This window comes from Mytilus galloprovincialis, chromosome 12, assembly GCF_965363235.1.
Source record: "Mytilus galloprovincialis chromosome 12, xbMytGall1.hap1.1, whole genome shotgun sequence".
NCBI lineage: Eukaryota > Metazoa > Mollusca > Bivalvia > Mytilida > Mytilidae > Mytilus > Mytilus galloprovincialis.
Window position 1 is genome coordinate 50,408,905 of NC_134849.1, and position 72,089 is coordinate 50,480,993.

General features: G+C 31.5%; 1 protein-coding gene across 1 annotated transcript; it reads right to left on the minus strand.

The window, feature by feature from the left end:
* Window positions 1-2,517: 2,517 nt before the first annotated feature.
* Window positions 2,518-18,138, minus strand: LOC143055432 (uncharacterized). Its single transcript, XM_076228575.1, has 12 exons — window positions 18,038-18,138; window positions 17,351-17,398; window positions 14,522-14,604; window positions 12,757-12,828; window positions 12,090-12,222; window positions 11,478-11,560; window positions 9,762-9,833; window positions 8,457-8,601; window positions 6,093-6,217; window positions 5,381-5,477; window positions 3,812-3,976; window positions 2,518-2,822 (listed from the first exon to the last, which is right to left on the minus strand). The coding sequence occupies exons 1-12, from the start codon at window positions 18,042-18,044 to the stop codon at window positions 2,578-2,580; spliced, it is 1,275 nt and encodes a 424-aa protein (XP_076084690.1). The 5' UTR covers window positions 18,045-18,138; the 3' UTR covers window positions 2,518-2,577.
* Window positions 18,139-72,089: the final 53,951 nt, after the last annotated feature.

The window sequence follows — 72,089 nt, forward strand, 5'->3', positions numbered from 1 at the left end:
ACGGCATGAGACAACCGTATTTATAAAGCTACTATATACAATATTGGACATACCTTGGCCTTGTTGAGGCTGTATGACTATCGACTGACCAAAATTTGTTTTAAGTTTTTGTTGAAGCCGATAGGTAGTGTAGCTTTCTCGGCAATCCTCGGGCAGAAATTGAGTAAATTTCTCAAGCATAGTTGTTAACAAAAATACTTTTTTTGTGTACTGTTAAATCATCTTTAATTGTAGAAACAAATGTAATAAACGCTGTTTCATGTTCAGAATTAATTGCTCTGTACTTTCTGATTTCAAATTTTTTAGCAAATATTTAGCAATGCAAGCTCGGTGGTATAAAGCTTTATCAGTAAAATTCTCGTGAGTTATTTTGTAAATCATATCATTGTCAGAGATGTATGTAGCAACACTCAATACAGCTTGAGTTCTCTCCTCAGAGGATACCCTATGAAGTTGTTTGACTTGCGCAAAGGCTTTACATTTACAAAATATACAAACAGACCAATCAGGTGTAGATCTATTAGCCCTCGTTGATATATGAGTAGAGACTGGCTCAGTGGAATTAGTATTTGTAGTACAAAGACTTTGTCCAGACAAAATAGAAGACGATTAGTTGTGCTTACTAGTGAAAGATTTATAGCAACTCTTGTGATATTTTGTTCTTTCAAATGGGGTGTTTTCAATTTTGTCATACTCATCGACCAGTCTTCTGTATACTTCATCTTTGTGTTTTTCCACTTCGGCGATAAAACTTGATCTTCCTTTCAATGTTGAACTACTTAGCTTCTCTGTAGTAAAAACCTGAAAGACTATGCATCTGTGCCAATCAATGGATAGTTTTTGCTTTTTAGCAGAGGAAGGGTTCATTTTAACTGGACTATGAAAATTCGACATGACACGGAAAATGTTCAACAATTTTCCGATACGATTCCTTATTTAGTAAAGGGTGAATTCGACAGAACTCAAAAAATATGTTTTAATTTAATTAAATCTTAATTTCGGATGATTTTATATTTATTTAAGCAAAACTAAAGTACTGGAACAGTTTTAAATAGAAATAGAACCGTCTAAATATGATTTATTGCACTCTAACAGCACACATAAATACACGGAAATCGACTAACAAATACAGTCAAAACCCGATAACGAAGTAGATGAGGAATTCCGGAAACTATAGTAATTTTACCAACATTTTAAAATGAATAAAATTCAAGATTTTAGGACCTTTTGTAATTAAATCTTGGTCTTGAATGAAAAAATTATAACTGATCAGTAATATAGTTTGTTCTAAAACGGATTGAGTGCAAATACATTTAATATACGTCAAATGGTAGACTTGAAAATGTCAAGATTATGAAAATTTTCTTATAAAATGTCAAACATTTTGAAGGAATGCAAAAGCACGCAGACTTGCAGTTGTAAATATTGTTTTCAATAATTTAATAATCTTATTCACTAAATTACTCTGCCAAAAAGAAGAAATAAGTCCCATTTCCTTTGTTTGAAAAAAATGTCGTAATTTATAAAATTTCAAGTAATTTCCGAAATTAATGTCAATTTCACAAAAACTGCACCGTACGATTTTGTGACGACCGGGCAAAAATCAAAGTTAAATCATTGTTCATGCATTAAAAAAAAATAGCCGTATGTTAGGTGGGTGCATTAAAGTCGTTAACTAGACGTCTTTTTTCAAATATTACACTTGCCTAATAATCTTAATCACTAAAAAACAAACAAATATATAACACAGAAGAACAAAATGGCATACAGACCAAGCTATTGAGCAAAAATTAAAGACAAGAATACACAAATTTACCATAGTACAATAACGCAATGACGGGATATTTGCAATTTTCTTTGCAATTTTTCTTCGCCAAAGACTATAATATTGAAACCAATGTTGTTTATTTTAAAATGAGCAATATTGTGACAAATTTTAATTGAAAACAGCCAAAAGCAAAATAGCAGACGGCAAAAGAATCAAATACACAACTATCATAGTTAATACTATACCAAAAAGGTATCCAAAAATGGTGAATGTGTTTTTTAGTTTTTTATACATAAAAAGTGTTTCAGTTAAATTTTCATTAGTAAAAAACAACATTTCCGTGTGAGTAAATTATATCAAGCATTGTAGGTGTGTATTGTTATTCTGTTGTTTTGAAATGGACTATACATATATATTATTTATTCATGTATGTTTCTGTCCTGGGTGTTCTTGCATTTTTGTATACTGTATTCCTGTCACGTAATGTTGTCATATTAGCGATATTTTTAATATTGTCATATAAGCAGGAAGTTTGGCTAGCCATAAAACCAATCTTTTCTTCTTAAAATGTGATGTACGAAGTCAGGAATATGACAGTTGTTATCAAATAGTCAGTTTCATGTATGTTGGCGTTTGTTTTTGTAGCAGTTCATTATTTCTTTCTTTCCCTCTTATAGTTGATTTGTTTACCTCAGTTTTTGTTTGTGACCAGGATTTGTTTCAGTTAAATCAACTATATTGAACAGCGGTTTATTACTAATGCCTTTATTTTTGTGGCCACTTTCATAGCAAATAAAATTATTTATTATCTAAGTTCGCGTTATCATCATTGTACTCTTTTTTATAGAATTAAAAACTTTCCAATCTTTCCAAAACATAGATCTCTCATATGTTCCGACACCAGCAAGGTAAGGTCCATTTAGATTTGAACTGGTACAATTTTTATACCACCATGCACCCTGAGTATACGCTGCACAATTAAGTGCTGCAGAAGGGTCGTTATCCCTATCCTTTGTACTAAATGTCATTCCAGTCTGGGTTATCAAACTATCACCTAGAATAAAGTTAAACGTCAAATGATAGGATCAAATATCAATAAGTTTTTAGGTGACGACGATCTTACAGAACTTTTAAAATTTTTAAAAAGACTAAGGCTTTTCTACCTCTGGAATGGATAATCTTAGCTGTATTTGGCAAAACTTTAGGATCTTTGGTCCTCGATGCTCTTTAACTTAGTACTTTATTTGGCCTAATGTTTGATTTTGTCAGGTTTTTTTAATATCCATTTTTTTAATTTACCGTGGAGTTTTTGTATTTTTTTTTACGTATTTACATGAGATCACGTAACACAACAATTAACATCGAAACAAAGGATTTAGTGTTTATTACGATCAATTTTAAAGAGAACCATCAAAAGCGCATGAGACCATATATTGTGAATCCAAATGCATAAAACAAGAACAATTCGAAACAACAATATTTTGCAGTGTCAGTACTTCATACTGTATTGTATCTAATGTATAGTCATACACAAAACTTGATCTTACTTGTGATGGATTTCAGTGTGATACATGTACCTTTCAAAATATTTGAAATAAATCATTTTAAAGAAGATCTAGACTTTCCGTCATTTTGAGGTATATTTGGATACCTGATGACCAACAACAATAGAATGTCAAAGGAAGCGGAAGTAATTGATAACGAGAAAACTATCCACAAACCGACCAAAAATGATAATGGTAGCAAGTACATATAATTTTAAGATTTGCACTTTAATTGATCAACAAATCTTTTATTAATTGCATGGGTCTGGAGCAGTTTTCTTGATTTACCTTCATCAAGTACGAGCAATGCAGAATATGTAAAAGCCACTGATGGGTAACAAACGAAACAGTCGAAGACCAAAATTGACATAAAATATCATAATCCGTCAAAGGCTGACTTTGCATTAAGAGCACTATTTAGAAATGTGTTCAAATATTTATGGTTTTGATGCTGTTTTATAATGAAAATATCTTTTTCAAAAACATGTATAAAACAAACCTGCATCACCAGTGTATCCAGATAACGTCAGTTTATATTTTTCTTTCTCGTCACCAATAAGAAACACAGAATAATTTGCATATTTAAAGGTGCCATCGAAATCCTCTAAATAAATTGATAGTTTATGACCGGTAGATGTAGATATTCGATGAATGTAGTCATTTCCTTCAAGAATAAATGCAAACACCATAAAACGTGAAAATGAAAAAAATAATTTAAAGAGAGAGACAATTAAATTTGATTTAATGTTGTCTATCAGCGACTGTGTCCCTCTTTGTGAAATTTATGAAGGGGTGTAATTTGATTGTCAGTATGCCTTATATTCTTATAAAATCAAGAACATGTCCTAAATTGTCATTCAGATTATCTTTATTCCAGTTTTTTTCAATCCGATTCTATTAATATGAAATTTACTTTTTTACTTATAGTTTTATCAATTTGATTATAGTGCGGTGAACAACAACATGTTTCTGTACGAAAATAAAAATGAAAGCGAAAACAAGGTTTCATTATCCTTATTATTTAGGTTCCGTCTATCTCATAGGATAATGTCTCACTACTTGCCAATTTTATCATTTATTAACTGCAGAACTAGTATTAATCGTAAAGTCTTAGGGGGGATATGAAGATTTTTGCTTTAGAAATATGACGGGTGTGAAAAGTATGTCTCTGTTATCTTTCTTCTTAAACTTCAGCAATGATTTTTGTGCTTTGCTCACGTTTCTGATACAGATGTTACTACACTAGAAAGGAAAGTATGAGCCGGTTGGAGGAGTTTGTAATCTAATCAAAGATCTATTTATGTATTTTTGTTGATTCAAAACCAATATTTTTTTTTCAATGAGAAACTATAGAAGCATTCAGTAAAATAAATGAACCGAAAATGTACAATGAAGATAAACGCTAAAATTGCGTATTTCGAACATAGAATAAAGAATACTTTAGATACTGTTTATATAAAAATAACAGAAAATGCAGTGAGATAGCTCTACATAAAAATCATTTATCGAGACCGCAAACAAAAAAGCAACTAATGACCAAACTTTTTACTCAGTAAGGAAGTTATAAATGGCCTTGATATCAAAAATGTGATAAAATTAAACTAGAAAAAATTAAAAGGCTTATCTATTAGTATGTCAGGCTTATCTCGTCAATTACACCTGGAAGTTGAGAATTAATTTAACAGATGATTTGAGCTTTCTCATTGTTATTTTGAACTTTCAATTGCAGAAGGAGTGTACATATTTGATACTTCATACGATATTCAAGATCTTACTTTTCCTTTCATATTTCGATAAATTTGTACAGATTAAAGGAAAGTGAATAAACTTAGGTTCCCTCGTAGTTAAATTGATGTCATTCCTTCAATAGGTTTACGGTTGCCATTATGGTAGTATGAATAAGGCTTCGAACTATTGCTTATAAAGATAAAGCTATATGAATATATATATAACTATCGATCTCTATCATATTCAATTAACAAAAAGGTATTTTAGCTATGATTATAATATACATGTATTACCTTATTTCTATTATATTGTGTAATCGTATTGATATTTAGAAACCTACCCATCCAATATTCTCCTGTCGCAACACCAAATCCCCTTTTGTAAGCATTCCAATCTTGATAAAAATCAAGAAAACCATTGAATCGTTTTTGTATTACCTAAAACATCGAATAAAAATGTAGTGGAAAGGCAACAATTATCCGACAACAAGATCAAATAAACAAGAAAATTTTAAAATTATGAAACGACGGTGAGTAAAAGACAATCAATACATAAAGACAGTTTTTATGTCTCTAAAGTTTTTGCAAAGAAGCGACTCGATATTGAAAGTCTTCTAATCAGATATATATAATATATGACATGTGTCTTAACACGAAAATTACAATTATCTTTTTTTTCAAAGAGGTTATATAGTTGTATCTGTAACAATCTTTGATACAGTAACATATGATGTCCACGTATATTTGTATCATATGTTGTAGTGTAGGAACATTATTGTTCATACAATTTCCGACTATATATTAAAAACGTAATCGTGGGTTTAACGTGATATAGTTAATGATATTTCTTTAGCTGTCAGTACATCTATTAAAATGGGACACTAGCAATTTTAAATTTAAAACTAGCATATTAAATGTACTTCTTTTGCTAAACGCTATGCAAAACATTTAAATAATGTACTGTATTGTATGTTTACGACCTAAGCAAAACAAGGAAGGAGGAATTGCAGAACTGCTCTATATAAATTACTTAAAGGGAATGAAAAATATTACCGTCCACTTCTCATTGTTTGCCATTATGCAATATGCCTTCACTGCATGATATTCATCAGGATATATGGTATAAACACCGGTGTTTGCATTGTTTAAGTCATCGCATTCTCTAGGGCGACCATTTCCTATAAACAAAAATGTAATTTTTTTTCAACAGAATTATTTGAAAAAGATCAAAGGGGGGGGGGGAATCTATGTCATCACGCAGGGTGTCGGCGATTGAAATTGGACCACCATCTTGTCGCTTCAAGGTAAAAATGTTACTTATTATGTCAGTTATATGAGGGTTATGATTATACAAAATAGTCCACCAAAGACTATATAAAGTAGGAAAATAAATGAGCCATCGCTCAATATTATTGGTTATCTCAATTTTGCAAACACTTCGATACCAGTTTTAGGAATTAGGTCAAACATGCAGGATATCGGCAAAATTTTTCATAACAACATCTTGATTATCAAGAACCGCCTACTTTATCAACACATGAAAACGTCCGAATTCTTTATTGTACTCGGGAAAATACTTGTTACTCACAAATATCCGTCATTATGGCCGAAAAACGTCTTATTTTTAAAAAATGGAAAAAAGATGTCGGCAACACTTAAACTTGTGCAGGCGGAAACGATCGCGAATACAACCTGATGTTGACCAGCCGACCAGATCGCCCACTAAACCGCCATCCGTAAAAAAATCAAAACCATGCAAATCCTCATTTGCCATCAAAATAAAAACGCCTGCCAAAAATATTAAGTTTCACCCATTGTCAATTGCTGAAGAAATTTCAACAAAACCGCCAGTAGACTTGAGCAAAGGTCACGATAAAGGACCAACATGGCCATGCATACGATTGTTCAATCCACCATTTTTGTTCTTAAAGTGTCCTGTACCAAGTCAGGAAAATTGCCATTGTTATATAATAGTTCGCTTCTGTGTTTGTTACATTTTAATGTTGTATTTCTGTTGTGTCGTAGTTTTCCCCTTATATTTGATGCGTTTCCCTCAGTCTTAGTTTGTAACCCGGATTTGTTTTTATTTCTCGATTAATGAATTTCGAACAGCAGTATACTACTGTTGCCTTTATTTAACACCCGGTAGATGTAGTGCCAGATGAAATGTCATATATATATATATATAGTATCAAAAAGACTTGGTCCAATAAATGACCCCTTCTAAAACAATTTTTTTTTTCTCAAATATTTTCAAAAATTGATCCTGAAACTGAGTGCATGAAATGGAAGCAAGCAAAGAACACTAATCCTTTTTTTTTTTTTATTGTATCTTCATAATGGTTGATAAAATCAAAGGACAATTACATCAATAATTTATTAGTGTGTTCCCGACATCCTTCGATATTCGATGTGTTGCCGACATCCTTTTTCCATTTTTTAAAAATAAGACGTTTTTCGGCCATAATGACGGATATTTGTGAGTAACAAGTATTTTCCCGAGTACAATAAAGAATTCGGACGTGTTCATGTGTTGATAAAGTAGGCGGTTCTTGATAATCAAGATGTTGTGATGAAAAATTTTGCCGATATCCTGCATGTTTGACCTAATTCCTAAAACTGGTATCGAAGTGTTTGCAAAATTGAGATAACCAATAATATTGAGCGATGGCTCATTTATTTTCCTACTTTATATAGTCTTTGGTGGACTATTTTGTATAATCATAACCCTCATATAACTGACATTATAAGTGAAATTCTTACCTTGAAGCGACAAGATGGTGGTCCAATTTCAATCGCCGACACAAGAAGAAACATTGGACGACCACACAGAACGTACCAGATGTGTTCTGTTGATGTATGAGAAAACAAGAAGAAACATTGGATGACCACACATAACGTACCAGATGTGTTCTGTTGATGAAAAAACAAGAAGAAACATTGGACAACCACACAAAACGTATCAGATGTGTTCTGTTGATGTATGAGAAAACAAGAAGAAACATTGGATGACCACACATAACGTCCCAGATGTGTTCTGTTGATGAGAAAACAAGAAGAAACATTGGACGACCACACAGAACGTACCAGATGTGTTCTGTTGATGTATGAGAAAACAAGAAGAAACATTGGACGACCACACAGAACGTACCAGATGTGTTCTGTTGATGTTTTAAAAAAAACCAAGAAGAAACATTTGATGACCACACATAACGTACCAGATGTGTTTTGTTGATGAGGAAACAAGAAGAAACATTGGGTGACCACACAGAACGTACCAGATGGGTTCTGTTGATGAGAAAACAAGAAGCTAATAAACATACATTTTTTAAAGATGACTACACTGTATGTACCAGATGTTTTCTATTGATGACAAAACAAGAAGAAATTTAAGATTACACGTATCATAGAACTTACCTGATGTGTTCTGTTTTACGGCATCATCACATGCTGCATTCAAATTACAAACATTTGACTTATTGCAACAACCTTTACAAAGCATATGATGGCCTTCTGCTAATCTCTTGCCAAATATCTCATCAGGTCTTTTATTGACACAGAGCTAAATACAAAATATAATAATCTTAATCATTTATTGATACACTGCAGAAAATGACAACTTATTATCTCAAATTGATGTTAAGGATGTTCGCCTGTCATGTTTGGAATTTTTGTCAGATTTTCGGAACCCTCTGGTTTTATCCATTTGAATGCCGTAAAAAAATTTGCCCATTGACCCCCATTTTTCTATTTATAAATCTTTTACTTGTATAATGATAAGCCATCTGTAAAAGTTTTATTAAACTACATTTCTTTTTAATAGTTTTTGAGAACTTAAACTTGCCAATGATAAAGCTATTAAAAGTCAAGAGAGAACATTTTCCCGCCAAAATTTCAATGGCTAATATCTCGAAAACAACCACATTGACCTATATATTTTTGGGGGCTCTTTTGATTCCTTTATTAATCCCCTATCAATATATACAAGTGTTTTGAAAGTAAATTATTTTGAAAATGAGACGCGTACTCCCGTAAGTATTTCAAGTTTTAAGTTGTAAAAATTGTGAAATTGATGTACATGAGACAGGAATTCATTCCCGTTCTTCATATTGACATTTCAATGGCGAGTTCGGAACAGAACTAGTACAGGACCTGAGGATTTTTATTAAAGTATTTGACCAACATGTTAAATAATCTAGCAAAAACGACTGATTTACCAAAAACATGATTGAAAAAAATCTTCAGCTGACAAGATTTCCGTAAGCAATTTGATATTTCATTCTCCTCAATAATCTAATATAGGTACTTTGATCTTTTTGTTACTTGTTTTGTGTTCCGTATCACTCGGATGAGTTAAACAATTGCCACCTTAGTTAAACTGTTTCATCTTTTTTCCAGGTTAGGGTGGTTTGGTGTGCTAACAAACCTATTTAGCCCAGCCACATTCCATATGGACCTGTCCCAAGGCAGGAGATTTAAATTTAGGAGTTGTCTTGTCATATTTGTTTTTATTTTATTTTGTGATAAATTCTTTTTGCATTGTTTACATTTTATTATACCAGTGAATTTTATAGCTAAATATACGGTATAAAATTTGCTCATTATTTAAGGTTTTACGGAAACCTGTATTTGTTTACAGTCGTGCTAGTTAGTCTTGGATGGTTTGTTGTCTCATTGACAATCATAACAAATCTCTATATTTTTAGATAGAACGACTGATACCTCTGGCAGTGTACATCCAAAATCATATTGTTCAACTCCAGATTCAGTAGCATACTTGTGAATGAAGCACACCTGAAAAAATGTTTTCATCATTTAACTTTGATGCATGAAGTTATTTATAATAAGGTTAAAATAATGAATGACAACAAATAATAAGTGTTGGAAAAATCCGGATAGTTTTTTATATATCTTCACACACTGACTGGAGTTTTCTAGTTGACAGTTGTGTATGCAAATATTTTTTTTATGTCGACCTAAATTAAATCCCATTCAGAATTATGCAATATAAATGTTTATAATACGCTAACTGAAACTACTAACACAGCTCACTGAATATTTAAATAAAACAACCTTATGTTTTTCCCCAATGAAATAAACAGGAAAAAAGTCAAAAGGCATAAGTCGTAAGTCTAAACATCAACTTTCGTTCTACGTGATATATGTCTGAAGGTTCATTACATCCCAGCTCCTTTGTTCTAACAGGGATGATCTGAGCCGGATCGTCCCTACCAGATCACCCCAGTTTGAGTTTATTTGTTATGTATGCTCTCCTTTGTTCTGTAACATTTTGGCGGGAATGTCAAATCCACTATAAAACTTATAATCAATTATACGGAAAAGACTATCTATCAAAATTCACGTAGACAAAATCCAGTGTATATACAGGGATTCGAACTCAAGAACTTTAGCATATCATGCCACGACACATACCACTACACCAGGAGGACTGGATACAAACTCACAGTAATTAAAATTACTTAAAGAAAGCAAGATCTTTTTATAAGTGGGGCGAAATGGCAGACCTTAATTCAGTGGGGTTTCAACCTTTTTCGTTATAGGTGAGTTGTCAGAATGATTGTTCAATTTGATTTTTTTTTCAAAAGTGGGGCGATTCAGTAAACAAGAGTAGGGCGAACTTTTTTATAAAGTGGCGATATAGTGTGGGCCGATAAGCAAGTGGGGCGAGTTGACATTGTTTGATATCTACTCATCGTGTTCGGGGTCATAAAGGGTATACATCATATAGTAATATATAAAGTATATTATAATGGTTGTGTGGCGTTCTAAACTAGATTTTATGAATTGTAAATGTTTTTTTCGTCCAATCTAAAAGAGCTGGGATGTAAAATAGTTATCCCATTCGGACTTGGTGTGTCAGTGTTAGATTAACCTCTGGCCTCCGGCCATCGGGGTGATCTTACACTGACACACCGCGTCCTTGTGGGATAACTATTAAGGACATTCCTCACAGTCATATTGCAGTGCAGGTGACCATACATCTAAATATAGCCCTTGGGATTAAATGATGTCAATATGAATTATCGTAGGAGTATTTGTCATGAGGTTAACGACCTTAAACCTTAAATACAACTAAAATAAAAACCCGAACAGATAAGGTCAAATGCAGACCATATCACCTCTTATCTCAAATTGATTTAACTTCCCTACTTTTGGAAGAAAAAAAAAATTCTGGTACATTGTCTTGACGAAGTAAAATTCCAGTATTTAATAGATTCTTAAAAAATTAGGAAGATCTGACTAATTAAGTAGACCAGTATACAAATAATAGTAATAAGAATTAATTGCAATTTGACCCCAGCTTATCTTTTTGTGTTAGAATAAACACGAATCATTCATTATGCATGGTATAATTAATAGTATTTCATAATTATGCTACTATAAATTACAATCAGTATCATGTAAGTAAAATAGTACCTCATTGCTACCACATGTCTCCAAGTGCGTACAGTCATTTATGTTTTGTACTCCAGTGCATGACACACAAGTTCTCCCAGACTCTAAAACAGTATAATGTTAAGTTAGTAACGCAAAGAAAATTGATTTGTGCAAGATTTAACCCCAAAAAATAAATATTTTATTTGGTCCCTTTACTTACATAAAAGGTAAGGAGCATAACACCCAAAATCAACCCAGTAATGGTCCCGAAACTATATTTTGTTTGCCCCCTGATTAAGTTTTTAAATTATTATTTATTGTTTTTTAACAACAAATAAATATTCTCTATTCTTCAGAATGCTTGTTACAATTTGTCTTCATTGTCCAAGCTTCAATAAAGTATCCCTGTGAATTATTTCTGAGTTTCCAGGAAAATACACAGCATATAATAAAATATAAACATATCTTTTTCTTCCAAATTTTTAAATCTTGTTATTCGGGTAACACTTTTTATAAAAACAGTTCTACATTTAATTTTTTTTATAAATGATTAAAAACGCCTATATCCCTTTCAAAACTACCATCCTGTGTATGGGGAGTAGACCATGTTGTCTTTCTTTGCAATAATTTTGCACGTTGGAATAAACATACCAGAACTATTGTGGCTGACAGGAACATCTCCACATTCTGTATTCAGGTTGCACACATTTGTGTTGTTACAACAACCTTGGCATGTCAAATGATGGCCTTCTGTTAATTGTCGCGTCTTTCTTTTTGTACATAGCTTAAAATAATGAAAAGGTACACTACTACATGTATATATTATGATGCTTACATGTAACAAATCAAGTTGTGCACGAATATTATTTGCTGTATAAAGTTATGCAGGTTATTTCTGAGATTCTACAGACTCGTATGATTAAGAGTCTAAGTATTATATGGAGTTCGATATTTTGTTATCTTTTTTTTTACAAATCAACCGTGTACATCTTTCGAAATCAGCTCATCTCAGTCAAACGAATATTAAATTTGTTCCAAATCGTATAACCGGAATATCCAACTTTTAAATTTGACTTTTAAAAATCTTTTACTTTAAGAGTTTCTACCGGAAGTTCTTTCCGAAAATCGCTTTTTTATTTCCAGTTAATAAAAAATTGTCAATTATTTGAAACTTCTTGTTCAAAGGGAGTACATCTCCTCTTTGAGGATTAAGTTGAATACAATCTGAAATAACGCTCATAGAATATATAGGTTAACACAAAAAAACTTGTTAAAATTTATGCGAATCCGATTAATATTGCACTAACGTTGTACCTACCTTGGGAATGGAACATCCTAAATCATACATCTCGGTACCAGACTCTGTATTGTATTTTTCAAAGAAACACACCTATATTTCAATGGAAATAGTTCAAATCACTAATTGATAACACATATGGGTTCCCTGTGGCCTGTATAATGCCACGAACTGCTGTGTCATATATATTATAAAGTGTTCAAGTTTTCTTTAACAAGCGTGGTTTTGTTAACAATACAAATTCACTTTATCAAAGATAAATATTAAGAATATATATGTGTTAAAATTGTAATGATTAGGCTAGTATATAACTCAATAAACCTCGGGGTTGTTAAAAGGTATCAGATCAACAATTACTAAGCTGCCCTACTCTGACACAAAATAGTGCTTTTGATGGCATTGTTTACTTAAACTAATCAACAAATTTGAAACAATGAAACATTTGGTGAAAGAGAAATATATGTAGACCATTTTGAGTAACCATTTATTAGTCTATGAGTTTGAAAATTCAGAAAACCAGGGGTTATTTTTGGAAGACCTGTTTTCCAAAGGTCGGATTTTTCTGATTAGACCTCAAAGACAGGTTAAAAATTGACATGTAGAAAGGTGACACATGTAAAATCCAGGATCTACTTGGTTTCTATGAAATTAAACTTAAATCGTTGTTCTTTTGATTTCATTTTTTCCAACAACTTTAGTTTAAAAAGAAGTAATATTTTAATGTTTTATCTGTGTAGATTGTCTTGAAGCAGACATGTTCATTGTAATGGTGACTCAAGTACAATTACATTAATTTTGTAGTTCGGTGAACCTGGTCTATAAAACATGCTGAAACAATAATGTGTCCATAGTACACGGATGCCCCAAAATTTCAAGTTGATAGGACTTTATCTTCACCAAAAGCTACCTTGACCAAAGACATTAACCTGAAGCAAAAACTTTTACCTTGAGCGGGACAGACGAACAGACGAACAGACGAATAGACGCACATAACATAAAACATAAACGGGGCATGAAAATCAATGGTTATGTTTATTTCTTCTCTTTATTTAAATCATATAAGACCTATCTGGACTTAACATACACGATAACAAACTTTATAGTATATCCCATTGTCTGTATCATTCTGCTTTGCTCTTCAAGTTTTGAAAATGGCAGCTTTGTTACTTCAACCAAATGTACCCTGTGCCTAAATAACTTTCAGCCGGACTTATTACCGAAACTTATTATTCGAAGTCATAATGAACGAACTGATTTAGATTTTTTTTACTAGAACGTATCAAGTCATCATCCGTTTTGCTGGTGAAACAGCAGAAAGACTTGTTTGTATCAAGGATTTGTATAGTAAAAATCCTTGTAAGTATCGAGCAATATACAATGTACATAGTTACATACTATAAATCGATTATCAGAATTATTATTTTTGATCAATATTATCTGCTCGACACGATATCAAAGCGTTTGAACTCATTACTTTGGGCTCAATCGACACACAGCTTTATATAGTAACTCAAGGCTGTTGTTTACACTATCGCTTTCTGGCCTTTGTTAGTTAATTTTAGTTCATTTATATGTTTTAAAGTTTATTTATGTCCATTTTCACTGAACTAGTACACATTATTATTTAGGGGACAGCTGAGACCCACCTCCGGGTGCGGAATTTTCACGCTGCATAGAAATCCCATTGCTGGCTTTAGGCTTTTATTTGCTCTTTTGTCTGGTTGGTGTCTCTTTGGCATATTCCCAATTTCCATTCTCAATTTTAAGCTTTATAATTGGTACATACCTCATCATTGCGACAGTTCTCTAAGTGTGTACATTGATTTATACTTTGTACGCCACTACAGGACAAACACACTGTACCGGAATCTAAGAAATATATAAAGGGAATTAAACACAGAAATGATTACATTGTCATATCTTTGCATTTGTTCTTATATATATATTTACAGTCTAAATGCATGGGCTGTAAATAAGAGTGTAACAATAAGCAATCTTATATCAATCTAAAAATGATTGACAGCCCTTAAGACATTCGAAATTCCTACGGATTTAAGAAAAATTTTTGTATTCCCTTATCACACACTTATCAATTCGGGTAACTTAAACACATCTTAATCTTGTTTTTATTTTAGTAAGAATTCTTAGCATCAACTTAAGCATTTACGGGCGTAACACATTTAAATACAAGTGTTGTTCTACCCACCCCTAAACTCTTTTTTTTCTTTTTTATATATCTATTCTTGATTTTTTGACAAATGGACAAATCATCAAGAACTATCGGCCCCCTGCCCTGATTTTTTCAGTCAAATTTGGGTAAAATTCAATCTTTAATCGTTTAATTTGCACTATTTGTTTGTTTTATATCACCATTATAATTCATAGTACAAATACCTGAGACTGATACTCCCCAAAAGAAACCCTTTAAGACACTAAAATATTAAGGAAATAATTGTTTTAATGTATATTTTTATCAACTGTCTTATGTATAATAGTGAATCTCTGATTCCCCCCCCCCCCTCCCCAAAGGTACAAGATACTATCTTATGTAAATATTGATCCTCTTATTTCCCCAATATTTTAAAACTCTACCCTATACCTTACATATACTAAACCTCAAATTTCACCCAAAACTAAGAAAATTATCTCATATATATGGTAGTGGCAATAAGTGAAATTGGGCATTAAGCTTAAATCCTAGGCAAGTAGCTAACGCCTAGGCATTAAGTTATTGCCGGAAAATTTCAGGTATTAGACTTATTTCCTGAAATCTGATGATGATTATTCATCTTATTGCCGATCATAATTATTCGGCAATAACTAAACTGTGGAATTTATGCATATTTGGTGATTTATTCTTGATATAAAGTAGTTTCCTAATTATATTTCTAATATTACATGTATAAATAAACATTCATTTGACAGATCTTTAAATTTAGTAATTTTAGCAGTTAAAAACAGAATTAACTCGTACTTTTTCATGTTTTTGTAGTATTACAAAATATTAAAAAGATGTAAAAAAGATATTGTATCCAATTAAAAAAGGGGGGGCAGATTCTATATAAATCAAGATATGATTTTTTGCTCACACCATTTTCCACTTTTGTTATTTGATATTAAGTAATTTTTCTTTATTAACAGTTCTACAACTTGTGATAAAAAAATGATTTTAACACAAATTTTTCATATTTCTAAATTATTATTTAATGCGTTTTAATACAAATAACATATATTATTAGTGATTGTATTTCCGGTCTCTTGTGGACAGTTGTCTCATTGGCAATCAAACCACATACTCTTTTTTATATTTAGGATGAAACTGGGTCCTGTAGTTTTGCATCGGTAAAAATAGATTTTTTTTTCTATTGCTCATATTCAAACGTATATTAAGGGTGTACTTAGGTGAGGTTAGGTAAAAATTAAGAAATTAAGAAATTTAAATTGATGCTTTAAGCTGGTAGAGTATCAATTAAGGATACAGATAAGCTAAAAATATTGACAGGTCATGGACCTCCTTTTCAAGATATTTGAGATTTATAATATGGCGGGAAAAGGCTGACTCGGACCTTTACCTTATATTTGTATAGGTATTATTTGGGTCTCAAAATAAAAAAAAGTAAATCAAGAATCTTCTAAAATTTTGGTAAACGACCTTTCATGATCTATTAATTCTTATATAAAAAATAAATGGGTGTTATGGGGCAAAATATTTTACATTGTATTGTATGGAAAACACCAAGGAGTCCGAACATTTAACACACATTTCAAAACCTCACCTAAGTACATCCTTAAATGCAGTAATAAAATAAAATAGTTAAAGTACTCATGACAAGATTTGCCTTTCAACTTTTTAGTATAAAACCGTAACACTTCGAATTCAGCTCCCCCAAAGCATATAATGATTTTACCGATCATATATTTAATTTTAACTATTTACAGTTAGTTTGTCCAATTCTAATATAAAACGTAATTAAATTTTTTGACTTATGTTTTGTTTCAAGGAGTCAAATGTACAATTATAATATCAAAATTATTTATTACAACTTATTATTATTTTCTAATAATTAATCAGTTTTTAGATTAAAATTGTTGATTTAAATTGATACACTATTTCAATTTTTTAATTTGCTATTTTCTTTAACTTCATTACTTCGGACAGTGGTTATGACATCCTAGCTAAGATAATACTCAGATAGCTTCTATGTGTATGCTGAGACGTTGTAAGTCGGTCCTAACTTTATCATAATTTCTGTCCTAAGAATATCTTAAAGGACCGATCTTAGGACAGTTTCGATAAACAGTCTACAGTTCTCATAATGTATTTACGTAACAAATATATTTTTATAAATATCAATAAATGTCTTTTATTTACTCTCATATATATTTTAGGCATTAAGCTTAATGCCTGCACACATATTATGCATACTCTTCACGGATAGTATTTATGAGAACTTTTTCTAGTTTCGTTGCTTTAATTGTGGTCAAATTATTCTTCATTTCTCTTCGACTTGTAGTTTTCATTAGCTTTTCAGATCTTTTCTTATCCCATTTTAAAGACCGGACACGAATAATAAAACAATGTACGTATTTGTTAGTTATGTTAAAAAAATCTTACATGTGCTTCTGAAACCAGCTACCAAAATAAACAGCAAAAGTGTGAAGCCTACAAAATATAAGATAACAATATTGATTATAGATACCATTTAGATGGATACGAAACGTCAAATATTGATTAGCTATAAAATCATTTGATCAAGTTATGAGATACTTCTGGGTCTCATTTGAAAAAAAGGTGCGTTTATAAACAGATTTTCCAAACCGTATCTAATTTATATTTTTACAGCGAATCTTGTTTAATATATTGAAATGAGAAGTGAATCTAAATCTCAAAGTACAAATAACCATGGTAACGGAAATGATTTGAATTTCAAAATAAAATTGCTGTTATTTGAAAAAATATGTGATGGAGCCGATTTTTTTTTTATCATAACTTTAGAAAAAAAAATTCTTTCAACTCCAGAAACATTGACAATAATTATGAAATCAATTTTCATAATGGTACGCCTTGATATTGCGTTGGCTCAATGAAGGCAATGTAAATTAACATTTCACATAGTGACGTATCTATATCTACAACTTGTGCTGATTAATCACCGACATATTCCTAATCAAGATGGCACGATCTTTCTCAATATTTCAGTATCAATCAAATAGAAACTCGCATTGCTTACACAAGGTTTTGAATTATAATTATGCATTTTCATTTAATTCTAGGATATAATATAGAAATGATAAATCTTACTGTTCATTTTAATTATAGTATACTTCAAATCTTAGTCAGCTCAGTGAAATCAGCATGTGTTTAAAATTCACTTATTCACGTAACTATGGCTTATCTGTTAAGATTAAAACCAAATTATTTTTTCAATATTTCTTCCTATTTTTGCGTTAAACGCAAACCTTTACGTTACCTTTGCGTTAAAACGCAAACATGTGCGAAATAACACAGACCTTTGCGTTTTAACGCAAATATTTGCAAAATAACGCAAACCTATAATAACGCAGACATTTACAAAATAACTCTAACTTTTGCGAGATAACGCAGACAGTTGTTTTATCTTATTTCTTATTTAAGATTTGAAGGAAGCAGCAGTTTTAAATGGAGGAGACTGCATACATTAAAATTGAACACCTCGCCCCATCCCCTTTGTACTCAGTGCAAAATAAAATGCTTGAATATTTAGAACATGCTACTGCCTAATAAAGAGTAGGATAATATATATGAAGATGTGGTTAGAATGTCAATCAACAACTCTCAATCCAAGTCACAATTTCTAAAAGTGAACCATCATAAGTCAAAGTACGGTCTTCAACACGTAGCATTGGCTCACACCGAACAGCAAGCTATAAAGACCTCACAAATTATATTCATGATACTACATGTATATTACAAAGACAATTGAAGTTTTATCAGTTTTTTACTTATATTTCTGAAACTTAAGCAAAAGTATAACTGTTGCATTATTTCATGCATCAATTGTAAATAAAAATATCAGGCGAGCGACACAGGCTCCTTGGAGCCTCTAGTTATTACTTCATACTATTCATCAAAGTTTTAGAATAGTGAAGTTCAGCGCCCAGATCCCACCAATAACAATATACTTTATTTGGAAACACTCAGACATATATTTACATGTGCAACAAGAGGCAAAATACATAGTCATTATTACGGTTACTACAAAACAATATATATATGTTAACATATAATCATATAACGGTTACAATATTATAAGGTTTATGACCCCTTCTGTAGCCATTTTTGTACGAATTTTTCAAACATCAATTGTATCAAAACTACAGATAGAATGAATAATTGAGACAGGCCATTTTGTACATATACCAGGGGGAAACTTGATGCAAAGCATTATTATTTACTGTTTCGTTGCATTTAATAGAAAAAGAGTAGTTTGTGGCAAATAAACCAAGATTTTTATAGAAAATCCGCAGCCTTTAATCCAGAGATTTTTGTTATAAAATTTGAAACATAGATTACTCACTTGCTTTTCTATGATGTGCTAATGTTCATTTTTTACAAAAAGTTCTAACCAACCTGTAAATTCCAAAATACCTCGTGCAGAGTCATTAAAGTCGATAACTACATTAATAAACTTGTTTTAAGGAAACCAATGCTAGCACTGCATGCAATAATCCTATATCTATCAGTCATCAAACTGCCAAATATGATAGTACAAGGATAAAGGCTGTGGATTTTCTATAAAATTTCAATATGTTTAGCATTGAATCAACAGAAGAGTACATAATCCTTAACTAATTTCTTAATAAACAATGATAAATTTTTAAGAACTTTGATATTGCAAAATGAAAGCAGTGCCTTCATTTTCTCAACACATGGATAAATGCGGTAATATTCTGAAATATATTTTTTTCTGATATTTTTAAGAAGATCAGATTGGCACTCAAATAAGTAGTGATACTCATTTCCAATTGACAAGGAGCAGAGATGACACTGTCTTTCATCTCTAGGAATTCCATTCCATCATCCTGTTTCGATTGGTATTTTTAGGTTACAGCATCGCAGCTTAGTTATATTTTTACGATCTGTAGATGAGAGTCTTAATAAATATTTTTCTAAGCCAAAGTCAATTTTGAAAACACCATAATATTCTCCTCTCGATGAGTTATTGATTTGAGAGGCCATTGTTGGATGAATTCGTCTGATAATTTTTGCTTTATACTCGTTTTTAACTGGATTGGATCTATTTTTAATTACATATCCCATATATAGCTAAAGCCTGTATTGTCAAATATGGATTTAACATGTTCAATCCATTTAAACTTATGCAATCCGGATTCGTTCAACTTGGACATTGTATGATATATAATTGAAGAAAGTTTATGATTATTGCAAACAATTCGGTTCCAAAAATTAACAATTCTAATTTTGATTATAATATCGATCGGACATCGACCAAGTTCACACCATAAATCATAAAGTTTGGAGTGCTTGTTCTAACCCCAAGAATATTTCTACAAAACTGCAGGTGTATCTTTTCTAAATTATAAGTGTTTTCAAAATCCCACACATCACAGCCGTAGATGAGAACTGGCTGTACAAGGGCATCAAAAAGGTCTTAGTTGTAAATCTAATGGTAAAGAGATATTTCGCAATTTCCTGTAAAGGCCAAATAGAGCCTTAGTCGCATGGTTAGCTGCAATTTGTTTCGTCTTTACGAATGAGCCATTGTAATTAAAAGTGACACCAAGGTATGTATAGGAATCTTGGTTTTCTAATTCTTCGCCAAAAAGTTTGAAAACCGGTTGTATTCTGGTTTTCCTTTTGGAAATACAGACCGGAAAGTGTGGTTTACCTAATTCTCACCAAATTGAAAGCGCTTTACTGCATGGAATCACTGTTACACATAGGGAAGGGAAATAGTTTTAAAAGAATATAAAAACTCAAACCTGATAATACAGCTATTGCCAAATATAAATATACTTCAAAGTAAGCTCTCTTTATTGATAAATCATATACTTTAATGATGCACAAAGCATTCTTAATTTGTGTATAACTGCACTTCAAATATTCCTTTATTCCTATGCCTATTTATTATAAAGATTTGGGCTTGTATTTATGGTTCTTTTTTCTACTAGTGAACCACAACCGAAATTTATGACAGACGAACATATCCAAAACTTAATGAATAATTGAAATCAAGATATTTGCGTTATAACCCAACAGTTTGCGTTATTTCGCAAAGGTTGACGTTATAACACCAACATAGGAAGAAATATTAAAAAAAGGTTGCCTGGCGCTAATAAGCTTCCGTATAATATATCTTGCAAATGTATAAATTTTACTTAATTTCAATACGAAAATAAAACTAAATACATAATTTGCAATTTAATGACATATTTCTATGCTCAACTACACCCATTCTCTTTCCTACATTGTTATCCAGGGGAGGGGTACCTTATTTAAATAAAATTTAGAATGGAAATGGAGAACAACCCGGCCAATTAAAGAGCGGAAAACAGCGGAATACCACCAATGGTTCTTCAATACAGCGCAGGCGTGCTTCAGCTGGCCCCTAAACAATCTCCAATACATGTATGTTGTGTACAAGTTATCATTTTGTACAAATTATAATTTGTACAAAAATATTGTACAAATTATAATTTGTATTTTGACTTTGTACAAATTGTAATTTGTACAAAAAGTGCTTGTACAAATTACAATTTGTACAAAAATGGACAAAAATTCACTTATAACTTGTACAATTATTTATCATATGGATTTTGGTGAAAAAAGCATCGATACACATTATTGAAATGCTATTAAATGACCACACAGTACACCTAAGTTACAAAATCAAACATTAGTTCTTTATCATTCGTTTGAGCAGTTGATCTAGTGATTTATGGAATCAGGTATTACAAACCATCTTTTGACTCTCAAATCGATGACGACCTGTTTTACTGGCATTTTAACTGCTTCACATAGCGAACGTTGAAGCTCAAGAACCGTTGCTGTGAATAAACATATGTATTTCACTGCTTCAGTTGGACTTTTAGACAAATAAATATCCAAGAAAGAAAGCGAGATTAAACACCCCATTTGGTTAAGGAATATGACTATGCTAAAGTCCGGAATATGTCAGTTGTTTTTTTGCCGTTTTTTTATCAATGTTTTTTTTTCAACAAGGATCTTTGTTTTATAAATATCAAACTTAACGGAAATCAGTTGAGACAATCTAAGCTGAAAAAAACAACATTAAACGTATGCAGAACAGACAGACAGACTTTGATTTTATAGTTGGTGTAGTATTATAAAATCATCAGACCCAATGGCATTGAACCATCAATCTTTTCACAAACAAAAGTGAAGCTGAATAAGTCATATAAATCCAATCTTTTGATGTACCAATTACAAATATAAACTATAACTTGTTTAAAGAAAGATTTGATTGTTTTCATTGACTTTTTGAAATAACGAATAAGTGGCAACATATCTTTTGAGATCCTTTTCACGATCATCAAAATGCTATACACGATCTTTCTCGATACAAAATATCAAATTTTACAACTATAAACGTTTTGCAAACTTTCTAAATAAAACAAAAATCCTCAAAATAACGATAAGAACTAATCAAGCAGTACTATTGAATGATCTCCTTTTTTTTTAAGAAAAAGTAGTTTATGTATTAATTTTTTTTATAAAAATCCTATTTGTTTACTTTTTTTCTCTCAAAAATTTCGAAGATCAATCTGCCTTTTGTAGTTGTGAAAAAACGGTGTATTTTGTTTATTAAGTTTAGTGTGTGGTCAGTTAATTAAAATTCTATCGTGTAAATCAATGCATTTTTCACCAAAATTCATATTTATAACTGTTGTACAAGTTATAAGTGAATTTTGGTCAAATTTTGTACAAATTGTAATTTGTACAGGCACGTTTTGTACAAATTATAATTTGTACAAAGTCAAAATACAAATTATAATTTGTACAATATTTTTGTACAAATTATGATTTGTACAAAATGATAACTTGTACACAACATATATATAAATGAACTGAAATCAAAAATTGTTCAAAGACTATCATAGGCCAGAGGCTCCTGACTTGGGACATGCGCAAAAATGTTGCGGGATTAAACCTGTTTTTTGAGATCTCAAGCCGCCCCTTGTACCTCTAGCCCAATGTTCTTATTGTAAGAGCTTAATTTTATCTGCAGTTTGAATTCATACAATTTTGACACACGCATGTTATTTTACTGGTTAGATTTTAACCGGGAAACTTCAAACATCCTATTTTGAAACGGTCTCTAAATCACATTTTTCTTTTAAAATTATCTAAATATATTACTTTTTTCAGAGATATTATATGACAAAGGAGGGACAGATTTTCTATAAACTTAAATTAATAACTTTTATATGAGTCCTAAATGGTCTTTGTATGAATTTTTGTTCGAATGTTCTATTGCATTGAACTTTGACAAAGGTCAATCTTAAGTTTGTGAATCATAAAATTGAGAAAGGAAATGGTGAATATGTCAAAGCGACAACCACCCGACCATAGAGCAAACAACAGCCGAAGGCAACCAATGGGTCTTCAATGTAGCGAGAATTCCCGCACCCGTAGGTGTCCTTCAGCTGGCCCCTAAAATATGCATAATAGTACAGTGATAATGGACGTCATACTAAACTCCGAATTATACACAAGAAACTAAAATTTAAAATCATACAAGACTAACAAAGGCCAGAGGCTCCTGACTTGGGACAGGCGCAAAATTGCGGCGGGGTTAAACATGTTTATGAGATCTCAACCCTCCCCCTATACCTCTAGCCAATGTAGAAAAGTAAAAGAATAACAATACGCACATTAAAATTCAGTTCAAGAGAAGTCCGAGTCTGATGTCAAAAGATATAACAAAAGAAAATAAATAAAATGACAATAATACATAAATAACAACAGACTACTAGCAGTTAACTGACATGCCAGCTCCAGACCTCAATTAAACTGATTGAAAGACTATGTCTTCATCATATGAATATCAGGTACAATCCCTCCCGTTAGGGGTTTAGTATCATACTATCATAAAATATATGAGAAGAACATAACCCGTGTCATGCCAACAACTGTTTTTTTAGAAGTAAATGTGTTTAGTTCCGATGCAAAGACCCTATCAGTGAATCAATGTTAAAGCCAAAATATGCAATCTTTAATGACCTGACAACAGTATCGTAACTATATCCCCTTTTAATAAGTCTATTTAAAGGTTTTGTTAGTTTCTGAGGAGAATACTGACATTTTTGTGCTTTATAAAGAATATTTCCATAAAATTTTGGATATTTCAAAATTCTCCCTTTACCTTACTTAACTAACAATCATCAGTCAGTTAACATACTTTTATAATGAAACCAACAATTCACACGACTGTTTGAAATCTTGCACACAATTTTTTTTAACTCCATGCTTACGGCATTTTCAAAATTGTGTTTACCAATTTTAAAGTCGAGTTAACCATTTTCAAACCAGTACACATCATATTTAATTTCCAGCAAACCAAAATATTTTCTCATTAATGGCACCGAAGGGCTGTTTATAATAACCATAGACACTTGAGGACAGACAAATTGTTTAGCCCTCCCCCTTTTAGTCAAACAAACTCATAGATCATGATGTATAAATAGCCATAATTCAACTATATCAACATTCCTTAATAGACGAGTGGTTAACCCGCTAGACTTGCAATAAATAGGGAAATTGTATCGAATCTAATATACTCCCTCGGTTCGATTTTTATCAAGAATTGTAACCTGATATTGATAAAATTATTTAATTACACATGCGTATAAACATACAGCTGGCACGGTACTATTTGCATTCTGTAACTTAGGTTGCTCTTTTGTGTACCCTACTTAAGTCAATATACATGAACAGTGTGATTGGACAAACAATACAGTATCAACTTAACACCTTTTACCAAACTGACGAATGAATCAGTTGTATCAAAATATTAAATAATTTTACATACAGGTGAAGGTGAAAAAGTAGGTTTTTTTTGAATTTTTAATTCACTTCATATAAAAGACCTAAAGCACTATTTGCCTAAAAGTTTTTCAAACAAAGTAAACGCTCACGATACATATTCAAATTAATTTCTGACTATTATAATGAAAGTACTTCAGTTAACTGTATATGTAAAACTTTGGGCAAAGTTAATAAAATGGTGAATATTCGAAAATAAGCTTCCGTTATCCATAAAGTCCAGAAAATACTATCATCATGTACATACAGGATATTGCACAACAAAGCCAATACAGTTTACTTTATATGGTTAAATTTTCCTATTAGATATCGGGTGAGCCGTAGCGTAGTGGATAAATGATTGCTTACTTCTGAGACTAAAGCAGCTAGTTCTATCCTTGTCTGTTGAGTATCACCGCCTCGGCAGCAGGGATACCACTTCGCCAACTTGACACTCACTCTTTTTATTTTATTTATATCAAATATATTTTTCTTTTAGCTGAATTTGGGATTATTTTGGAAATTAATTCATAGTAAAAAAAAACATATAAAATTAATTCTTTTTTCTTTCCTCTTTTAATAAAGGTTGTGCGAGTTTGGTGAAATGTTTACTTAGTATATGAATCCTCCTTCCCAGTTCCTTAATAGTAAATATTTTCAACTGTCATAAGAAATCTTATTGAACTGTTGATAAGTGGTTTAGATCTACTTTCATTTTGATTTTGATTCTATAATCTTCAATTGAAAAACATATTGATAAAAGTATTTAAAATTCCCACAATATATGCATGACGATATATAATTACACATGCGTATGTACATACAGGATATTGCACAACAAAGCCAATATACAGTTTATATAGTTAAATTTTCCTATTAGATATCGGGTGAGCCGTAGCGTAGTGGATAGATGATCACTTACTTCTGAGACTAAAGCAGCTAGTTCTATCCTTGTTTGTCGAGTCTCGGCTCGGCAGCAGGGATACCACTTCGCCAACTCGACACTCACTCTTTTTATTTTATTATATTAAATGTATTTTTCTTTTAACTGAATTTTTCGATAATTTTGGAAATTAATTCATAGTAAAAAAAAACATATAAATTCTTTTTTCTTTCCTATCGTAATAAAGGTTGTGCGAGTTTGGTTGACATTTTTTTGTAGTATATGATAGATCCTTTTGTTTGAAAAGAGAAAATGTGTTCACTATCTTTCTATATGGCCCAAGAACACAGTTATTTCGTAGTGCATTTCGTTTAGACAATAAATTCTAATTAAAAAAATTTGCACCTGCTCTTTCTCAAAAAGATTTTTACAGCGTAGTGTACTACCAGTGAGACAAATAATATCAAAATTATAGAAACCTCTACCAGCTCTAACTCAAAATATTGACAATTCTGTGTTAAGGGGGTGTAAAATTCAGTTTGACAGTTTCAGACGTGATAAAATATGACCTTTTTGGACTGGACCAAATCACTACTTGCACCCAATTTTTTTTAACATGTAATAACATCCCCCTACTCAATATTTCATCCATTTAATATCAAGAAATAAATTGGAAAAGTGTATCAAATAAAACATTCAAGTCATACACTGTTTGCACTAGGGACTATATTCGTAGACAACGAAAACCAAAGGACGATAACTGTGTCCTTGGACCATATAGTGAAAAGGAAAAGCACGACAAAACTAAAGTGTCCTCCGTACAAATTTTCATCAGAGGAAGTTAATGTCTAAATTTATTCTTTTTTCATATTTCCGTGAATGTTTTATCTTTCGAATTATTTTTCATCGTGATTTTAGTCTTAGTGTTGCATTATTTATCATCATAAATGGGATTCGGAAAAAAACACACCGGCCCTTATTTACCAGACATAGCTGATAATACAAGGCGTGAAAAAAATTACGCAAACTCGCCGATTCGGAATTTGTTCTTTTTGTCTGGTCGTGTATCATTCTTTTCTTTTTCTTGTTAGCAAATATCTTTCCCTGCTCTGTCAAAGAAGAAAAAAATATACGTCATTTCTCATATACCTTTCATCGTACGTGTTCTCATATGTAAAAAAAATGTCATTGGTCATAATATATAAATAGCCTCAATTTATCAGAACTGTATTTATATTTCTTATTAGACGAGCAGTTAACACGTTAGACTCGCAATTAAGAAGAGATGAGATCGAATCTTATACTCCCTTGGTTCAGTTTTTATCAAGAATTTTTAACCTGATATTTACGATCGTTTCATCACAAGTGATAATTCCCAGTTCCTTAATAGTAAATATTTTCAACTGTCATACGAAATCTTATTGAACTGTTGATAAGTGGTTTAGATCTACTTTCATTTTGATTTTGATTCTATAATCTTCAATTGAAAAACATATTGATAAAAGTATTTAAAATTCCCACAATATATGCATGACGATATATAATTACACATGCGTATGTACATACAGGATATTGCACAACAAAGCCAATATACAGTTTATATAGTTAAATTTTCCTATTAGATATCGGGTGAGCCGTAGCGTAGTGGATAAATGATCACTTACTTCTGAGACTAAAGCAGCTAGTTCTATCCTTGTTTGTCGAGTCTCGACTCGGCAGCAGGGATACCACTTCGCCAACTCGACACTCACTTTTTTTATTTTATTATGTTAAATGTATTTTTCTTTTAACTAAATTTTGGGATAATATTGGAAATTAATTCATAGCAAAAAAAACATATAAATTCTTTTTTCTTTCCTATCGTAATAAAGGTTGTGCGAGTTTGGTTGACATTTTTTTGTAGTATATGATAGATCCTTTTGTTTGAAAAGAGAAAATGTGTTCACTATCTTTCTATATGGCCCGAGAACACAATTATTTCGTAGTGCATTTCTTTTAGACAATAAATTCAAATTAAAAAATTCGCACCTGCTCTTTCTCAAAAAGATTTTTACAGCGTAGTGTACTACCAGTGAGACAAATAATATCAAAATTATAGAAACCTCTAACAGCTCTAACTCAAAATATTGACAATTCTGTGTTAAGGGGGTGTAAAATTCAGTTTGACAGCTTCAGACGTGATAAAATATGACCTTTTTGGACTGGACCAAATCACTACTTGCACCCAAATTTTTTTTAACATGTAATAACATCCCCCTACTCAATGTTTCATCCATTTAATATCAAGAAATAAATTGGAAAAGTGTATCAAATAAAACATTCAAGTTATACACTGTTTACACTAGGGACTATATTTGTAGACAACGAAAACCAAAGGACGATAATATTGTCCTTGGACCATATAGTGAAAAGGAAAAGCACGACAAAACTAAAGTGTCCTCCGTACAAATTTTCATCAGAGGAAGTTAATGTCTAAATTCATTCTTTTTTCATATTTCCGTGAATGTTTTATCTTTCGAATTATTTTTCATCGTGATTTTAGTCTTAGTGTTGCATTATTTATCATCATAAATGGGATTCGGAAAAAACACACCGGCCCTTATTTACCAGACATAGCTGATAATAGAAGGCGTGAAAAAAATTACGCAAACTCGCCGATTCGGAATTTGTTCTTTTTGTCTGGTCGTGTATCATTCTTTTCTTTTTCTTGTTAGCAAATATCTTTCCCTGCTCTGTCAAAGAAGAAAAAAATATACGTCATTTCTCATATACCCTTCATCGTACGTGTTCTCATATGTAAAAAAAAATGTCATTGGTCATAATATATAAATAGCCTCAATTTATCAGAACTGTATTTACATTTCTTATTAGACGAGCAGTTAACACGTTAGACTCGCAATTAAGAGGAGATGGGATCGAATCTTATACTCCCTTGGTTCAGTTTTTATCAAGAATTTTTAACCTGATATTTACGATAGTTTCATCACAAGTGATAATTCCCAGTTCCTTAATAGTAAATATTTTCAACTGTCATAAGAAATCTTATTGAACTGTTGATAAGTGGTTTAGATCTACTTTCATCTTGATTTTGATTCTATAATCTTCAATTGAAAAACATATTGATCAAAGTATTTAAAATTCCCACAATATATGCATGACGATATATAATTACACATGCGTATGTACATACAGGATATTGCACAACAAAGCCAATATACAGTTTATATAGTTAAATTTTCCTATTAGACGAGCAGTTAACACGTTAGACTCGCAATTAAGAGGAGATGGGATCGAATCTTATACTCCCTTGGTTCAGTTTTTATCAAGAATTTTTAACCTGATATTTACGATAGTTTCATCACAGAGGAAGTTAATGTCTAAATTCATTCTTTTTTCATATTTCCGTGAATGTTTTATCTTTCGAATTATTTTTCATCGTGATTTTAGTCTTAGTGTTGCATTATTTATCATCATAAATGGGATTCGGAAAAAACACACCGGCCCTTATTTACCAGACATAGCTGATAATAGAAGGCGTGAAAAAAATTACTTCTTACCAGTTCAATGACAAATTCTGAGAAAGATAATGAAAATCACAAGACTGAAAATAAGGATAAAACACTGAATAAAAGTGAAAAACATGCTCCCGTTACAAATGCTACAAATAAAGATGAAAATTATATAAATTTACCAGAACAGGTTGATTCAAATGCAGTCCTAATGATTAACAACAGGTTAGACATTTTTGAAGAATCTTTAGTCAAAACTACTTCAACTCTGGCCAACACAATAGACATTTTAGGAATAAATCATAATGATACTCTGCAGGAACTTCGAAAAATTAAAAAATCAAAAGGTTCATCTGAGACACTCCAACCTGAAATAAAACTATTTGAAAATCAAATAAAAGAAAAAGATGATATGATTAGTTCATTAAGAAAAGAAGTTCAACAACTTAATGAATTACAAGATAGAAACCAAAAGAAGTATGCAAAAGAACTTGAAAACACAAAAACTGAACATCAAAATCAGATCAGTGTAATTAGAGAAGAAAAAATTCAATCAAACATAGAAACTGAGAAACTTTCTCTAAAACTTGAACAAATACAAAATGATAAAGACAACTTGAAAATGACCTTCAAAGAGCGGATAGACGACAAAGACAAAACAATTCACAACCTTCAAGAAAGAATTCAGTCATTTCTGTATGATTGTGACGGAGAGCCATGGAAAAAAAAAAAAAAAAAAGGGTATCTCAAGATAACAACTCTTCCTTCAACAATGATCAACAAGAAGAAAACTTGGCATCTAATCTTGATCTAACAGCTGAACCCCAAAACAGCTCTGATAGAATGTCTCTCACAACTGACGAGAGCCTGACATCAATCCAACAACATTTAGATATAAACAAAAGTAATTTGCAAAATAACAAGAATGATGGGGACATACCCTATAAAACACCAAAATCTGCAGTAAATGGTGCATATTTAAATAATGCAAAACTCGATACTATTTTCTATCACGATTCTATTGGCCACAAGGTAGACATAAAAAGATTGTTAGCAGGCTCTGGACAAGCAGGTCTCAAACAAACAACATACAGAATAGAAAACGTTATTGAAGCATTAGAGGATATTTCTTCGGCAAGATCAATTATTATTCATGTCGGAATTAATGACATCAAAGTGAGAGATGATTCGGCTGAAGATATATTCCCTAGATACGAAGAAATGGTAAACAAAGCTTTAGATAAAGCAAATAGTGTTGTGCTTTCTTTAGTTATCCAAAATAAATACACCTTGTTAAATAAAAAGAGTCAAGCATTGAATGAAATGATAAAATTAAAATTTGCAACAACATCTACATTACTTATATGTGAAAATAATAATTTCACAGCTGACAATGGAGATGTTATGGAAAATTTGTACTCTGACTCCATTCGTTTATCTATATATCAAGGCACTGGGGTTCTTGCTGGAAATATAAGAAAAACCATGTTTCCACAAAGGCAATCTGAGAACAAGAGAGTGAGTAAGACTGATCACAGTACAAACTATAGAGGACGTACTAAGTACAATTACAACCACAGACTCAATAATACAGGCTACAACAAAAGTCACCAATACAAGGGTGATAACACTAGGAGACCATTGTATAACAATAACTGGTATACTCAAGAGGATAAGACAGAACTTGGCCATTACAGAAATGATAGTATAAGAAAATCATTTGATTACGACAATTCATACAATACTGATGGAGAAGTTAACTACTACAGAAATTATGACAACAGTACATCTCAATACAACCAATCATGCAGACATGAAATGGATAGAGACCTTAGCCAAAGTCAGATTTCTGACTTAGCGACCAGTATTGCATCTGCATTTGCAAATGTATTTAAATGTCATTAAATTTTCAATCATTGCACAAAAAGTATGAAGACAATCATAATAGTTGTTGTTAAAAAGAATGTTTTTTTCCTTTTAAATTTAAGAAACTTGTGAATATATACATGTTGATTTAGGCCAGAGGGTCTTGTGTACTTTAAGTAAGGGAAAAAATACTTTAAAGTCCCATTTTCTTTTTAAATAGATAGAAGAATTAAAAAGATGTAAATTCTAGATTTCTTAGTAAATTTATTTCATATTTTTGGTTTTCTCTCTTAGTCATTAATCTATTTGCTAGGTAAAGAGGGATAACTCTAGCTGTTTATTTTAAAAGCTTTAATTTGAAATTCTATTATGAATAAAACAGTTCTAATTAATAACTATTACAAAATATATCTCATTGTGGTACAACAATGAACAATTAATACAATTTTAAAAGAATTATACATTTGCTAATTGCATTAGCTAATTAGGTTAATGAGAACCCTATCCTTGTTCATGATGTTTGTTTGTCTGTTTTGTAACTCAAAAATATGTGTATTAAAGTGTCAAGAAATGTATCAATTACTTCATGGAATGTTAATGGTTTATTTAGAAAATTAAGTGGAGACAGGATATGTAAACTAGATGATGAAAATTTTAGTAATATAATGACATCTGATATTGTATGTTTATCAGAGACACATGCCTCCTCAAAGGATATTTTATTTTATAATGGATACAAATGTTTTACTAACTGCAGACAGTCTAAAACTAATAGAGTATGGGGTGGTTTAGCCACTTTTATTAAAAGGGAAATTTTGCAAGGTGTTAAATTAATTGATAAAACAATGAGTGACATGATGTGGTTTAAACTTGACAAAAAATATTTTGGCTTTGAGAAAAATCTATTCATCTGCTCCATGTATATACCGCCCAGTAACTCATCATACACTATGCGAACTAATTGCGATAAACAAATATTTGAAAAACTAGAGCAAGATATTACCAAATTTTCTTTAGAGGGAAATATTGCTTTAATTGGTGATTTGAATGCCCATATCAATGTTAGTGAGTCTGATTATATTACAAATGAAATTGACGACAGCCTAGATGATTTTTTACCTATAAATTACATAGCAGATGCTGTGCTTAAATCAAGAAGTACTGAGATATCACAAAACACCAACAGTTATGGTAAACAATTAATAGAGTTGTGCATTTCTGCTCAATTAAGAATTTTAAATGGAAGAACTTTAGGAGATTCCAAGGGAAAAGTTACATTTTTTAATCATAATGGAACTTCTATTGATGACTACTGTATTTGCAGCTCTGGGTTCTTGCCAAGTATCATAAATTTTTCAATAAATAAATTTGACCCAACAGTATCAGATCATTGTCCAATAACAGTAAATATCATGTCTCAAATAAAAAGACAACCCCCAGAAAACTTAAAAACTCCTTTAAAGTGCATAAAATGGAGTAATGAATATGAAAATACATTTAAATTAAACTTATCAAAAACTGACTTCCAACCAATTATTTCTGAAATAGAAAGCTTAGCAGAAATTCCTGTTCAAAATAACTTGTCCAGTGTAGAAGAAAAAATTAATGAAAATGTTTCTAACATATCATCTTTATTGTATAATGCTGCTTTTCTTGGCCCAAAACGATCAACGTTCAGGAATAACAAAAGTAAATTCCGAAAAGTTAAAAAACCTTACTATAATAATGAATGTGAAGCACAATTTAGAGCTTTAAAACACCATACTAGGAAATTGTGTAAAGAACCATGGAATAAACAACTAAGATTAGAAGTTATGTCCAAAAAAAAGGTACTTAATAAATTAATAAGGAAAAACTATAGACAATTTAGAAATAAAATGCTGACAAAAATTTTAGAATCAAATAATTCTTCAGATGAGTTTTGGAAAACTGTTAAAACTTTAAGGAAAAAAGAATTGAATGATCCTAGTTCAAACATTCAAGCTAAAGAATGGTTTGAATACTTCAAAAATCTAATGAATACTACCCATGACAAAAATTCTGATTTCAAATCATGCACTGATGATAAATTTTTGAATAATTGCAACAAAAATTTAAATGTTAGGATAACTGCAGAGGAAGTGCTTCTTGCTCTGAAAGCCTTGACAAATAAGAAATCATGTGGTTCTGATGGATTAACAAATGAAATGTTGAAAATATCTTGTACTATGAATGTCAACATGTATGTAAAATTATTTAACTTAATTCTTTTTACTGGCATATATCCTTCTAAATGGAGAGAAAATTACATTAAACCAGTATTCAAAGGAGGGTGTTTTAATAACCCCTCAAACTAGAGAGGTATAGCACTTTCTAGCTGCTTAGGAAAATTTTTCTCAAGAGTTTTGTATAACCGTTTAGAAAAGTATTCAGAAAATAATAATATTATCTGTCGTGAACAGATTGGATTCAAAAAAGGATGCAGAACTAGTGATCACATTCTTACTTTAAAAACTATTATTGATAAGGCTTTTAAATCAAGCAAAAGAATATATGCATGTTTTATTGATTTTAAAAAAGCTTTTGACACTATAAATAGAGAGGCTCTGTTGCACAAACTTGCTGAATATAACATAAATGGACCATTCTTTAATATTCTAAAAGATATGTACAAAGAAGTTTTATTTGCAGTTAAAGTCTCTGAAGGCATTACTTATATGTTCCCTTCCACAGTTGGAGTAAAACAAGGCTGCATTCTAAGTCCTACCTTTTTTTCTTTTTATATAAATGATTTAACCTCAATGTTTGATAACACATGTGATCCTGTAACATTACATGACATAAAATTGTCTAGTCTTTTATATGCTGATGACTTAGTATTAATATCAGAATCCTCAGAAGGTTTACAAAATTGTCTAAACAAGTTAAATACTTATTGTGAAAAATGGAACTTGACTGTCAATCTTGACAAGACAAAAACAATGATATTTAATAAGAGTGGTAAAAAACTTACTAAAGACAAGTTTGTATTGAATAATGAAGTAATTGAATGTTGCACAGAATATAAATATTTAGGTATACTATTCAAGCCATCAGGAATTTTCACTAATGCAGTAAATCTCCTATGTAAAAAAGCTTCTAAGGCATTGTTTTGTATAAAAAAAATACTCTACTCAGATAAGATGGATGTTTTTTCCCATATGAAACTATTTAATTCTTGTGTTAGCCCAATATTACTGTATTGTAGTGAGATATAGTCGCTAAATATTGTGAAGAACAACAAAACTCTTGAATCTCAATATTTATCTATGGAATCAGTAAAACTCCAAATAAAATTTGCGAAAGGTCTTCTAAATGTTAATTCAAAGGCAGTAAATACAGCTGTATTAGCTGAATTTGGAATGTACCCTATTGGTATACAGGCCCTTAAGTCTTCTGTAGGATTTTGGTTACATATTTTAAAGTCAAATGAAAATGAGTCATTATTATATAATGTTTATAAAGCTAACAAGCAGTTAAATGATGGATTTGCTTCAAAAGTTAAAATGCTACTTTCAAAATTGAATTTCACTCATGTTTGGGAAAATCAATGTACCTTCTCTAAAAAAAGATTACTTTTAGCCATCGTGAAGAAGCTCAATGAAAATTACATTATATTTTGGAGAAATTGTCTCTTTAATGATGATAATTCAATAAATGGAAATAAACTAAGAACCTACAGAAAATTTAAAGTAAAGTATGAACTAGAAAAGTACCTTTTATTGAATTTAGATAAAAATGTTACAAAAAATTATGCTAAAATAAGAATAAGTAATAGTATGCTGGCTGTTGAACGTGGTAGATACAACAAAACAGCTTTAGAAAATAGAATATGTCCTTTATGCCATAAAGAGGTGGAAGATGAATTTCATTTTATCATAACATGTTCAGAAATTAATAAAACCAGGATCAAAATGTTTGATGAAATATCTAGTATTGTCCCCTGTTTTAATTCAATGAGTGAAGAAAACAAATTTGATTTTATATTTTCCTGCGAAGAATGTGATATTTTACTTATCATTGTTAACTACATAAGTGAAATGTATAATGAAAGAAACAATTATAATGTCAATATATGAACTGTGTAATTGATGGCTCAACTTATAATGTTATATATATTATAACATATTTTTTATAACATAAGCATACTATTCTAATTGATAATTTTAAAGAGGAGGCATGCTGTCAAAAATAGTATTATAATTAATACTAATAATCTATGTTTTTGTTTTTCTTTCAATGCTACATGTTTGTAGTGTTTAATGACTATCGTTTTGTATTTAATATGCCACTGTCTGTTTGTTTGTTTTTGTTGTATATTTTAGTAACAATCCTATTGTTTGGATTTTATACTAATAAAATTCTTATTCTTATTCTTATTCTTATTCTTATTAGATATCGGGTGAGCCGTAGCGTAGTGGATAAATGATCACTTACGTCTGAGACTAAAGCAGCTAGTTCTATCCTTGTTTGTCGAGTCTCGACTCGGCAGCAGGGATACCACTTCGCCAACTCGACACTCACTCTTTTTATTTTATTATGTTAAATGTATTTTTCTTTTAACTGAATTTTGGGATAATATTGGAAATTAATTCATAGTAAAAAAAACATATAAATTCTTTTTTCTTTCCTATCGTAATAAAGGTTGTGCGAGTTTGGTTGACATTGTTTTGTAGTATATGATAGATCCTTTTGTTTGAAAAGAGAAAATGTGTTCACTAGCTTTCTATATGGCCCGAGAACACAGTTATTTCGTAGTGCATTTCTTTTAGACAATAAATTCAAATTAAAAAGTTCGCACCTGCTCTTTCTCAAAAAGATTTTTACAGCGTAGTGTACTACCAGTGTGACAAATAATATCAAAATTATAGAAACCTCTACCAGCTCTAACTCAAACTATTGACAATTCTGTGTTAAGGGGGAGTAAAATTCAGTTTGACAGCTTCAGACGTGATAAAATATGACCTTTTACAATTTTGGACTGGATCACATCACTACTTAACATAAAGATTCAGCACCCAATTTTTTTTTTAACATGTAATGACATCCCCCTACTTAATATTTCATCCATTTAATATCAAGAAATAAATTGGGAAAGTGTATCAAATAAAACATTCAAGTTATACACTATTTACACTAGGGACTATATTCGTAGACAACGAAAACCAAAGGACGATAACTGTGTCCTTGGACCATATAGTGAAAAGGAAAAGCACGACAAAACTAAAGTGTCCTCCGTACAAATTTTCATCAGAGGAAGTTAATGTCTAAATTCATTCTTTTTTCATATTTCCGTGAATGTTTTATCTTTCGAATTATTTTTCATCGTGATTTTAGTCTTAGTGTTGCATTATTTATCATCATAAATGGGATTCAGAAAAAAACACACCAGCCCTTATTTACCAGACATAACTGATAATAGAAGGCGTGAAAAAAAAATTACGCAAACTCGCCGATTCAAAATTTGTTCTTTTTGTCTGGTCGTGTATCATTTTGGTTGACATTGTTTTGTAGTATATGATAGATCCTTTTGTTTGAAAAGAGAAAATGTGTTCACTATCTTTCTATATGGCCCGAGAACACAGTTATTTCGTAGTGCATTTCTTTTAGACAATAAATTCAAATTAAAAAGTTCGCACCTGCTCTTTCTCAAAAAGATTTTTACAGCGTAGTGTACTACCAGTGAGACAAATAATATCAAAATTATAGAAACCTCTACCAGCTCTAACTCAAAATATTGACAATTCTGTGTTAAGGGGGTGTAAAATTCAGTTTGACAGCTTCAGACGTGATAAAATATGACCTTTTTGGACTGGACCAAATCACTACTTGCACCCAATTTTTTTTTAACATGTAATAACATCCTCCTACTCAATATTTCATCCATTTAATATCAAGAAATAAATTGGAAAAGTGTATCAAATAAAACATTCAAGTTATACACTGTTTACACTAGGGACTATATTTGTAGACAACGAAAACCAAAGGACGATAATATTGTCCTTGGACCATATAGTGAAAAGGAAAAGCACGACAAAACTAAAGTGTCCTCCGTACAAATTTTCATCAGAGGAAGTTAATGTCTAAATTTATTCTTTTTTCATATTTCCGTGAATGTTTTATCTTTCGAATTATTTTTCATCGTGATTTTAGTCTTAGTGTTGCATTATTTATCATCATAAATGGGATTCGGAAAAAAACACACCGGCCCTTATTTACCAGACATAGCTGATAATAGAAGGCGTGAAAAAAATTACGCAAACTCGCCGATTCGGAATTTGTTCTTTTTGTCTGGTCGTGTATCATTCTTTTCTTTTTCTTGTTAGCAAATATCTTTCCCTGCTCTGTCAAAGAAGAAAAAAATATACGTCATTTCTCATATACCCTTCATCGTACGTGTTCTCATATGTAAAAAAAAATGTCATTGGTCAAAATATATAAATAGCCTCAATTTATCAGAACTGTATTTACATTTCTTATTAGACGAGCAGTTAACACGTTAGACTCGCAATTAAGAGGAGATGGGATCGAATCTTATACTCCCTTGGTTCAGTTTTTATCAAGAATTTTTAACCTGATATGTACGATAGTTTCATCACAAGTGATAATTCCCAGTTCCTTAATAGTAAATATTTTCAACTGTCATAAGAAATCTTATTGAACTGTTGATAAGTGGTTTAGATCTACTTTCATTTTGATTTTGATTCTATAATCTTCAATTGAAAAACATATTGATCAAAGTATTTAAAATTCCCACAATATATGCATGACGATATATAATTACACATGCGTATGTACATACAGGATATTGCACAACAAAGCCAATATACAGTTTATATAGTTAAATTTTCCTATTAGATATCGGGTGAGCCGTAGCGTAGTGGATAAATGATCACTTACTTCTGAGACTAAAGCAGCTAGTTCTATCCTTGTTTGTCGAGTCTCGGCTCGGCAGCAGGGATACCACTTCGCCAACTCGACACTCACTCTTTCTATTTTATTATGTTAAATGTATTTTTCTTTTAACTGAATTTTGGGATAATATTGGAAATTAATTCAGAGTAAAAAAAACATATAAATTCTTTTTTCTTTCCTATCGTAATAAAGGTTGTGCGAGTTTGGTTGACATTGTTTTGTAGTATATGATAGATCCTTTTGTATGAAAAGAGAAAATGTGTTCACTAGCTTTCTATATGGCCCGAGAACACAGTTATTTCGTAGTGCATTTCTTTTAGACAATAAATTCAAATTAAAAAGTTCGCACCTGCTCTTTCTCAAAAAGATTTTTACAGCGTAGTGTACTACCAGTGTGACAAATAATATCAAAATTATAGAAACCTCTACCAGCTCTAACTCAAACTATTGACAATTCTGTGTTAAGGGGGAGTAAAATTCAGTTTGACAGCTTCAGACGTGATAAAATATGACCTTTTACAATTTTGGACTGGATCATATCACTACTTAACATAAAGATTCAGCACCCAATTTTTTTTAACATGTAATGACATCCCCCTACTTAATATTTCATCCATTTAATATCAAGAAATAAATTGGGAAAGTGTATCAAATAAAACATTCAAGTTATACACTGTTTACACTAGGGACTATATTCGTAGACAACGAAAACAAAGGACGATAACTGTGTCCTTGGACCATATAGTGAAAAGGGAAAGCACGACAAAACTAAAGTGTCCTCCGTACAAATTTTCATCACAGGACGTTAATGTCTAAATTTATTCTTTTTCCATATTTCCGTGAATGTTTTATGTTTCGAATTATTTTTCATCGTGATCTTTAGTCTTAGTGTTGCATTATTTATCATCATAAATGGGATTCAGAAAAAAAAAAAAACACACCGGCCCTTATTTACCAGACAGAGCTGATAATACAAGGCGTAAAAAAAATTACGAAAAACTCGCCGATTCGGAATTTGTTCTTTTTGTCTGGTCGTGTATCATTCTTTTCTTTTTCTTGTTAGCAAATATCTTTCCCTGCTCTGCCAAAGAAGAAAAAAATATACGTCATTTCTCATATACCCTTCATCGTACGTGTTCTCATATGTAAAAAAAAAATGTCATTGGTCATAATATATAAATAGCCTCAATTTATCAGAACTGTATTTACATTTCTTTTTAGACGAGCAGTTAACACGTTAGACTCGCAATTAAGAGGAGATGGGATCGAATCTTATACTCCCTTGGTTCAGTTTTTATCAAGAATTTTTAACCTGATATTTACGATAGTTTCATCACAAGTGATAATTCCCAGTTCCTTAATAGTAAATATTTTCAACTGTCATAAGAAATTTTATTGAACTGTTGATAAGTGGTGTAGATCTACTTTCATTTTGATTTTGATTCTATAATCTTCAATTGAAAAACATATTGACAAAAGTATTTAAAATTCCCACAATATATGCATGACGATATATAATTACACATGCGTATGTACATACAGGATATTGCACAACAAAGCCAATACAGTTTATATAGTTAAATTTTCCTATTAGATATCGGGTGAGCCGTAGCGTAGTGGATAGATGATCACTTACTTCTGAGACTAAAGCAGCTAGTTCTATCCTTGTTTGTCGAGTCTCGGCTCGGCAGCAGGGATACCACTTCGCCAACTCGACACTCACTCTTTTTTATTTTATTATATTAAATGTATTTTTCTTTTAACTGAATTTTGGGATAATTTTCGAAATTAATTCATAGTAAAAAAAAACATATAAATTCTTTTTTCTTTCCTATCGTAATAAAGGTTGTGCGAGTTTGGTTGACATTTTTTTGTAGTATATGATAGATCCTTTTGTTTGAAAAGAGAAAATGTGTTCACTATCTTTCTATATGACCCGAGAACACAGTTATTTCGTAGTGCATTTCTTTTAGACAATAAATTCAAATTAAAAAGTTCTCACCCGCTCTTTCTCAAAAAGATTTTTACAGCGTAGTGTACTACCAGTGAGACAAATAATATCAAAATTATAGAAACCTCTACCAGCTCTAACTCAAAATATTGACAATTCTGTGTTAAGGGGGTGTAAAATTCAGTTTGACAGCTTCAGACGTGATAAAATATGACCTTTTTGGACTGGACCAAATCACTACTTGCACCCAAATTTTTTTTAACATGTAATAACATCCCCTACTCAGTATTTCATCCATTTAATATCAAGAAATAAATTGGGAAAGTGTATCAAATAAAACATTCAAGTTATACACTGTTTACACTAGGGACTATATTCGTAGACAACGAAAACCAAAGGACGATAACTGTGTCCTTGGACCATATAGTGAAAAGGGAAAGCACGACAAAACTAAAGTGTCCTCCGTAGAAATTTTCATCACAGGACGTTAATGTCTAAATTTATTCTTTTTCCATATTTCCGTGAATGTTTTATGTTTCGAATTATTTTTCATCGTGATCTTTAGTCTTAGTGTTGCATTATTTATCATCATAAATGGGATTCAGAAAAAAAAACACACCGGCCCTTCTTTACCAGACAGAGCTGATAATACAAGGCGTAAAAAAAATTACGAAAAACTCGCCGATTCGGAATTTGTTCTTTTTGTCTGGTCGTGTATCATTCTTTTCTTTTTCTTGTTAGCAAATATCTTTCCCTGCTCTGCCAAAGAAGAAAAAAAATATACGTCATTTCTCATATACCCTTCATCGTACGTGTTCTCATATGTAAAAAAAAAAATGTCATTGGTCATAATATATAAATAGCCTCAATTTATCAGAACTGTATTTACATTTCTTTTTAGACGAGCAGTTAACACGTTAGACTCGCAATTAAGAGGAGATGGGATCGAATCTTATACTCCCTTGGTTCAGTTTTTATCAAGAATTGTTAACCTGATATTTACGATAGTTTCATCACAAGTGATAATTCCCAGTTCCTTAATAGTAAATATTTTCAACTGTCATAAGAAATTTTATTGAACTGTTGATAAGTGGTGTAGATCTACTTTCATTTTGATTTTGATTCTATAATCTTCAATTGAAAAACATATTGACAAAAGTATTTAAAATTCCCACAATATATGCATGACGATATATAATTACACATGCGTATGTACATACAGGATATTGCACAACAAAGCCAATACAGTTTATATAGTTAAATTTTCCTATTAGATATCGGGTGAGCCGTAGCGTAGTGGATAGATGATCACTTACTTCTGAGACTAAAGCAGCTAGTTCTATCCTTGTTTGTCGAGTCTCGGCTCGGCAGCAGGGATACCACTTCGCCAACTCGACACTCACTCTTTTTATTTTATTATATTAAATGTATTTTTCTTTTAACTGAATTTTGGGATAATTTTCGAAATTAATTCATAGTAAAAAAAAACATATAAATTCTTTTTTCTTTCCTATCGTAATAAAGGTTGTGCGAGTTTGGTTGACATTTTCTTGTAGTATATGATAGATCCTTTTGTTTGAAAAGAGAAAACGTGTTCACTATCTTTCTATATGGCCCGAGAACACAGTTATTTCGTAGTGCATTTCTTTTAGACAATAAATTCAAATTAAAAAGTTCGCACCTGCTCTTTCTCAAAAAGATTTTTACAGCGTAGTGTACTACCAGTGAGACAAATAATATCAAAATTATAGAAACCTCTACCAGCTCTAACTCAAAATATTGACAATTCTGTGTTTAGGGGGTGTAAAATTCAGTTTGACAGCTTCAGACGTGATAAAATATGACCTTTTTGGACTGGACCAAATCACTACTTGCACCCAAATTTTTTTTAACATGTAATAACATCCCCTACTCAGTATTTCATCCATTTAATATCAAGAAATAAATTGGGAAAGTGTATCAAATAAAACATTCAAGTTATACACTGTTTACACTAGGGACTATATTCGTAGACAACGAAAACCAAAGGACGATAACTGTGTCCTTGGACCATATAGTGAAAAGGGAAAGCACGACAAAACTAAAGTGTCCTCCGTAGAAATTTTCATCACAGGACGTTAATGTCTAAATTTATTCTTTTTCCATATTTCCGTGAATGTTTTATGTTTCGAATTATTTTTCATCGTGATCTTTAGTCTTAGTGTTGCATTATTTATCATCATAAATGGGATTCAGAAAAAAAACCACACCGGCCCTTCTTTACCAGACAGAGCTGATAATACAAGGCGTAAAAAAAATTACGAAAAACTCGCCGATTCGGAATTTGTTCTTTTTGTCTGGTCGTGTATCATTCTTTTCTTTTTCTTGTTAGCAAATATCTTTCCCTGCTCTGCCAAAGAAGAAAAAAAATATACGTCATTTCTCATATACCCTTCATCGTACGTGTTCTCATATGTAAAAAAAAAAATGTCATTGGTCATAATATATAAATAGCCTCAATTTATCAGAACTGTATTTACATTTCTTTTTAGACGAGCAGTTAACACGTTAGACTCGCAATTAAGAGGAGATGGGATCGAATCTTATACTCCCTTGGTTCAGTTTTTATCAAGAATTGTTAACCTGATATTTACGATAGTTTCATCACAAGTGATAATTCCCAGTTCCTTAATAGTAAATATTTTCAACTGTCATAAGAAATTTTATTGAACTGTTGATAAGTGGTGTAGATCTACTTTCATTTTGATTTTGATTCTATAATCTTCAATTGAAAAACATATTGACAAAAGTATTTAAAATTCCCACAATATATGCATGACGATATATAATTACACATGCGTATGTACATACAGGATATTGCACAACAAAGCCAATACAGTTTATATAGTTAAATTTTCCTATTAGATATCGGGTGAGCCGTAGCGTAGTGGATAGATGATCACTTACTTCTGAGACTAAAGCAGCTAGTTCTATCCTTGTTTGTCGAGTCTCGGCTCGGCAGCAGGGATACCACTTCGCCAACTCGACACTCACTCTTTTTATTTTATTATATTAAATGTATTTTTCTTTTAACTGAATTTTGGGATAATTTTCGAAATTAATTCATAGTAAAAAAAAACATATAAATTCTTTTTTCTTTCCTATCGTAATAAAGGTTGTGCGAGTTTGGTTGACATTTTCTTGTAGTATATGATAGATCCTTTTGTTTGAAAAGAGAAAACGTGTTCACTATCTTTCTATATGGCCCGAGAACACAGTTATTTCGTAGTGCATTTCTTTTAGACAATAAATTCAAATTAAAAAGTTCGCACCTGCTCTTTCTCAAAAAGATTTTTACAGCGTAGTGTACTACCAGTGAGACAAATAATATCAAAATTATAGAAACCTCTACCAGCTCTAACTCAAAATATTGACAATTCTGTGTTTAGGGGGTGTAAAATTCAGTTTGACAGCTTCAGACGTGATAAAATATGACCTTTTTGGACTGGACCAAATCACTACTTGCACCCAAATTTTTTTTAACATGTAATAACATCCCCTACTCAGTATTTCATCCATTTAATATCAAGAAATAAATTGGGAAAGTGTATCAAATAAAACATTCAAGTTATACACTGTTTACACTAGGGACTATATTCGTAGACAACGAAAACCAAAGGACGATAACTGTGTCCTTGGACCATATAGTGAAAAGGGAAAGCACGACAAAACTAAAGTGTCCTCCGTAGAAATTTTCATCACAGGACGTTAATGTCTAAATTTATTCTTTTTCCATATTTCCGTGAATGTTTTATGTTTCGAATTATTTTTCATCGTGATCTTTAGTCTTAGTGTTTCATTATTTATCATCATAAATGGGATTCAGAAAAAAAACACACCGGCCCTTATTTACCAGACAGAGCTGATAATACAAGGCGTAAAAAAAATTACGAAAAACTCGCCGATTCGGAATTTGTTCTTTTTGTCTGGTCGTGTATCATTCTTTTCTTTTTCTTGTTAGCAAATATCTTTCCCTGCTCTGCCAAAGAAGAAAAAAATATACGTCATTTCTCATATACCCTTCATCGTACGTGTTCTCATATGTAAAAAAAAATGTCATTGGTCATAATATATAAATAGCCTCAATTAATCAGAACTGTATTTACATTTCTTTTTAGACGAGCAGTTAACACGTTAGACTCGCAATTAAGAGGAGATGGGATCGAATCTTATACTCCCTTGGTTCAGTTTTTATCAAGAATTTTTAATCTGATATTTACGATAGTTTCATCACAAGTGATAATTCCCAGTTCCTTAATAGTAAATATTTTCAACTGTCATAAGAAATTTTATTGAACTGTTGATAAGTGGTGTAGATCTACTTTCATTTTGATTTTGATTCTATAATCTTCAATTGAAAAACATATTGACAAAAGTATTTAAAATTCCCACAATATATGCATGACGATATATAATTACACATGCGTATGTACATACAGGATATTGCACAACAAAGCCAATACAGTTTATATAGTTAAATTTTCCTATTAGATATCGGGTGAGCCGTAGCGTAGTGGATAGATGATCACTTACTTCTGAGACTAAAGCAGATAGTTCTATCCTTGTTTGTCGAGTCTCGGCTCGGCAGCAGGGATACCACTTCGCCAACTCGACACTCACTCTTTTTATTTTATTATATTAAATGTATTTTTCTTTTAACTGAATTTTGGGATAATTTTCGAAATTAATTCATAGTAAAAAAAAACATATAAATTCTTTTTTCTTTCCTATCGTAATAAAGGTTGTGCGAGTTTGGTTGACATTTTCTTGTAGTATATGATAGATCCTTTTGTTTGAAAAGAGAAAACGTGTTCACTATCTTTCTATATGGCCCGAGAACACAGTTATTTCGTAGTGCATTTCTTTTAGACAATAAATTCAAATTAAAAAGTTCGCACCTGCTCTTTCTCAAAAAGATTTTTACAGCGTAGTGTACTACCAGTGAGACAAATAATATCAAAATTATAGAAACCTCTACCAGCTCTAACTCAAAATATTGACAATTCTGTGTTTAGGGGGTGTAAAATTCAGTTTGACAGCTTCAGACGTGATAAAATATGACCTTTTTGGACTGGACCAAATCACTACTTGCACCCAAATTTTTTTTAACATGTAATAACATCCCCTACTCAGTATTTCATCCATTTAATATCAAGAAATAAATTGGGAAAGTGTATCAAATAAAACATTCAAGTTATACACTGTTTACACTAGGGACTATATTCGTAGACAACGAAAACCAAAGGACGATAACTGTGTCCTTGGACCATATAGTGAAAAGGGAAAGCACGACAAAACTAAAGTGTCCTCCGTAGAAATTTTCATCACAGGACGTTAATGTCTAAATTTATTCTTTTTCCATATTTCCGTGAATGTTTTATGTTTCGAATTATTTTTCATCGTGATCTTTAGTCTTAGTGTTGCATTATTTATCATCATAAATGGGATTCAGAAAAAAAACCACACCGGCCCTTATTTACCAGACAGAGCTGATAATACAAGGCGTAAAAAAAAATACGAAAAACTCGCCGATTCGGAATTTGTTCTTTTTGTCTGGTCGTGTATCATTCTTTTCTTTTTCTTGTTAGCAAATATCTTTCCCTGCTCTGCCAAAGAAGAAAAAAATATACGTCATTTCTCATATACCCTTCATCGTACGTGTTCTCATATGTAAAAAAAAATGTCATTGGTCATAATATATAAATAGCCTCAATTAATCAGAACTGTATTTACATTTCTTTTTAGACGAGCAGTTAACACGTTAGACTCGCAATTAAGAGGAGATGGGATCAAATCTTATACTCCCTTGGTTCAGTTTTTATCAAGAATTTTTAACCTGATATTTACGATAGTTTCATCACAAGTGATAATTCCCAGTTCCTTAATAGTAAATATTTTCAACTGTCATAAGAAATTTTATTGAACTGTTGATAAGTGGTGTAGATCTACTTTCATTTTGATTTTGATTCTATAATCTTCAATTGAAAAACATATTGACAAAAGTATTTAAAATTCCCACAATATATGCATGACGATATATAATTACACATGCGTATGTACATACAGGATATTGCACAACAAAGCCAATACAGTTTATATAGTTAAATTTTCCTATTAGATATCGGGTGAGCCGTAGCGTAGTGGATAGATGATCACTTACTTCTGAGACTAAAGCAGCTAGTTCTATCCTTGTTTGTCGAGTCTCGGCTCGGCAGCAGGGATACCACTTCGCCAACTCGACACTCACTCTTTTTATTTTATTATATTAAATGCATTTTTCTTTTAACTGAATTTTGGGATAATTTTCGAAATTAATTCATAGTAAAAAAAACCATATAAATTCTTTTTTCTTTCCTATCGTAATAAAGGTTGTGCGAGTTTGGTTGACATTTTTTTGTAGTATATGATAGATCCTTTTGTTTGAAAAGAGAAAACGTGTTCACTATCTTTCTATATGGCCCGAGAACACAGTTATTTCGTAGTGCATTTCTTTTAGACAATAAATTCAAATTAAAAAGTTCGCACCTGCTCTTTCTCAAAAAGATTTTTACAGCGTAGTGTACTACCAGTGAGACAAATAATATCAAAATTATAGAAACCTCTACCAGCTCTAACTCAAAATATTGACAATTCTGTGTTTAGGGGGTGTAAAATTCAGTTTGACAGCTTCAGACGTGATAAAATATGACCTTTTTGGACTGGACCAAATCACTACTTGCACCCAAATATTTTTTTAACATGTAATAACATCCCCTACTCAGTATTTCATCCATTTAATATCAAGAAATAAATTGGGAAAGTGTATCAAATAAAACATTCAAGCTATACACTGTTTACACTAGGGACTATATTCGTAGACAACGAAAACCAAAGGACGATAACTGTGTCCTTGGACCATATAGTGAAAAGGGAAAGCACGACAAAACTAAAGTGTCCTCCGTAGAAATTTTCATCACAGGACGTTAATGTCTAAATTTATTCTTTTTCCATATTTCCGTGAATGTTTTATGTTTCGAATTATTTTTCATCGTGATCTTTAGTCTTAGTGTTGCATTATTTATCATCATAAATGGGATTCAGAAAAAAAACACACCGGCCCTTATTTACCAGACAGAGCTGATAATACAAGGCGTAAAAAAAATTACGAAAAACTCGCCGATTCGGAATTTGTTCTTTTTGTCTGGTCGTGTATCATTCTTTTCTTTTTCTTGTTAGCAAATATCTTTCCCTGCTCTGCCAAAGAAGAAAAAAATATACGTCATTTCTCATATACCCTTCATCGTACGTGTTCTCATATGTAAAAAAAAATGTCATTGGTCATAATATTTAAATAGCCTCAATTAATCAGAACTGTATTTACATTTCTTTTTAGACGAGCAGTTAACACGTTAGACTCGCAATTAAGAGGAGATGGGATCGAATCTTATACTCCCTTGGTTCAGTTTTTATCAAGAATTTTTAATCTGATATTTACGATAGTTTCATCACAAGTGATAATTCCCAGTTCCTTAATAGTAAATATTTTCAACTGTCATAAGAAATTTTATTGAACTGTTGATAAGTGGTGTAGATCTACTTTCATTTTGATTTTGATTCTATAATCTTCAATTGAAAAACATATTGACAAAAGTATTTAAAATTCCCACAATATATGCATGACGATATATAATTACACATGCGTATGTACATACAGGATATTGCACAACAAAGCCAATACAGTTTATATAGTTAAATTTTCCTATTAGATATCGGGTGAGCCGTAGCGTAGTGGATAGATGATCACTTACTTCTGAGACTAAAGCAGATAGTTCTATCCTTGTTTGTCGAGTCTCGGCTCGGCAGCAGGGGTACCACTTCGCCAACTCGACACTCACTCTTTTTATTTTATTATATTAAATGTATTTTTCTTTTAACTGAATTTTGGGATAATTTTCGAAATTAATTCATAGTAAAAAAAAACATATAAATTCTTTTTTCTTTCTTATCGTAATAAAGGTTGTGCGAGTTTGGTTGACATTTTTTTGTAGTATATGATAGATCCTTTTGTTTGAAAAGAGAAAACGTGTTCACTATCGTTCTATATGGCCCGAGAACACAGTTATTTCGTAGTGCATTTCTTTTAGACAATAAATTCAAATTAAAAAGTTCGCACCTGCTCTTTCTCAAAAAGATTTTTACAGCGTAGTGTACTACCAGTGAGACAAATAATATCAAAATTATAGAAACCTCTACCAGCTCTAACTCAAAATATTGACAATTCTGTGTTTAGGGGGTGTAAAATTCAGTTTGAAAGCTTCAGACGTGATAAGATATGACCTTTTTGGACTGGACCAAATCACTACTTGCACCCAAATTTTTTTTTAACATGTAATAACATGCCCTACTCAGTATTTCATCCATTTAATATCAAGAAATAAATTGGGAAAGTGTATCAAATAAAACATTCAAGTTATACACTGTTTACACTAGGGACTATATTCGTAGACAACGAAAACCAAAGGACGATAACTGTGTCCTTGGACCATATAGTGAAAAGGGAAAGCACGACAAAACTAAAGTGTCCTCCGTAGAAATTTTCATCACAGGACGTTAATGTCTAAATTTATTCTTTTTCCATATTTCCGTGAATGTTTTATGTTTCGAATTATTTTTCATCGTGATCTTTAGTCTTAGTGTTGCATTATTTATCATCATAAATGGGATTCAGAAAAAAAACCACACCGGCCCTTATTTACCAGACAGAGCTGATAATACAAGGCGTAAAAAAAATTACGAAAAACTCGCCGATTCGGAATTTGTTCTTTTTGTCTGGTCGTGTATCATTCTTTTCTTTTTCTTGTTAGCAAATATCTTTCCCTGCTCTGCCAAAGAAGAAAAAAATATACGTCATTTCTCATATACCCTTCATCGTACGTGTTCTCATATGTAAAAAAAAAATGTCATTGGTCATAATATATAAATAGCCTCAATTAATCAGAACTGTATTTACATTTCTTTTTAGACGAACAGTTAACACGTTAGACTCGCAATTAAGAGGAGATGGGATCGAATCTTATACTCCCTTGGTTCAGTTTTTATCAAGAATTTTTAATCTGATATTTACGATAGTTTCATCACAAGTGATAATTCCCAGTTCCTTAATAGTAAATATTTTCAACTGTCATAAGAAATTTTATTGAACTGTTGATAAGTGGTGTAGATCTACTTTCATTTTGATTTTGATTCTATAATCTTCAATTGAAAAACATATTGACAAAAGTATTTAAAATTCCCACAATATATGCATGACGATATATAATTACACATGCGTATGTACATACAGGATATTGCACAACAAAACCAATACAGTTTATATAGTTAAATTTTCCTATTAGATATCGGGTGAGCCGTAGCGTAGTGGATAGATGATCACTTACTTCTGAGACTAAAGCAGATAGTTCTATCCTTGTTTGTCGAGTCTCGGCTCGGCAGCAGGGATACCACTTCGCCAACTCGACACTCACTCTTTTTATTTTATTATATTAAATGTATTTTTCTTTTAACTGAATTTTGGGATAATTTTCGAAATTAATTCATAGTAAAAAAAAACATATAAATTCTTTTTTCTTTCCTATCGTAATAAAGGTTGTGCGAGTTTGGTTGACATTTTTTTGTAGTATATGATAGATCCTTTTGTTTGAAAAGAGAAAACGTGTTCACTATCTTTCTATATGGCCCGAGAACACAGTTATTTCGTAGTGCATTTCTTTTAGACAATAAATTCAAATTAAAAAGTTCGCACCTGCTCTTTCTCAAAAAGATTTTTACAGCGTAGTGTACTACCAGTGAGACAAATAATATCAAAATTATAGAAACCTCTACCAGCTCTAACTCAAAATATTGACAATTCTGTGTTTAGGGGGTGTAAAATTCAGTTTGAAAGCTTCAGACGTGATAAAATATGACCTTTTTGGACTGGACCAAATCACTACTTGCACCCAAATTTTTTTTTAACATGTAATAACATCCCCTACTCAGTATTTCATCCATTTAATATCAAGAAATAAATTGGGAAAGTGTATCAAATAAAACATTCAAGTTATACACTGTTTACACTAGGGACTATATTCGTAGACAACGAAAACCAAAGGACGATAACTGTGTCCTTGGACCATATAGTGAAAAGGGAAAGCACGACAAAACTAAAGTGTCCTCCGTAGAAATTTTCATCACAGGACGTTAATGTCTAAATTTATTCTTTTTCCATATTTCCGTGAATGTTTTATGTTTCGAATTATTTTTCATCGTGATCTTTAGTCTTAGTGTTTCATTATTTATCATCATAAATGGGATTCAGAAAAAAAACACACCGGCCCTTATTTACCAGACAGAGCTGATAATACAAGGCGTAAAAAAAATTACGAAAAACTCGCCGATTCGGAATTTGTTCTTTTTGTCTGGTCGTGTATCATTCTTTTCTTTTTCTTGTTAGCAAATATCTTTCCCTGCTCTGCCAAAGAAGAAAAAAATATACGTCATTTCTCATATACCCTTCATCGTACGTGTTCTCATATGTAAAAAAAAATGTCATTGGTCATAATATATAAATAGCCTCAATTAATCAGAACTGTATTTACATTTGTTTTTAGACGAGCAGTTAACACGTTAGACTCGCAATTAAGAGGAGATGGGATCGAATCTTATACTCCCTTGGTTCAGTTTTTATCAAGAATTTTTAATCTGATATTTACGATAGTTTCATCACAAGTGATAATTCCCAGTTCCTTAATAGTAAATATTTTCAACTGTCATAAGAAATTTTATTGAACTGTTGATAAGTGGTGTAGATCTACTTTCATTTTGATTTTGATTCTATAATCTTCAATTGAAAAACATATTGACAAAAGTATTTAAAATTCCCACAATATATGCATGACGATATATAATTACACATGCGTATGTACATACAGGATATTGCACAACAAAGCCAATACAGTTTATATAGTTAAATTTTCCTATTAGATATCGGGTGAGCCGTAGCGTAGTGGATAGATGATCACTTACTTCTGAGACTAAAGCAGATAGTTCTATCCTTGTTTGTCGAGTCTCGGCTCGGCAGCAGGGATACCACTTCGCCAACTCGACACTCACTCTTTTTATTTTATTATATTAAATGTATTTTTCTTTTAACTGAATTTTGGGATAATTTTCGAAATTAATTCATAGTAAAAAAAAAACATATAAATTCTTTTTTCTTTCCTATCGTAATAAAGGTTGTGCGAGTTTGGTTGACATTTTTTTGTAGTATATGATAGATCCTTTTGTTTGAAAAGAGAAAACGTGTTCACTATCTTTCTATATGGCCCGAGAACACAGTTATTTCGTAGTGCATTTCTTTTAGACAATAAATTCAAATTAAAAAGTTCGCACCTGCTCTTTCTCAAAAAGATTTTTACAGCGTAGTGTACTACCAGTGAGACAAATAATATCAAAATTATAGAAACCTCTACCAGCTCTAACTCAAAATATTGACAATTCTGTGTTTAGGGGGTGTAAAATTCAGTTTGAAAGCTTCAGACGTGATAAAATATGACCTTTTTGGACTGGACCAAATCACTACTTGCACCCAAATTTTTTTTTTTTTTGTAATAACATCCCCTACTCAGTATTTCATCCATTTAATATCAAGAAATAAATTGGGAAAGTGTATCAAATAAAACATTCAAGTTATACACTGTTTACACTAGGGACTATATTCGTAGACAACGAAAACCAAAGGACGATAACTGTGTCCTTGGACCATATAGTGAAAAGGGAAAGCACGACAAAACTAAAGTGTCCTCCGTAGAAATTTTCATCACAGGACGTTAATGTCTAAATTTATTCTTTTTCCATATTTCCGTGAATGTTTTATGTTTCGAATTATTTTTCATCGTGATCTTTAGTCTTAGTGTTTCATTATTTATCATCATAAATGGGATTCAGAAAAAAAACACACCGGCCCTTATTTACCAGACAGAGCTGATAATACAAGGCGTAAAAAAAATTACGAAAAACTCGCCGATTCGGAATTTGTTCTTTTTGTCTGGTCGTGTATCATTCTTTTCTTTTTCTTGTTAGCAAATATCTTTCCCTGCTCTGCCAAAGAAGAAAAAAATATACGTCATTTCTCATATACCCTTCATCGTACGTGTTCTCATATGTAAAAAAAAATGTCATTGGTCATAATATATAAATAGCCTCAATTAATCAGAACTGTATTTACATTTCTTTTTAGACGAGCAGTTAACACGTTAGACTCGCAATTAAGAGGAGATGGGATCGAATCTTATACTCCCTTGGTTCAGTTTTTATCAAGAATTTTTAATCTGATATTTACGATAGTTTCATCACAAGTGATAATTCCCAGTTCCTTAATAGTAAATATTTTCAACTGTCATAAGAAATTTTATTGAACTGTTGATAAGTGGTGTAGATCTACTTTCATTTTGATTTTGATTCTATAATCTTCAATTGAAAAACATATTGACAAAAGTATTTAAAATTCCCACAATATATGCATGACGATATATAATTACACATGCGTATGTACATACAGGATATTGCACAACAAAGCCAATACAGTTTATATAGTTAAATTTTCCTATTAGATATCGGGTGAGCCGTAGCGTAGTGGATAGATGATCACTTACTTCTGAGACTAAAGCAGATAGTTCTATCCTTGTTTGTCGAGTCTCGGCTCGGCAGCAGGGATACCACTTCGCCAACTCGACACTCACTCTTTTTATTTTATTATATTAAATGTATTTTTCTTTTAACTGAATTTTGGGATAATTTTCGAAATTAATTCATAGTAAAAAAAAACATATAAATTCTTTTTTCTTTCCTATCGTAATAAAGGTTGTGCGAGTTTGGTTGACATTTTTTTGTAGTATATGATAGATCCTTTTGTTTGAAAAGAGAAAACGTGTTCACTATCTTTCTATATGGCCCGAGAACACAGTTATTTCGTAGTGCATTTCTTTTAGACAATAAATTCAAATTAAAAAGTTCGCACCTGCTCTTTCTCAAAAAGATTTTTACAGCGTAGTGTACTACCAGTGAGACAAATAATATCAAAATTATAGAAACCTCTACCAGCTCTAACTCAAAATATTGACAATTCTGTGTTTAGGGGGTGTAAAATTCAGTTTGAAAGCTTCAGACGTGATAAAATATGACCTTTTTGGACTGGACCAAATCACTACTTGCACCCAATTTTTTTTTAACATGTAATAACATCCCCTACTCAGTATTTCATCCATTTAATATCAAGAAATAAATTGGGAAAGTGTATCAAATAAAACATTCAAGTTATACACTGTTTACACTAGGGACTATATTCGTAGACAACGAAAACCAAAGGACGATAACTGTGTCCTTGGACCATATAGTGAAAAGGGAAAGCACGACAAAACTAAAGTGTCCTCCGTAGAAATTTTCATCACAGGACGTTAATGTCTAAATTTATTCTTTTTCCATATTTCCGTGAATGTTTTATGTTTCGAATTATTTTTCATCGTGATCTTTAGTCTTAGTGTTGCATTATTTATCATCATAAATGGGATTCAGAAAAAAAACCACACCGGCCCTTATTTACCAGACAGAGCTGATAATACAAGGCGTAAAAAAAATTACGAAAAACTCGCCGATTCGGAATTTGTTCTTTTTGTCTGGTCGTGTATCATTCTTTTCTTTTTCTTGTTAGCAAATATCTTTCCCTGCTCTGCCAAAGAAGAAAAAAATATACGTCATTTCTCATATACCCTTCATCGTACGTGTTCTCATATGTAAAAAAAAATGTCATTGGTCATAATATATAAATAGCCTCAATTAATCAGAACAGTATTTACATTTCTTTTTAGACGAGCAGTTAACACGTTAGACTCGCAATTAAGAGGAGATGGGATCGAATCTTATACTCCCTTGGTTCAGTTTTTATCAAGAATTTTTAATCTGATATTTACGATAGTTTCATCACAAGTGATAATTCCCAGTTCCTTAATAGTAAATATTTTCAACTGTCATAAGAAATTTTATTGAACTGTTGATAAGTGGTGTAGATCTACTTTCATTTTGATTTTGATTCTATAATCTTCAATTGAAAAACATATTGACAAAAGTATTTAAAATTCCCACAATATATGCATGACGATATATAATTACACATGCGTATGTACATACAGGATATTGCACAACAAAGCCAATACAGTTTATATAGTTAAATTTTCCTATTAGATATCGGGTGAGCCGTAGCGTAGTGGATAGATGATCACTTACTTCTGAGACTAAAGCAGATAGTTCTATCCTTGTTTGTCGAGTCTCGGCTCGGCAGCAGGGATACCACTTCGCCAACTCGACACTCACTCTTTTTATTTTATTATATTAAATGTATTTTTCTTTTAACTGAATTTTGGGATAATTTTCGAAATTAATTCATAGTAAAAAAAAAACATATAAATTCTTTTTTCTTTCCTATCGTAATAAAGGTTGTGCGAGTTTGGTTGACATTTTTTTGTAGTATATGATAGATCCTTTTGTTTGAAAAGAGAAAACGTGTTCACTATCTTTCTATATGGCCCGAGAACACAGTTATTTCGTAGTGCATTTCTTTTAGACAATAAATTCAAATTAAAAAGTTCGCACCTGCTCTTTCTCAAAAAGATTTTTACAGCGTAGTGTACTACCAGTGAGACAAATAATATCAAAATTATAGAAACCTCTACCAGCTCTAACTCAAAATATTGACAATTCTGTGTTTAGGGGGTGTAAAATTCAGTTTGAAAGCTTCAGACGTGATAAAATATGACCTTTTTGGACTGGACCAAATCACTACTTGCACCCAATTTTTTTTTAACATGTAATAACATCCCCTACTCAGTATTTCATCCATTTAATATCAAGAAATAAATTGGGAAAGTGTATCAAATAAAACATTCAAGTTATACACTGTTTACACTAGGGACTATATTCGTAGACAACGAAAACCAAAGGACGATAACTGTGTCCTTGGACCATATAGTGAAAAGGGAAAGCACGACAAAACTAAAGTGTCCTCCGTAGAAATTTTCATCACAGGACGTTAATGTCTAAATTTATTCTTTTTCCATATTTCCGTGAATGTTTTATGTTTCGAATTATTTTTCATCGTTATCTTAAGTCTTAATGTGGCATTATTTATCATCATAAATGGGATTCAGAAAAAAACCCACACCGGCCCTTATTTACCAGACAGAGCTGATAATACAAGGCGTAAAAAAAATTACGAAAAACTCGCCGATTCGGAATTTGTTCTTTTTGTCTGGTCGTGTATCATTCTTTTCTTTTTCTTGTTAGCAAATATCTTTCCCTGCTCTGCCAAAGAAGAAAAAAAAATATACGTCATTTCTCATATACCCTTCATCGTACGTGTTCTCATATGTAAAAAAAAATGTCATTGGTCATAATATATAAATAGCCTCAATTAATCACAACTGTATTTACATTTCTTTTTAGACGAGCAGTTAACACGTTAGACTCGCAATTAAGAGGAGATGGGATCGAATCTTATACTCCCTTGGTTCAGTTTTTATCAAGAATTTTTAATCTGATATTTACGATAGTTTCATCACAAGTGATAATTCCCAGTTCCTTAATAGTAAATATTTTCAACTGTCATAAGAAATTTTATTGAACTGTTGATAAGTGGTGTAGATCTACTTTCATTTTGATTTTGATTCTATAATCTTCAATTGAAAAACATATTGACAAAAGTATTTAAAATTCCCACAATATATGCATGACGATATATAATTACACATGCGTATGTACATACAGGATATTGCACAACAAAGCCAATACAGTTTATATAGTTAAATTTTCCTATTAGATATCGGGTGAGCCGTAGCGTAGTGGATAGATGATCACTTACTTCTGAGACTAAAGCAGATAGTTCTATCCTTGTTTGTCGAGTCTCGGCTCGGCAGCAGGGATACCACTTCGCCAACTCGACACTCACTCTTTTTATTTTATTATATTAAATGTATTTTTCTTTTAACTGAATTTTGGGATAATTTTCGAAATTAATTCATAGTAAAAAAAAAACATATAAATTCTTTTTTCTTTCCTATCGTAATAAAGGTTGTGCGAGTTTGGTTGACATTTTTTTGTAGTATATGATAGATCCTTTTGTTTGAAAAGAGAAAACGTGTTCACTATCTTTCTATATGGCCCGAGAACACAGTTATTTCGTAGTGCATTTCTTTTAGACAATAAATTCAAATTAAAAAGTTCGCACCTGCTCTTTCTCAAAAAGATTTTTACAGCGTAGTGTACTACCAGTGAGACAAATAATATCAAAATTATAGAAACCTCTACCAGCTCTAACTCAAAATATTGACAATTCTGTGTTTAGGGGGTGTAAAATTCAGTTTGAAAGCTTCAGACGTGATAAAATATGACCTTTTTGGACTGAACCAAATCACTACTTGCACCCAATTTTTTTTAACATGTAATAACATCCCCTACTCAGTATTTCATCCATTTAATATCAAGAAATAAATTGGGAAAGTGTATCAAATAAAACATTCAAGTTATACACTGTTTACACTAGGGACTATATTCGTAGACAACGAAAACCAAAGGACAATAACTGTGTCCTTGGACCATATAGTGAAAAGGGAAAGCACGACAAAACTAAAGTGTCCTCCGTAGAAATTTTCATCACAGGACGTTAATGTCTAAATTTATTCTTTTTCCATATTTCCGTGAATGTTTTATGTTTCGAATTATTTTTCATCGTGATCTTTAGTCTTAGTGTTGCATTATTTATCATCATAAATGGGATTCAGAAAAAAAACCACACCGGCCCTTATTTACCAGACAGAGCTGATAATACAAGGCGTAAAAAAAATTACGAAAAACTCGCCGATTCGGAATTTGTTCTTTTTGTCTGGTCGTGTATCATTCTTTTCTTTTTCTTGTTAGCAAATATCTTTCCCTGCTCTGCCAAAGAAGAAAAAAATATACGTCATTTCTCATATACCCTTCATCGTACGTGTTCTCATATGTAAAAAAAAATGTCATTGGTCATAATATATAAATAGCCTCAATTAATCAGAACTGTATTTACATTTCTTTTTAGACGAGCAGTTAACACGTTAGACTCGCAATTAAGAGGAGATGGGATCGAATCTTATACTCCCTTGGTTCAGTTTTTATCAAGAATTTTTAATCTGATATTTACGATAGTTTCATCACAAGTGATAATTCCCAGTTCCTTAATAGTAAATATTTTCAACTGTCATAAGAAATTTTATTGAACTGTTGATAAGTGGTGTAGATCTACTTTCATTTTGATTTTGATTCTATAATCTTCAATTGAAAAACATATTGACAAAAGTATTTAAAATTCCCACAATATATGCATGACGATATATAATTACACATGCGTATGTACATACAGGATATTGCACAACAAAGCCAATACAGTTTATATAGTTAAATTTTCCTATTAGATATCGGGTGAGCCGTAGCGTAGTGGATAGATGATCACTTACTTCTGAGACTAAAGCAGATAGTTCTATCCTTGTTTGTCGAGTCTCGGCTCGGCAGCAGGGATACCACGTCGCCAACTCGACACTCACTCTTTTTATTTTATTATATTAAATGTATTTTTCTTTTAACTGAATTTTGGGATAATTTTCGAAATTAATTCATAGTAAAAAAAAACATATAAATTCTTTTTTCTTTCCTATCGTAATAAAGGTTGTGCGAGTTTGGTTGACATTTTTTTGTAGTATATGATAGATCCTTTTGTTTGAAAAGAGAAAACGTGTTCACTATCTTTCTATATGGCCCGAGAACACAGTTATTTCGTAGTGCATTTCTTTTAGACAATAAATTCAAATTAAAAAGTTCGCACCTGCTCTTTCTCAAAAAGATTTTTACAGCGTAGTGTACTACCAGTGAGACAAATAATATCAAAATTATAGAAACCTCTACCAGCTCTAACTCAAAATATTGACAATTCTGTGTTTAGGGGGTGTAAAATTCAGTTTGAAAGCTTCAGACGTGATAAAATATGACCTTTTTGGACTGGACCAAATCACTACTTGCACCCAATTTTTTTTTAACATGTAATAACATCCCCTACTCAGTATTTCATCCATTTAATATCAAGAAATAAATTGGGAAAGTGTATCAAATAAAACATTCAAGTTATACACTGTTTACACTAGGGACTATATTCGTAGACAACGAAAACCAAAGGACGATAACTGTGTCCTTGGACCATATAGTGAAAAGGGAAAGCACGACAAAACTAAAGTGTCCTCCGTAGAAATTTTCATCACAGGACGTTAATGTCTAAATTTATTCTTTTTCCATATTTCCGTGAATGTTTTATGTTTCGAATTATTTTTCATCGTGATCTTTAGTCTTAGTGTTGCATTATTTATCATCATAAATGGGATTCAGAAAAAAAACCACACCGGCCCTTATTTACCAGACAGAGCTGATAATACAAGGCGTAAAAAAAATTACGAAAAACTCGCCGATTCGGAATTTGTTCTTTTTGTCTGGTCGTGTATCATTCTTTTCTTTTTCTTGTTAGCAAATATCTTTCCCTGCTCTGCCAAAGAAGAAAAAAATATACGTCATTTCTCATATACCCTTCATCGTACGTGTTCTCATATGTAAAAAAAATGTCATTGGTCATAATATATAAATAGCCTCAATTAATCAGAACTGTATTTACATTTCTTTTTAGACGAGCAGTTAACACGTTAGACTCGCAATTAAGAGGAGATGGGATCGAATCTTATACTCCCTTGGTTCAGTTTTTATCAAGAATTTTTAATCTGATATTTACGATAGTTTCATCACAAGTGATAATTCCCAGTTCCTTAATAGTAAATATTTTCAACTGTCATAAGAAATTTTATTGAACTGTTGATAAGTGGTGTAGATCTACTTTCATTTTGATTTTGATTCTATAATCTTCAATTGAAAAACATATTGACAAAAGTATTTAAAATTCCCACAATATATGCATGACGATATATAATTACACATGCGTATGTACATACAGGATATTGCACAACAAAGCCAATACAGTTTATATAGTTAAATTTTCCTATTAGATATCGGGTGAGCCGTAGCGTAGTGGATAGATGATCACTTACTTCTGAGACTAAAGCAGATAGTTCTATCCTTGTTTGTCGAGTCTCGGCTCGGCAGCAGGGATACCACTTCGCCAACTCGACACTCACTCTTTTTATTTTATTATATTAAATGTATTTTTCTTTTAACTGAATTTTGGGATAATTTTCGAAATTAATTCATAGTAAAAAAAAAACATATAAATTCTTTTTTCTTTCCTATCGTAATAAAGGTTGTGCGAGTTTGGTTGACATTGTTTTGTAGTATATGATAGATCCTTTTGTTTGAAAAGAGAAAACGTGTTCACTATCTTTCTATATGGCCCGAGAACACAGTTATTTCGTAGTGCATTTCTTTTAGACAATAAATTCAAATTAAAAAGTTCGCACCTGCTCTTTCTCAAAAAGATTTTTACAGCGTAGTGTACTACCAGTGAGACAAATAATATCAAAATTATAGAAACCTCTACCAGCTCTAACTCAAAATATTGACAATTCTGTGTTTAGGGGTGTAAAATTCAGTTTGAAAGCTTCAGACGTGATAAAATATGACCTTTTTGGACTGGACCAAATCACTACTTGCACCCAATTTTTTTTTAACATGTAATAACATCCCCTACTCAGTATTTCATCCATTTAATATCAAGAAATAAATTGGGAAAGTGTATCAAATAAAACATTCAAGTTATACACTGTTTACACTAGGGACTATATTCGTAGACAACGAAAACCAAAGGACGATAACTGTGTCCTTGGACCATATAGTGAAAAGGGAAAGCACGACAAAACTAAAGTGTCCTCCGTAGAAATTTTCATCACAGGACGTTAATGTCTAAATTTATTCTTTTTCCATATTTCCGTGAATGTTTTATGTTTCGAATTATTTTTCATCGTGATCTTTAGTCTTAGTGTTGCATTATTTATCATCATAAATGGGATTCAGAAAAAAAAACCACACCGGCCCTTATTTACCAGACAGAGCTGATAATACAAGGCGTAAAAAAAATTACGAAAAACTCGCCGATTCGGAATTTGTTCTTTTTGTCTGGTCGTGTATCATTCTTTTCTTTTTCTTGTTAGCAAATATCTTTCCCTGCTCTGCCAAAGAAGAAAAAAATATACGTCATTTCTCATATACCCTTCATCGTACGTGTTCTCATATGTAAAAAAAAAATGTCATTGGTCATAATATATAAATAGCCTCAATTAATCAGAACTGTATTTACATTTCTTTTTAGACGAGCAGTTAACACGTTAGACTCGCAATTAAGAGGAGATGGGATCGAATCTTATACTCCCTTGGTTCAGTTTTTATCAAGAATTTTTAATCTGATATTTACGATAGTTTCATCACAAGTGATAATTCCCAGTTCCTTAATAGTAAATATTTTCAACTGTCATAAGAAATTTTATTGAACTGTTGATAAGTGGTGTAGATCTACTTTCATTTTGATTTTGATTCTATAATCTTCAATTGAAAAACATATTGACAAAAGTATTTAAAATTCCCACAATATATGCATGACGATATATAATTACACATGCGTATGTACATACAGGATATTGCACAACAAAGCCAATACAGTTTATATAGTTAAATTTTCCTATTAGATATCGGGTGAGCCGTAGCGTAGTGGATAGATGATCACTTACTTCTGAGACTAAAGCAGATAGTTCTATCCTTGTTTGTCGAGTCTCGGCTCGGCAGCAGGGATACCACTTCGCCAACTCGACACTCACTCTTTTTATTTTATTATATTAAATGTATTTTTCTTTTAACTGAATTTTGGGATAATTTTCGAAATTAATTCATAGTAAAAAAAAAACATATAAATTCTTTTTTCTTTCCTATCGTAATAAAGGTTGTGCGAGTTTGGTTGACATTGTTTTGTAGTATATGATAGATCCTTTTGTTTGAAAAGAGAAAACGTGTTCACTATCTTTCTATATGGCCCGAGAACACAGTTATTTCGTAGTGCATTTCTTTTAGACAATAAATTCAAATTAAAAAGTTCGCACCTGCTCTTTCTCAAAAAGATTTTTACAGCGTAGTGTACTACCAGTGAGACAAATAATATCAAAATTATAGAAACCTCTACCAGCTCTAACTCAAAATATTGACAATTCTGTGTTTAGGGGTGTAAAATTCAGTTTGAAAGCTTCAGACGTGATAAAATATGACCTTTTTGGACTGGACCAAATCACTACTTGCACCCAATTTTTTTTTAACATGTAATAACATCCCCTACTCAGTATTTCATCCATTTAATATCAAGAAATAAATTGGGAAAGTGTATCAAATAAAACATTCAAGTTATACACTGTTTACACTAGGGACTATATTCGTAGACAACGAAAACCAAAGGACGATAACTGTGTCCTTGGACCATATAGTGAAAAGGGAAAGCACGACAAAACTAAAGTGTCCTCCGTAGAAATTTTCATCACAGGACGTTAATGTCTAAATTTATTCTTTTTCCATATTTCCGTGAATGTTTTATGTTTCGAATTATTTTTCATCGTGATCTTTAGTCTTAGTGTTGCATTATTTATCATCATAAATGGGATTCAGAAAAAAAAACCACACCGGCCCTTATTTACCAGACAGAGCTGATAATACAAGGCGTAAAAAAAATTACGAAAAACTCGCCGATTCGGAATTTGTTCTTTTTGTCTGGTCGTGTATCATTCTTTTCTTTTTCTTGTTAGCAAATATCTTTCCCTGCTCTGCCAAAGAAGAAAAAAATATACGTCATTTCTCATATACCCTTCATCGTACGTGTTCTCATATGTAAAAAAAAAATGTCATTGGTCATAATATATAAATAGCCTCAATTAATCAGAACTGTATTTACATTTCTTTTTAGACGAGCAGTTAACACGTTAGACTCGCAATTAAGAGGAGATGGGATCGAATCTTATACTCCCTTGGTTCAGTTTTTATCAAGAATTTTTAATCTGATATTTACGATAGTTTCATCACAAGTGATAATTCCCAGTTCCTTAATAGTAAATATTTTCAACTGTCATAAGAAATTTTATTGAACTGTTGATAAGTGGTGTAGATCTACTTTCATTTTGATTTTGATTCTATAATCTTCAATTGAAAAACATATTGACAAAAGTATTTAAAATTCCCACAATATATGCATGACGATATATAATTACACATGCGTATGTACATACAGGATATTGCACAACAAAGCCAATACAGTTTATATAGTTAAATTTTCCTATTAGATATCGGGTGAGCCGTAGCGTAGTGGATAGATGATCACTTACTTCTGAGACTAAAGCAGATAGTTCTATCCTTGTTTGTCGAGTCTCGGCTCGGCAGCAGGGATACCACTTCGCCAACTCGACACTCACTCTTTTTATTTTATTATATTAAATGTATTTTTCTTTTAACTGAATTTTGGGATAATTTTCGAAATTAATTCATAGTAAAAAAAAAACATATAAATTCTTTTTTCTTTCCTATCGTAATAAAGGTTGTGCGAGTTTGGTTGACATTTTTTTTAGTAGTATATGATAGATCCTTTTGTTTGAAAAGAGAAAACGTGTTCACTATCTTTCTATATGGCCCGAGAACACAGTTATTTCGTAGTGCATTTCTTTTAGACAATAAATTCAAATTAAAAAGTTCGCACCTGCTCTTTCTCAAAAAGATTTTTACAGCGTAGTGTACTACCAGTGAGACAAATAATATCAAAATTATAGAAACCTCTACCAGCTCTAACTCAAAATATTGACAATTCTGTGTTTAGGGGGTGTAAAATTCAGTTTGAAAGCTTCAGACGTGATAAAATATGACCTTTTTGGACTGGACCAAATCACTACTTGCACCCAATTTTTTTTTAACATGTAATAACATCCCCTACTCAGTATTTCATCCATTTAATATCAAGAAATAAATTGGGAAAGTGTATCAAATAAAACATTCAAGTTATACACTGTTTACACTAGGGACTATATTCGTAGACAACGAAAACCAAAGGACGATAACTGTGTCCTTGGACCATATAGTGAAAAGGGAAAGCACGACAAAACTAAAGTGTCCTCCGTAGAAATTTTCATCACAGGACGTTAATGTCTAAATTTATTCTTTTTCCATATTTCCGTGAATGTTTTATGTTTCGAATTATTTTTCATCGTGATCTTAAGTCTTAATGTGGCATTATTTATCATCATAAATGGGATTCAGAAAAAAACCCACACCGGCCCTTATTTACCAGACAGAGCTGATAATACAAGGCGTAAAAAAAATTACGAAAAACTCGCCGATTCGGAATTTGTTCTTTTTGTCTGGTCGTGTATCATTCTTTTCTTTTTCTTGTTAGCAAATATCTTTCCCTGCTCTGCCAAAGAAGAAAAAAAAATATACGTCATTTCTCATATACCCTTCATCGTACGTGTTCTCATATGTAAAAAAAATGTCATTGGTCATAATATATAAATAGCCTCAATTAATCACAACTGTATTTACATTTCTTTTTAGACGAGCAGTTAACACGTTAGACTCGCAATTAAGAGGAGATGGGATCGAATCTTATACTCCCTTGGTTCAGTTTTTATCAAGAATTTTTAATCTGATATTTACGATAGTTTCATCACAAGTGATAATTCCCAGTTCCTTAATAGTAAATATTTTCAACTGTCATAAGAAATTTTATTGAACTGTTGATAAGTGGTGTAGATCTACTTTCATTTTGATTTTGATTCTATAATCTTCAATTGAAAAACATATTGACAAAAGTATTTAAAATTCCCACAATATATGCATGACGATATATAATTACACATGCGTATGTACATACAGGATATTGCACAACAAAGCCAATACAGTTTATATAGTTAAATTTTCCTATTAGATATCGGGTGAGCCGTAGCGTAGTGGATAGATGATCACTTACTTCTGAGACTAAAGCAGATAGTTCTATCCTTGTTTGTCGAGTCTCGGCTCGGCAGCAGGGATACCACTTCGCCAACTCGACACTCACTCTTTTTATTTTATTATATTAAATGTATTTTTCTTTTAACTGAATTTTGGGATAATTTTCGAAATTAATTCATAGTAAAAAAAAAACATATAAATTCTTTTTTCTTTCCTATCGTAATAAAGGTTGTGCGAGTTTGGTTGACATTTTTTTGTAGTATATGATAGATCCTTTTGTTTGAAAAGAGAAAACGTGTTCACTATCTTTCTATATGGCCCGAGAACACAGTTATTTCGTAGTGCATTTCTTTTAGACAATAAATTCAAATTAAAAAGTTCGCACCTGCTCTTTCTCAAAAAGATTTTTACAGCGTAGTGTACTACCAGTGAGACAAATAATATCAAAATTATAGAAACCTCTACCAGCTCTAACTCAAAATATTGACAATTCTGTGTTTAGGGGGTGTAAAATTCAGTTTGAAAGCTTCAGACGTGATAAAATATGACCTTTTTGGACTGAACCAAATCACTACTTGCACCCAATTTTTTTTAACATGTAATAACATCCCCTACTCAGTATTTCATCCATTTAATATCAAGAAATAAATTGGGAAAGTGTATCAAATAAAACATTCAAGTTATACACTGTTTACACTAGGGACTATATTCGTAGACAACGAAAACCAAAGGACAATAACTGTGTCCTTGGACCATATAGTGAAAAGGGAAAGCACGACAAAACTAAAGTGTCCTCCGTAGAAATTTTCATCACAGGACGTTAATGTCTAAATTTATTCTTTTTCCATATTTCCGTGAATGTTTTATGTTTCGAATTATTTTTCATCGTGATCTTTAGTCTTAGTGTTGCATTATTTATCATCATAAATGGGATTCAGAAAAAAAACCACACCGGCCCTTATTTACCAGACAGAGCTGATAATACAAGGCGTAAAAAAAATTACGAAAAACTCGCCGATTCGGAATTTGTTCTTTTTGTCTGGTCGTGTATCATTCTTTTCTTTTTCTTGTTAGCAAATATCTTTCCCTGCTCTGCCAAAGAAGAAAAAAATATACGTCATTTCTCATATACCCTTCATCGTACGTGTTCTCATATGTAAAAAAAATGTCATTGGTCATAATATATAAATAGCCTCAATTAATCAGAACTGTATTTACATTTCTTTTTAGACGAGCAGTTAACACGTTAGACTCGCAATTAAGAGGAGATGGGATCGAATCTTATACTCCCTTGGTTCAGTTTTTATCAAGAATTTTTAATCTGATATTTACGATAGTTTCATCACAAGTGATAATTCCCAGTTCCTTAATAGTAAATATTTTCAACTGTCATAAGAAATTTTATTGAACTGTTGATAAGTGGTGTAGATCTACTTTCATTTTGATTTTGATTCTATAATCTTCAATTGAAAAACATATTGACAAAAGTATTTAAAATTCCCACAATATATGCATGACGATATATAATTACACATGCGTATGTACATACAGGATATTGCACAACAAAGCCAATACAGTTTATATAGTTAAATTTTCCTATTAGATATCGGGTGAGCCGTAGCGTAGTGGATAGATGATCACTTACTTCTGAGACTAAAGCAGATAGTTCTATCCTTGTTTGTCGAGTCTCGGCTCGGCAGCAGGGATACCACTTCGCCAACTCGACACTCACTCTTTTTATTTTATTATATTAAATGTATTTTTCTTTTAACTGAATTTTGGGATAATTTTCGAAATTAATTCATAGTAAAAAAAAAACATATAAATTCTTTTTTCTTTCCTATCGTAATAAAGGTTGTGCGAGTTTGGTTGACATTTTTTTGTAGTATATGATAGATCCTTTTGTTTGAAAAGAGAAAACGTGTTCACTATCTTTCTATATGGCCCGAGAACACAGTTATTTCGTAGTGCATTTCTTTTAGACAATAAATTCAAATTAAAAAGTTCGCACCTGCTCTTTCTCAAAAAGATTTTTACAGCGTAGTGTACTACCAGTGAGACAAATAATATCAAAATTATAGAAACCTCTACCAGCTCTAACTCAAAATATTGACAATTCTGTGTTTAGGGGGTGTAAAATTCAGTTTGAAAGCTTCAGACGTGATAAAATATGACCTTTTTGGACTGAACCAAATCACTACTTGCACCCAATTTTTTTTAACATGTAATAACATCCCCTACTCAGTATTTCATCCATTTAATATCAAGAAATAAATTGGGAAAGTGTATCAAATAAAACATTCAAGTTATACACTGTTTACACTAGGGACTATATTCGTAGACAACGAAAACCAAAGGACAATAACTGTGTCCTTGGACCATATAGTGAAAAGGGAAAGCACGACAAAACTAAAGTGTCCTCCGTAGAAATTTTCATCACAGGACGTTAATGTCTAAATTTATTCTTTTTCCATATTTCCGTGAATGTTTTATGTTTCGAATTATTTTTCATCGTGATCTTTAGTCTTAGTGTTGCATTATTTATCATCATAAATGGGATTCAGAAAAAAAACCACACCGGCCCTTATTTACCAGACAGAGCTGATAATACAAGGCGTAAAAAAAATTACGAAAAACTCGCCGATTCGGAATTTGTTCTTTTTGTCTGGTCGTGTATCATTCTTTTCTTTTTCTTGTTAGCAAATATCTTTCCCTGCTCTGCCAAAGAAGAAAAAAATATACGTCATTTCTCATATACCCTTCATCGTACGTGTTCTCATATGTAAAAAAAATGTCATTGGTCATAATATATAAATAGCCTCAATTAATCAGAACTGTATTTACATTTCTTTTTAGACGAGCAGTTAACACGTTAGACTCGCAATTAAGAGGAGATGGGATCGAATCTTATACTCCCTTGGTTCAGTTTTTATCAAGAATTTTTAATCTGATATTTACGATAGTTTCATCACAAGTGATAATTCCCAGTTCCTTAATAGTAAATATTTTCAACTGTCATAAGAAATTTTATTGAACTGTTGATAAGTGGTGTAGATCTACTTTCATTTTGATTTTGATTCTATAATCTTCAATTGAAAAACATATTGACAAAAGTATTTAAAATTCCCACAATATATGCATGACGATATATAATTACACATGCGTATGTACATACAGGATATTGCACAACAAAGCCAATACAGTTTATATAGTTAAATTTTCCTATTAGATATCGGGTGAGCCGTAGCGTAGTGGATAGATGATCACTTACTTCTGAGACTAAAGCAGATAGTTCTATCCTTGTTTGTCGAGTCTCGGCTCGGCAGCAGGGATACCACGTCGCCAACTCGACACTCACTCTTTTTATTTTATTATATTAAATGTATTTTTCTTTTAACTGAATTTTGGGATAATTTTCGAAATTAATTCATAGTAAAAAAAAACATATAAATTCTTTTTTCTTTCCTATCGTAATAAAGGTTGTGCGAGTTTGGTTGACATTTTTTTGTAGTATATGATAGATCCTTTTGTTTGAAAAGAGAAAACGTGTTCACTATCTTTCTATATGGCCCGAGAACACAGTTATTTCGTAGTGCATTTCTTTTAGACAATAAATTCAAATTAAAAAGTTCGCACCTGCTCTTTCTCAAAAAGATTTTTACAGCGTAGTGTACTACCAGTGAGACAAATAATATCAAAATTATAGAAACCTCTACCAGCTCTAACTCAAAATATTGACAATTCTGTGTTTAGGGGGTGTAAAATTCAGTTTGAAAGCTTCAGACGTGATAAAATATGACCTTTTTGGACTGAACCAAATCACTACTTGCACCCAATTTTTTTTAACATGTAATAACATCCCCTACTCAGTATTTCATCCATTTAATATCAAGAAATAAATTGGGAAAGTGTATCAAATAAAACATTCAAGTTATACACTGTTTACACTAGGGACTATATTCGTAGACAACGAAAACCAAAGGACAATAACTGTGTCCTTGGACCATATAGTGAAAAGGGAAAGCACGACAAAACTAAAGTGTCCTCCGTAGAAATTTTCATCACAGGACGTTAATGTCTAAATTTATTCTTTTTCCATATTTCCGTGAATGTTTTATGTTTCGAATTATTTTTCATCGTGATCTTTAGTCTTAGTGTTGCATTATTTATCATCATAAATGGGATTCAGAAAAAAAACCACACCGGCCCTTATTTACCAGACAGAGCTGATAATACAAGGCGTAAAAAAAATTACGAAAAACTCGCCGATTCGGAATTTGTTCTTTTTGTCTGGTCGTGTATCATTCTTTTCTTTTTCTTGTTAGCAAATATCTTTCCCTGCTCTGCCAAAGAAGAAAAAAATATACGTCATTTCTCATATACCCTTCATCGTACGTGTTCTCATATGTAAAAAAAATGTCATTGGTCATAATATATAAATAGCCTCAATTAATCAGAACTGTATTTACATTTCTTTTTAGACGAGCAGTTAACACGTTAGACTCGCAATTAAGAGGAGATGGGATCGAATCTTATACTCCCTTGGTTCAGTTTTTATCAAGAATTTTTAATCTGATATTTACGATAGTTTCATCACAAGTGATAATTCCCAGTTCCTTAATAGTAAATATTTTCAACTGTCATAAGAAATTTTATTGAACTGTTGATAAGTGGTGTAGATCTACTTTCATTTTGATTTTGATTCTATAATCTTCAATTGAAAAACATATTGACAAAAGTATTTAAAATTCCCACAATATATGCATGACGATATATAATTACACATGCGTATGTACATACAGGATATTGCACAACAAAGCCAATACAGTTTATATAGTTAAATTTTCCTATTAGATATCGGGTGAGCCGTAGCGTAGTGGATAGATGATCACTTACTTCTGAGACTAAAGCAGATAGTTCTATCCTTGTTTGTCGAGTCTCGGCTCGGCAGCAGGGATACCACTTCGCCAACTCGACACTCACTCTTTTTATTTTATTATATTAAATGTATTTTTCTTTTAACTGAATTTTGGGATAATTTTCGAAATTAATTCATAGTAAAAAAAAAACATATAAATTCTTTTTTCTTTCCTATCGTAATAAAGGTTGTGCGAGTTTGGTTGACATTGTTTTGTAGTATATGATAGATCCTTTTGTTTGAAAAGAGAAAACGTGTTCACTATCTTTCTATATGGCCCGAGAACACAGTTATTTCGTAGTGCATTTCTTTTAGACAATAAATTCAAATTAAAAAGTTCGCACCTGCTCTTTCTCAAAAAGATTTTTACAGCGTAGTGTACTACCAGTGAGACAAATAATATCAAAATTATAGAAACCTCTACCAGCTCTAACTCAAAATATTGACAATTCTGTGTTTAGGGGTGTAAAATTCAGTTTGAAAGCTTCAGACGTGATAAAATATGACCTTTTTGGACTGGACCAAATCACTACTTGCACCCAATTTTTTTTTAACATGTAATAACATCCCCTACTCAGTATTTCATCCATTTAATATCAAGAAATAAATTGGGAAAGTGTATCAAATAAAACATTCAAGTTATACACTGTTTACACTAGGGACTATATTCGTAGACAACGAAAACCAAAGGACGATAACTGTGTCCTTGGACCATATAGTGAAAAGGGAAAGCACGACAAAACTAAAGTGTCCTCCGTAGAAATTTTCATCACAGGACGTTAATGTCTAAATTTATTCTTTTTCCATATTTCCGTGAATGTTTTATGTTTCGAATTATTTTTCATCGTGATCTTTAGTCTTAGTGTTGCATTATTTATCATCATAAATGGGATTCAGAAAAAAAAACCACACCGGCCCTTATTTACCAGACAGAGCTGATAATACAAGGCGTAAAAAAAATTACGAAAAACTCGCCGATTCGGAATTTGTTCTTTTTGTCTGGTCGTGTATCATTCTTTTCTTTTTCTTGTTAGCAAATATCTTTCCCTGCTCTGCCAAAGAAGAAAAAAATATACGTCATTTCTCATATACCCTTCATCGTACGTGTTCTCATATGTAAAAAAAAAATGTCATTGGTCATAATATATAAATAGCCTCAATTAATCAGAACTGTATTTACATTTCTTTTTAGACGAGCAGTTAACACGTTAGACTCGCAATTAAGAGGAGATGGGATCGAATCTTATACTCCCTTGGTTCAGTTTTTATCAAGAATTTTTAATCTGATATTTACGATAGTTTCATCACAAGTGATAATTCCCAGTTCCTTAATAGTAAATATTTTCAACTGTCATAAGAAATTTTATTGAACTGTTGATAAGTGGTGTAGATCTACTTTCATTTTGATTTTGATTCTATAATCTTCAATTGAAAAACATATTGACAAAAGTATTTAAAATTCCCACAATATATGCATGACGATATATAATTACACATGCGTATGTACATACAGGATATTGCACAACAAAGCCAATACAGTTTATATAGTTAAATTTTCCTATTAGATATCGGGTGAGCCGTAGCGTAGTGGATAGATGATCACTTACTTCTGAGACTAAAGCAGATAGTTCTATCCTTGTTTGTCGAGTCTCGGCTCGGCAGCAGGGATACCACTTCGCCAACTCGACACTCACTCTTTTTATTTTATTATATTAAATGTATTTTTCTTTTAACTGAATTTTGGGATAATTTTCGAAATTAATTCATAGTAAAAAAAAAACATATAAATTCTTTTTTCTTTCCTATCGTAATAAAGGTTGTGCGAGTTTGGTTGACATTGTTTTGTAGTATATGATAGATCCTTTTGTTTGAAAAGAGAAAACGTGTTCACTATCTTTCTATATGGCCCGAGAACACAGTTATTTCGTAGTGCATTTCTTTTAGACAATAAATTCAAATTAAAAAGTTCGCACCTGCTCTTTCTCAAAAAGATTTTTACAGCGTAGTGTACTACCAGTGAGACAAATAATATCAAAATTATAGAAACCTCTACCAGCTCTAACTCAAAATATTGACAATTCTGTGTTTAGGGGTGTAAAATTCAGTTTGAAAGCTTCAGACGTGATAAAATATGACCTTTTTGGACTGGACCAAATCACTACTTGCACCCAATTTTTTTTTAACATGTAATAACATCCCCTACTCAGTATTTCATCCATTTAATATCAAGAAATAAATTGGGAAAGTGTATCAAATAAAACATTCAAGTTATACACTGTTTACACTAGGGACTATATTCGTAGACAACGAAAACCAAAGGACGATAACTGTGTCCTTGGACCATATAGTGAAAAGGGAAAGCACGACAAAACTAAAGTGTCCTCCGTAGAAATTTTCATCACAGGACGTTAATGTCTAAATTTATTCTTTTTCCATATTTCCGTGAATGTTTTATGTTTCGAATTATTTTTCATCGTGATCTTTAGTCTTAGTGTTGCATTATTTATCGTCATAAATGGGATTCAGAAAAAAAAACCACACCGGCCCTTATTTACCAGACAGAGCTGATAATACAAGGCGTAAAAAAAATTACGAAAAACTCGCCGATTCGGAATTTGTTCTTTTTGTCTGGTCGTGTATCATTCTTTTCTTTTTCTTGTTAGCAAATATCTTTCCCTGCTCTGCCAAAGAAGAAAAAAATATACGTCATTTCTCATATACCCTTCATCGTACGTGTTCTCATATGTAAAAAAAAATGTCATTGGTCATAATATATAAATAGCCTCAATTAATCAGAACTGTATTTACATTTCTTTTTAGACGAGCAGTTAACACGTTAGACTCGCAATTAAGAGGAGATGGGATCGAATCTTATACTCCCTTGGTTCAGTTTTTATCAAGAATTTTTAATCTGATATTTACGATAGTTTCATCACAAGTGATAATTCCCAGTTCCTTAATAGTAAATATTTTCAACTGTCATAAGAAATTTTATTGAACTGTTGATAAGTGGTGTAGATCTACTTTCATTTTGATTTTGATTCTATAATCTTCAATTGAAAAACATATTGACAAAAGTATTTAAAATTCCCACAATATATGCATGACGATATATAATTACACATGCGTATGTACATACAGGATATTGCACAACAAAG

What these genes read in the sequence shown, in the direction of transcription:
- LOC143055432 (XM_076228575.1), bottom strand. An exon ending in GACAGGAGAATATTGGATGG is followed by an intron (nt 3,977 to 5,380) that starts GTAGGTTTCTAA and finishes TTATTCTTGAAG; the next exon opens with GAAATGACTACATTCATCGA. An exon ending in TGGATACACTGGTGATGCAG is followed by an intron (nt 2,823 to 3,811) that starts GTTTGTTTTATA and finishes ACTTTATTCTAG; the next exon opens with GTGATAGTTTGATAACCCAG.